Below are 60948 nucleotides of genomic sequence, written 5' to 3'. Positions count from 1 at the left end.
TAAAGTGCCTTTGAGTACCTTTCAAAGCATCATACAAATAAAATGTATTTTTATTATGATATAATGTGAAAACTATTAGCTTTCAGTTTTTATTTGCATACTGAAAAAAAACTACTTATAAACTTCATAAAACTTTGGAATAACGGGTTGAAATTAACAGCAGTTACACATGCTGACCGCTGGGTGTCGCTGCAGAATTGAACCACTTCCCCTGCACGATCCGGGCAGAAACGTCGCACTCTCTCATTGGCTGTTGGCATCCGGGGTCAAACGGCGTTGCGCATGCTCAGATTGCCCTTTTTTTCTCCTGTTTCCGAGACTGAAATCTGTCAGATCAGCGGAGCGTGCAAATCCCTTTGAATACCTCCTAATATCGCTCAGAGTTTTCTTCCCCTAGTCCACGCGAGAGACTCACATCTCAGCCGCGTGCAGCCGGAGGAACCAGCAGAGAATGACGAGCAACCTGAAGCGGAAAGAAGACAGTCAGCAGCTGAATGGAGGCGTGAAGCAGCCCACATGGAGCAAAACCTTCAACAGCACCGCGGTCTGGGAGGAGAAGGTCAGCCGGTTACCCTTTTTGGTTTTATTTATTCTAAAGAAAACCCGTTTCCCGGTAGTTAAAGTGTCGCCGCTAGGGTTAGTATTTTAAAAAATGTATTATATGTTATAGTATTTATTTAGTAGTTGGGATTAATGTGACTCAGCTGTCAAATCGGAAGCAACACCGTTAATCCTCTCTGCGGGTTTAAGGGCTTTAATCATAAAGAATATAACCTGTAAATCGACATGTTGGGTTAACTAAACAATGTTGGTTGTTTATGACTTCCTACTTATTTCAATTCAAGAAATTAAGTTCGTTAAACTCATTTTAAAAGGGTGTATTTCATACCAATATAGTTTGCTTTCATTTAATTATTTCTTAATTTTGAATCAATTAATTGGCTAACTGTTAAAGTGGCAACATCGAATATGATTTATTGAAATAAAAGTCTGTTTATTACTTTATATTTGGTGATGGTAACACAAATGTCTTGTAAACAGTGCTTACAAGATAAGTAGTAATAGTGTTTGATGTCAATTCAAACCAGATTTTCTTTGTAGTTTAGAGGATATGATTTATATTTTGTTTCATATTCTCTTTATTATCGACCCAAGGTGTTCCTCGTCCCAGTGTTTTGGTATATTTTTGTAAAAAGTAAACAATGAAACACCAAAGAGTAGTTTTACATTTAGTACTGCATTGTTATTTGCAAGTGTCATCATTTAAAGTGTTGATTGTAAAATATATGTTATTTCTGATTTAAAGTTTTGCAATATTTATATATTTTAAGTATTACGAACTGGGTGTCTGTGGTAAATAAAAAAAGCTGTATTTTAGTTTTTCTCTATTTTAAATGCTCAAAAAAATTGAATTATGCACAGAATTAAAAAACATATCATGTCAGTGATAAACTCTGAGCACGAATCCTTTTTGTTTTCACTCAAATATAAATTGTGAACCAACCAGGACTGAGATGTTAAGATGTGCCACAAGATTAAATTATGCTTCCAGTTCAGCAGTCTGGAGCCTCACTTCAGCTAAATATCCTGACAGCTTGTCCTATTTTAACTTATGTTTTAGTGATTGGAAAAACCATATGTTCTTATTGCAGACACAATTCCTAAAGTCATATCTTAATTTAAGAAATCCTCCACTGGAGGAGAGGAAAGCACACGTTTTTAAAATATATAAAATGTGTTGACAGTCTATCTATCCATTAATACACGGTCCGGGGAATTTAAAGTGCCATAAGTTTTGAGTTTCCTTTAAATCGTCACATCTCAGTGACCATGTTGTTCCTCGTCTTCATATTCTGAATTCAGTACTGTTGTGTACTAGCTAGCTAGATTGCGCTGATAGATATTGATTAACAGACAAATGAAAACCTTCAAGATGGCCACTTCTAAGTCTGGAAATGTCCAAAAAATGGCGAAAAATCCTCAAGTTGAGCGACTGGAGCTAGAGATTGCTCGACATTTCTACGAGAAAACAAATGCTGAAACGATGAATCGAATATCTAAATAGTTTTCAGTTAATCTTCAGTTGATCTTTAAACTGATTAATAGGAGAAACCGACTTCTTCTCACACACACACACACACTGTCTACTGACACTCAAACGATTTTGTCGACTCGTCACTTAAGTGGATTTACAGATCTTTAAAACTGGTTTTGTGTGCTCTTCCACAAAAAACAGTTATTACCCTCTTGTGTCTACCAGAGTTGTGCTCATACGGTTCTTATATGAATAAGTCATTCAGCATCAAAAAAGCATGAACAAAAGACAAATTATCGACAGAAATTAGACCCAAAGACAGATTAGTTGAGCAGCCTTATAAAGCCCAGAGAGAGAACCTGTAAGGGAACTCTGATGCGTCATGTATTGTGTGTTGTTCTTCTGAAGTCAGTTTTGGCATTTAAAACGATGACCGGTACTTCTATCTGTTAAATCGAGCTCATGTATTCTTCTTTCACAGGACGAGTTCTTAGATGTGATTTACTGGCTTCGGCAGATCATCGCGGTGATCCTCGGTGTGATTTGGGGCGTCGCGCCGCTGAAAGGATTCCTGGCAATCGCCATGTGAGTATCCTGTCTCATCGACCGACCCCGGTGGTCTCTTCTGAACACAGAGACGCTTTAACGTTTGTTTTCCTCGTCTAGATTCTGCGTCATCAACGCCGGCGTCCTGTATGTTTACTTCAGCAGCTTTCAGCAGATCGATGAGGAAGAGTACGGTGGAACGTGGGAACTCACCAAAGAAGGCTTCATGACATCTTTCGCTCTCTTTCTGGTGAGGATGTTATTATCTACGGAAATATAAAATATGCTGAATTCAGCTTTTTTGGCAATAGAGGTTCAAAATATGACCAATTTGTTTCTGTCTGTGGTTTATTTATATATAATATAAATGTTTTCTTCTTGACCAGGATGTTGATGGTTTGAGTTAAATGAACGTATATATTTGGTTAAATACATGTTATTGTTGTATTTTTTAAAAAATATGCAGAAATCTACAGACGTAAACAGACAAAGAAGTAAAATAAATGTTTTATTTCCTCTAGTCTGAAAGAAGACGTGTTATGGAAGCAAAATAGCCCAACATCTCAAACTGAGCAGAACAGAACACATTTGTTTTGTCTGTCGTGTCTCATCTTAAAACCAGGTTCCTGTTTGATGTTTTTCAGTATTTGGTGTTAAGAACTTGTTTTATTTCGTTGAGCCTGTTGTCAGGCAGCTTGTATTGAGTTCTCTGTGCTCTGAAGTGGAGCATTGACTCTGACTGTCGGTGTGTCTTCTCCTCACCAGGTGGTGTGGATCATCTTTTACACAGCGCTACATTTCGACTGAGACGAACCCAAGCGGGACACTAAATACGAACATTTCAGTCGATGTGAATCGTCGAAGGACGGAGGAACTCCACGGCTGGAGGCGCGTCAACGCTCCCAACATACAGTATGACTTTTCAGTGTGCAGTGCATCGTGGGAATCCGAGATCCTGCAAGACCACCGCGACGTCCGAGATCTAGTGCGGTGGCTCATTTTCTAAGGCCCCTCTTCATTACACTTACATTTATTTACATTAATATGTCCTTGCTCACTTCATCATCATCAAAACAAAACACGAACGAGTAGTTTGGGCTGCAGCTCTGTGTGCGATGGAACAAACGAGTATGAGTCGGTTGACTACGGGCCCTTTCTACATGAATGCAGGTTTTAGACTGTAAAGATAACAACCGGTGTGTGTTTTCATCCCGGCTGATGACCTCGTGTCGTTATTCGGGTTCAATCAGTCCGTGAGTGGGAAGTGTTGCCTTTTTAATTAAGCGACAAAAACGCAGCGTTTTGGATGAATACAACTACCTGTAGAGGATTGTTCCTGTGGCTTCACTGTTGAAGGAAAAAAGAAAAGTCTGAAATTTCACTCCAAAATGTCTTTTAAAGGAAATAATCTGATGCATTAGTAAAGTTAGACGTGCATGCCGTGTTCAGACTCGGAGCGACGAGCCGCTCTGTGCATCCAGGTGTCATTCTATCGATGGCATCAGTGAGCAGCGTAGAAATAATTTAATAAATGTGTTTTATTCTCACGTGTAGCTTCCAGATCAGTCTTACTTGTTTTTGAAATTAATTTAAAACTTTTGTCTTGTAAATTCTGTACAATGTCCCCTTTTTGTCCCGTCCACCTTGTATTACAGATGTATTTGTACTTCTGTTGTGTATCTCGTTTGATGACGACGCGCGTCTCAGTATTTTATAGTGAAGAACTTTTAAAAGCGCTTCTTGCAGAGTTCTTGTAATCGACTGTTCTGTTAGAAAGGATTGTATTTTCTGATCAAATCTTTTGGGAATCATTAAACATGGGCTTCATTTGGCCTCCATTTTCAAAGAGCTTGTCTTTTTCTTCATCATTTAAATATAGACGATATTTTATGTGTTGGTTTTGTTGATTGGAATGCATTGATCGTACTATTTGCTTTAATGCTACCTCCATAATATACAAACACAATTCTGCCAGAAAACAGACGCAGAAGTGATAAAATCGAAATACTCGCAGTACGTCAAAATGATACCACACAATAGTAAAGTCGATGAAGTAGTGACATCTTTTACTTTACAGTAGAGCTGACAATGAAAATAAAACAAGTTGAAGTGGTGCATTTGTCAAGTAGAGAAACATTCGCAGTAAAAAGTACTTGAAGTATTAAAAGTTAAAGTACTCATTGGTCAACATTATTACTGTGTAAACAGCATTTTAACTACTTCATTCACTGTCTGTGTATTCGTGTTTAAACCTGGTCTTCAAAGTAACTTCAGCTGTCAGATAAACATAGTAGCGTGTAATGGAAGTAAAGTACAAGTACCTCTAAATTATACTACATTTTAAACCTTCACTCACTTGGTCAATCGTCTGAATTTTGACTTAGTAACTCATAACATAGATTTACTTCTCGTCTGTATTTCTGCCGCTGTGATGAAAGAACAAAACTAACTCAAAATACATATTGTCTTTACTTGCTCAATATTTTATAAGTATGTCCTCATGCTGAGTCATTATTGTAATGATCTAACTTATTATTTAGAAATACTAAGTCATGTCATTTTTTAGACACTTAATCACTATTTTGTGATACTAAGTCATGAGATACTGTCATTACGTTATTTTGAAATATTGAATTATTGATAGTAAGTGATTATCAGATGTTAACTTATTATTGTCAAATGTATATTTTCTCATTATGACTTATAGTATGTTGTTTACACCATAGTGGCATAGGGGCTTCCATAGTAAAGCTCTTTTATTCTCTTTCATATATTTTTGAACATTTTTGTTTTTAACGTTTTGCTGCAGCAGAGTTGTTTTTGTTATGTTTCACACATGAATCAGTTCAGTATGTATTCAGTACATTTACAAATATATTATCATTAATACTTAGTATTATTACTGTATTTGGACTTTTAGCTGACTACGCATTTGGCATCATTCATAAAAATATATATAGATGACGTCAACGCGGAAGAACAAAAAAAGAAAAGAAAAGAAGTGACGCCGTAAAGCCATATTAAAAAAAAAAGGAAAGAAAAGTGACGTAAATCCAAGATGGCTTCTCCCCTCTCCACGATGAAATTTTGGAAGCCGGGTAAGTACGGTTAAAAAAAGAATAAATGAGACATTTAATGCGATTTCTTTCTGGTGTATATTCAGTTACGTTCAGCTGCGCGTGGACTTCCGTTGGTCTCGGTCCGGTGTTAGTTGCGTTCAGGGCAGCTGCGTGATCTCCGCATTCCGCGGAACGTTAACGTTCAGCGCTGCGGAACCAAAAGAAGTATAACCTGCCAAAATAAAAACGCACAAAGAAAGTACGACGGCTGCGTGAATACATGCGATGCAAAATGTTTTCATGAAGAGGGGTTTTCATCGGCTTCATTTTATTTTCATTTGCACTAAAAGCCCCTCAGGAATCCGGTCAGCCTGCTCACGTTTAAATAAAACATCTCCACCATCTGTTCTTCTGCTGCAGGGTCGGAGGCTCCGGGGATCTCAGAGGAGCGGGATCTGAACACGGAGACCACCGGATCACCGGTCATCTTCAACCCGCACACAGCGCTCTCCATAGAGAAGCAACGGCAGAAACTCCCCGTTTTCAAGGTTCCACAATCGCCCCTGAACGTCACATTTAGTGTGTTGAACGCTGTTTGTTTAGTTATGACCTTTTTATTTGTGTTTTTGTGTTGTTGTACACTAACAACACTACTAATCGGTGCAATATAAACACACTGTGCAATACAAAAAATATTGTCGATATATATAATATTTTAGTTATTGTGGATTTGGTACTTCGTTAATATTCTTTACTGTTTTGTTACTTATTTACTTATTTATGATACTTGTTTAGATTTTTTACTATGTCTCTTGTTTGCACTATGCACCATGCTGCTGTAATCCTGTAAATGTCCCCACTGCAGGACTAATAAAGGATTATCTTATAATATCTCATATTATCTTACCGTGTTGTTATTTGTGTCCCATTCAGCACAGAAACAACATCTTATACTTGGTGGAGAGCTTCCAGACTGTCATCGTCGTTGGTGAGACGGGATGTGGGAAGACAACACAGTTACCTCAGGTTGGTGTGGTTTCATACATGCAACATTCTGCTGCTATTTATTATGTGCTACACTACCAAAATATTCTTTATATTCCTTATCATTTCTGCTATTATTAGTGACACTGCTGCTACTCTCATTGTATGCATGATTTCCATCACATAAACTAAATTGTAATTGTATCATGTTGTTCATTCTATACACTCATTCTGTTTTCTTTCTTCTTATTTGTACCCTGTTAGATTTTGTAAATAATAAAGGAAGATGACTTTTACAGAAGGATATCCTTCGTATCAGAGCAGGACTAGTTACAGATGAGCATAGTAGTGCTGATAGTACATCACAGCTTTAAAGGCAACACAAATACAAGAGGGTGAAGTAGCGTCAGAGTGACGTGAATGTAAGCGTTGCTGCAGTGGACTGATGCCCTTCATGTGGCTTCACCTCCACAGAGGTTTTACATGACCTTGCATTGATGCTGAGTAGACTTTTTTTTTTTTTTTTTTTTTTTTTGCGCAGAGTTCGCTCGATACAAATTCTGCTCTTCTGCAACATCAGTGTCTCTATCGCACTCTCCTTTAAAAAAAAATCTGCCTCCTTTCAGTACCTGCTGGAGGCGGGCTGGGCGACAGAGGGGAAGGTTATTGGAGTGACACAGCCTCGACGTGTGGCCGCTATCTCCGTAAGACCTCCGCCGACGTCCTGCAGGAAATTACGTTTCACACTGAAGGACAGCTGACACAGTCTTTATTTTTCCTGCTATTAGGTAGCTAACCGTGTAGCGGAGGAGCGGGGGGCCCTGGTGGGACACGAGGTGGGCTACACCATCCGGTTTGACGACTGCTCCGATCCCCACGCCACGAGGATCAAGGTAAACCCCCCCCCCCCCCCCCCCCCCCACACACAGATGTTTAAAGTCTTCGCCTCAGGCTGTCCCGTGTTTGGTTCCTCTTGCAGTACTTGATTGTGCCTCGTGTGCTTCAGTTCCTCACAGATGGCATGCTGGTGCGGGAGATGATGGCCGATCCTCTTTTGAAGAAATACAGGTACGTGATTGTAATGTCGGGTGTTTTATATACATGTTGGTGATGTTTTGAGTTGTCCTAGCACACAGAGCACAGGTGTGATTGGTAATGGTAACCATGGTTCTGTTCTGTCGTCATAGAAATAGAAGAGGAGTAGAATGTTCATGTTTCTCTGTTGTGCTGTTCTCCTCAGTGTGTTGATGCTGGATGAAGCACATGAGAGAACCCTGTATACAGACATAGCCATTGGCCTACTAAAGAAGGTATTTCAAGAATTAAACTTTACTATTTCACTCCAATTTATACTTTTAAAATGAATCCTGGAAAGTCGGTGACTTCTCTTCAGTTTTAAACCCTGACTCTGACTTCACCGTTCTTCTTCTTTTTCTTCTTCTTCTTCTTCTACAGATTCAGAAAAAGCGGGGAGACCTGAGGCTGATTGTGGCCTCCGCCACTCTGGATGCCAAGGTGACAGCGTCATTAAGATGAACAGATACGCTTGATTAGCCGGAGCAGAGAAAACAAAGACAGACAGACAGAGGAGGAAAGAAAAGAAAAGTTGATGCCGGGTCAGATCTCGTTGTACTGACATCTGCAATACTCTGATGAAAGGAAAGACACAATCAGGCCACGACTGCACTCGGCATTAAACAAGTCAGCTGAACTGCCATATCTGACATCTACAGTGTTCTCTGTGTAAATATCTACACATGCATATTATTTAGTTATACTGCGGCACTAAGTTGCATACTTTTCTTTCAATAAGATGTGGATTGAAAGCAGCAAAAGTACTTCATTGCTGCAAAACATTGGGAAAATACCATAATCCCGAAATGCCTCATGAGTGTTCCCTTTACTAACTGCATTATCACCTTCACCTGAAGAAATTCCACGACTTCTTCAACCTGAACGAGTCCGGGGATCCCAACAAGGACACGTGTGGGATTCTGACAGTGGAGGGACGTACCTTTCCAGTGGACGTCTTCTACACTGTCAGGTAGTCGGCACACATAATCCCGTCTAATGATTCCGTGTAATTGTTTTGTGTGACCGTGACGTGAGCTTCTGTTCGCTCTCAGTCCCGTCCCAGACTACGTGAAGGCCACAGTGGAGACGGTGCTGAAGATCCACGAGACGGAGGAGGACGGAGATGTGTTGGCTTTTCTCACCGGGCAGGTTAGTGGGCAGCTATCTCAAATCAATAATTAAATAAGCCCCCAAAACCACATTTCTTCAATATATATGTGTATTTAATAGTGTTATTGATGGATTGAGGTTCTAATCTTGACATTTTAGTGCAAAGTATTTGAATTCTACATATTATAAACATGCATCATAGCGTCTGGTTGAAACATGGCTATTGCAATTACATCTCTGCTGTTACCTGATCTGGAGGCAGGTGACATATTTGGACACATAGCTAGCTAGCACTAATGCTAATCACGAGCATACACATAGCTAGCATTATTGCTAATCACGAGCATACACATAGCTAGCACTAATGCTAATCACTATCATACACATAGCTAGCACTAATGCTAATCACGAGCATACACATAGCTAGCACTAATGCTAATCACGAGCATACACATAGCTAGCATTATTGCTAATCACGAGCATACACATAGCTAGCACTATTGCTAATCGCTAGCATACATATATTCCAGCCTTGCACGTAAACTTAAAATCACACATTTTGAGAATAATTTATACTATATTTTTGGCACCACAACAAACCGTTTACAGAACTTACCTAACTGAATTAATAACAATAGTCAGCATGCTAGTGATTAGCATTAGCATAAGCTAATTGAAAGTGTAACGGCCATTATGAACGGTTGGTTAAAACAGTTAAGTGAAGCTATATGTTAAGGTAACGTAGACCAAGCTCAGCAGTTCATGTGGTTCATGTTATCTTCTGTAACTGTAGCATTAAAGCACGGTGGAATTAGCAAGCGAGCTAACGAGTCAAATTTAGCCAATTGATGCCTCGTCCGCTCAGTCTTGTCACAGTGCAGGAAAGCACATGGCTATCTCCAGACAAGCAGTCATCAACACTGATTCACCAGATGTCATAATGTGCTGATGGCTTCATTTAAACTGCACATTTTAATACTTCCTTTTACGTTCTAGAGACATTTTTTATTTATTTCAAGGGTAGAGGCATTTCACACACAACTCTTCAATGATTTAACTTATTGTAGATTGTATATAATTACACCGGTGTCCCATTTGTTATGAGCCAGTCTTTCTTCTTTGTCTTAGTTCTTATCATTGTCCCTTTATTTACTTTTCCCCTCAGGAAGAAGTGGAGAAAGTGGTTTCCCTTCTGCAGGAGCAGGCCAGGTCTCTGTCACGTTACGGCATGAAGAAACACCTGAGAATCCTGCCCATGTACTCCGGGCTACCATTCGCCGAGCAGATGAAGGTGTTTGAGAGGACGCCCTCAGCCGTTCGCAAGGCAAGTTTGTTTTCATGTCTTCCGTAGAGAGAAGAAATCTGATTTAATTTGCATTTCCATTATTTGGCATTTTCCACTATTTGGCATCCAATCAATGCCCAAAAGCATCAGGCTAATCAGACGGATTTACGATTTAATTTCACTTTCATTCCATTTAAATTGCTGAGATGTTGGTGGTGGTTCAGAAGTCTGTAACTGGCTGAAAATAACTACATTTATGACATTTATTCGAGTGGATGCATTTTAACTCATAGAACAAGATAATTAGTTGACATGAACATTGATGATAATAATAATAATAATAATAATAGTAATAATCTTTATTTATGAAGCACATTTCACAGTTCAGAGGGCTGTACATTTAAAAAACAAATACAAACATAAAAGCTTCCTTTTACAGAGCATGCATTGTGCACATACATTTTAAGTGTAATTAATAAATGAAGCTAGAAAACATTTAAATTACAAATAAATACACAAATAAATAAGTGTAACGATATAAAAGTGTTTAAATACATAAAATATATATATATATATATATATATATATATATATATATATATATATATATATATATATATATATATATATATATATCACAGACAATATACATATATATCTATCACAGACAATATTTGTTGCACATCTCAAGAAGCCCTTCTATATTTTGGGCTATATTTTAAAACAGCAGAGATTCTAATTAATAGATCACAAAACTATGTAACATCATGACTTCCATATATGGCCTCTTATTGCAGCTCAATCAACCACATGTGAAGTGAAGAATTCATTCTTATAGAGCGACGACGTGTCGTTACACAAACCGTACAAGCGTTGACATTAAGAGACTATAAAATGGTAAAATAGTGTAATTTAAAAACGGTTCACTTATTCCCGTCGTGTGTTTCCTCCAGGTTGTGGTGGCCACTAACATCGCCGAGACCTCCATCACTATAAACGGAGTTGTATTCGTCATCGACTGTGCATTTGTGAAGCTGCGAGCGTACAACCCTCGCACTGCCATCGAGTCGCTGGTGGTCACGCCCATCTCCAAGGCTTCAGCCAGCCAGAGGGCCGGGAGAGCCGGACGAAACCGGCCTGGGAAATGCTTCAGACTTTACACAGGTGTGTGTGTGTGTGTGTGTGTGTGTGTGTGTGTGTGTGTGTGTGTGTGTGTGTGTGTGTGTGTGTGTGTGTGTGTGTGTGTGTGTGTGTGTGTGTGTGTGTGTGTGTGTGTGTGTGTGTGTGTGTGAGGTTTGTCGAAGTGTTGTAGAATATCGAAGGATTTGTGCATTGTTGGCATTTGTGGCAAAGTGTCTGTCTTTATGCCTCCGCGACAGCCATGCCCACAGGCGTTATGTTTTTGGGTTGTCCGTCTGTCCGTTCTCGTGAACGTGATATCCTCCAAACACCTTCAAGGCATGTCTTCAAATTTAGCACAAACGTCCACCTGGACTAAGAGATGAATCAGGCGGCAACCTCCAGGTCTGGAAGGTGAATCCAATGCTTCTTGTCTCAAACCTGCATTCTCTCTAGTGTCCACCAGGGGGCGACTCCTCTGGTTGTCCCTGGTGGACATTAGAGAGAATGCAGGTTTAAGAAGTCTGTGAGAAAATGACTCTACTTCTCTCTTGATTTATTACCTCAGTAAACATTGTAAACATGAGTTTATGTCTCAATCTCTAGTTTCAAGTCTTCTTCAATACAGCATGATGTTCATTTAGTACATTATGGTCCATTTAGAGTCACACAGACCATAAAGCAGGGGATGCTTTTAGTCACCTAAAAATGTCTTGTTCAGCGTTCGGTTGTTTTTCACTCCACCCTCTCGTGTCACTTCTGGTTGCAAAAAAACAAGATGGAGACGGCCTAAATGCAGAACTCGAGGCTTCAAAACCGTAATCCAGAAACCAACGGGTCACAGTTACTACGTCCACTTCTTATATTCAGTCTGAAGGACGAACTGATTAGAGTTTCGTCGTCAAAGATCACTGACCTTTTTGTCCATAACTCAATAATTAATATGCTAATTGTGACGGCTTCAATCAAATGTCTAAGAGGACATGAAGTGATGACATTTTGGACAGACAATATAAACTGTTTGGTGGAGGCACACAAACGCGAGGCAGTAATCTGAAGTCGTTGTTCCCCTCCCCATGTTTCTTATTGCGTGTGTTCCTCTCAACAGAGGAGGACTTTGAGAAACTGCCTGCCTCCACTGTGCCAGAGATGCAGCGCACCAACCTGGCCCCCGTCATCCTGCAGCTCAAAGCGCTGGGCATCGACAACGTGCTGCGGTTCAGCTTCCTCTCTGTGAGTCGTGATGTGTTCACCCGCTGTGAACGGAATTCTACTTTACATTGTAATTAGCGAGAATGGGCCCAGTGGGGGGGGGGGAAATGTGTGTCTGTGCTTTAGAAGATGTAACAACAAGACTTCTCCAGTAAACCACATTCTGGTTTAATCCTGTTTTTCAGAGTTGTGGTCAGAAGTGTTGTTGGATTAAAGTGTCTTTGTATCTTTGCAGCCTCCTCCAGCTCAGACCATGGTTCAGGCTCTCGAGCTGCTCTACGCACTGGGAGGTAAGAGACCAGGCTGTCAGCAGGGTGGTGCATTAAATGTCTCTGTTTACGTAGCTGTACCTTCTGTTCTGACTTCCTCCTCAAGACCAGAGAGTTGCCTTCAAAATAAAAGCCTCTTGTCTCAGGCAATTAAAAAAAACCCGCAACAAATGCGGGCTCTATTCCTTTCTAGAGCCAGATTGGGTGATTTACAAAAGGGGGGCTGTCCCTCAACCGCAAGACTAGTGTTCAAAATTCTGTGTCAGCAAGCATCGACAAGCGAAGGTGTCCCTGCACATGATGCAGGATCTGAACCAGGAGCGCTTCTCCCTGCAGGTCTGGACCACTACGGACGCTTGACCGAGCCCATGGGCGTGCGGATGGCAGAGTTCCCTCTCAGCCCCATGTTTGCCAAGATGCTCCTCGAGTCGGGAAACTTCGGCTGCTCCAAAGAGATTGTTACCATCGCAGCAATGATGCAGATACAGAATATATTCGTTGTGCCGCCCAATCAGAAGAAAGCTGCCGTAAGTGAAAACGGGCTTTAAAAAAACAAAACGGGAGCATGTGGTGTTTTCTGGGCAGAAATGCTTTGTCAGCATAACAATACTTTTTTTTGCCATCTCACCCTGCAGGCCCGAGAGCACAGGAAGTTTGCAGTTGCAGAGGGAGACCACCTCACCATGCTGAATGTGTATGAGGCTTTCATGAAGGTACAGCGTGTGTGACTGTGTGACGGTGACGGGGTTTGCAGCACTTTGGGGGGGGGGGGGTTGCAAACTCAGCAAGAGTTTAGAAAAAGTTGGTTCCAGACTGAAGACTGTTTCCTCTTTGCTGCAGCACCAGAAGAGCTCCCAGTGGTGTCAGGAACACTTCCTGAATTATAAAGGTCTGCTGAGGGCTGTGACGGTGCGAGAGCAGCTCCGGCGTCTCATGAACAAGTTTAAGGTGCCGCGGACTTCAAGTGAAGGTTTGAAATGAGTCGTGTTTGTTTTATGTGGTGATGGACTGAGAGACATGTTCAGACGAGGTGGCGAAAGCAGCTGTTGGGTTTTTTCATTCTCGTTGATGCGAATGAGAGATTTGTTGAGCGACCAAAAATGTTACAATTAACTTTCATGACGTGAAAACACATTGAAAGAGTTTAAGTTGTAAGACGAAAACACGGACAACTCCCAGACCGGACAACATGGTAGAGACCTGTCAATCAGCGTGTAGCCCCGCCCTAAAGCATCCCCTGCTTTATGGTCTGTGTGACTCTAAATGGACCTCTAAACAACCAGAGGAGTCGCCCCCTGGTGGACACGAGAGAGAATGCAGCTTTAACACACGAAGCACTGGCTTCACTTTGCAGACCTGGAGGTTTCCGCCTGGAAGGGTTTTGATTTTGGTCGTCAAAGGTCATTGACCTGACAAAACACGTTTGTCATATGCTTATTGTGACAATGTCACCCAAATATCTAACAGGATAAATGATATTTTAGACGGACATGGATGTAGACTATGTGCTACGTTGAATGCATCCTTGACAAACTGTCCTCACTGAATTAAAGCTGTATTTTGACACATTCCTTGCTTCTTGTGTTTTGCCAGGTGACCCTGACGTGATCTTGAAGTGCATCGTTTATGGGTTTTTCTCCAACGCCGCCCGAATTCACCACTCTGGCTCCTACCGGTGAGAGGGCCCCCTGCTGTTAACGTTTTAACGTTTCTCAATAAAAGGAATTGTTTCAGCTTTCGTCAACTTTTTCAGTCACGTGACTCACTCTCGTTGTCCTTCATCCCTTCCAGGACTTTACGAGACGACCGCGAGCTTCACATCCACCCAAACTCTGTGCTGTTCGGAGAGAAAGCTCCGAAATGGTGAGCTCATCTTCCTCTGCAGTAATGCTACGTTGCTCCCTTGTTCTTGTACCTTCATGGTGAATTTGCATTCGTTTGGATTGTCATGTATGCTCCCAGACTACACAGTGTTTGCAAAGCTACATTTAAAGTAGGACTTTCCTCCACCACTCGTACGATTTTGTCGACTCATCAATTAGTTGATTTTAACGACTGATCCGTAGAAGTTTCTCCACAAAGAATCACACAAAAGCGCAACTTAAAATCGTGTGTTTCCCAGAGATGTGTTCATAAGTTTCTCGGAATTAAAAGCATAAAATCAAATGACAAACGGCAGATTAGTCGACTAAAAGTAACGTAAAGTGTCTCACGTTGTCTCTTCTCCAGGGTTGTTTTCAATGAGGTGGTGCAGACGGCGAAATACTACATGCGCGACGTGACGGCTGTTGAGTCGACCTGGTTGGTCGAGTTGGCTCCTCACTTTTACAAGCAGGCCAAGGTAAGTCACAGAAAGCAGCTCCTCGCAAGGTTCTAAGAAGGCCAGTTCGCTGTTGTGGCTCTGGCCAGTGACCGGTCTCAACAGCACTCGTCTCGGAATAACAGGACTCTTGTGATGTGACGTGAACTGTGTCCTGTGCCTTCGTCTCTTTCAGCATGGCTCAGTGGCCAGCAAGAGGTCCCGGGTCCTCTGAGTCTCACCGGCCTCATCGTGTTAAGACCCATTGAGCCAAAAGAAGGAGAGACTCCCTCTCACTGTGCTCCTCTCCACTCCATTCTGTGTAAAAGGATGTCAAATATATTTGTTGTCCACCTGCACAAACCCTCCCCTCCACACTTGAGTGGCTGTGTCAGAATGGGATCAAGTGGATATATTTTTGACATCAACACACACACACTCACACACACACGTAGTTTCTATGTGACGAGGATGTTCACGTGGTCGACCACCTGTATGTACATAGTCGGAGCAGGCTCAGGTCCACACCTGGTTCTTCTTCATTCTTTTTTTAGCTGCTGTATATTGCTGCTGCATGATAAGTGATGGAAGACAATGGTCCGTGAGGACGGTTCCCTTTGCCAGAAACGCTGTCTCCGGGTTAATTGCGTCCCCCGTAGCCTGGGTGCCTTTATGTTTGTGACGGGTTCACTTTATCTCCAGTTTATTTTTGATTTCTTAACTTTCTGCACTGTAACACAGAACGATATATATAAATATAAATATATATATATTTATATTTATATTTTCAGGAAACGGAGAAACGGATACTGATACTGTGAAAATAGCTGCTTTATTTCTTCGATCCTGGTTTTCCATACGCAGTGGCCTTGTCACCACTCTGTGCCAACCTTTCTTTTCACGTTTCTTTTAATTTGATTTTTAAAGACGGAATGTGAAAACACACCGAAGCATTGTAAATGAAAAGCTGTGAAATCCAAAAAGAAATGAAGTGCCATCTGTTCCTGTGGTGACAGGAAGTGCATTCAGACACGCGTTCCGGAGCCTCGACGGTAACGGCAGCATCCGTCCCATCGCCGCCGCCGCCTCTCCTCTCACGGTCTGCTGTGCTTTTTGGCCCTTCTTTGTTGCCGTCCACGTCATCCACCAGGTGTTCAGTAAAGCTGGCCAGTTATTTGTGATCTACGTTCCATATTGACGGCACGTCGTCTCCATTTCCTGCTTTTTGTTTATATTTTGTACTTCACGGTTTTGATTTTCCTCGAAGCACCAGTCAGCAGTTTATTAAAGGTTTGTCATTTGCTTTTCAAACTACATTTTTCACTTCTGCCTGCATGTTTTTTTATTCATAGATCTGGTTCTTGAGGTTACTGCTGTAGGTAGATGAAGAGAACTCAAACCACAGAAGACGACGCCACACCGTAGATCGGCAAACCAACTCAAATTAGATGCAGATACAAACGAGGGGCCTTTGCATGTGAAATGGTACTCTGATGTAGAATATACTCTTACGATCACCTTGTAGGACCTACTGCAAACTTGTTTATGCCGAACTGTCACCTGACATTTCTTCCTCACATCCTCAAATAAAGCCTTATTGTCATGCACCGGGTGTTCACTTTCTTTTCCACTTACAGGTTTTATTTTATTACAATTGCTGAGCACGATTTTAAAAACGGGACTCAAGACATGACACTCAATTTACACAAGAAGCAGAACACCTCAAATCTACTGCGAAATGAAAAACCTCATTCAAAAATATACAATAATCTATTTAAATAAACGAGTGACGCTGTTGTGCTCAATCTGAAACACTTCTAACGATGAAGTCCGGGTTTGATGTGTCAGCGATATTGTACATGAATATATTGACCAACACACAGGACCAGTACTGCACACGGATGAAAGTACTTATTTCTCTCCACATTGTACAAAGAACAGAATCTGGAACATAAACACAGCAAAATACAGGTTTGGCTAGCTGGATGACGTCATGCTAATAACTATTCAGCTTTTTAAAACAACGGGGACGTGAGACATGAAGCACCTGCTGAGACATGATCTATAGTTATTAATACATCATTATATATATGTGTGTTTTATATTCTAGTGAATATTATTATATGATGTATATATTATACAGAAGATTATTATATGATATATATTACATGATATATATTATATGATATATATATTATATGAGATGCATATTATATTATACAGAAGATTATTGTATGATATATATATATATATTATATGATATATATATATATATTATATGATGTACATATTATATTATACAGAAGATTATTATATGATATATATATATTATATGATATAAATATATCCATCCATCCATTTTCCTCCGCTTATCCGGGGTCGGGTCGTGGTGGCAGCAGGCCAAGCAGGCTGATGTATATTATATGATATATACATTATTATATTATACAGCATATTATTATATGATATATACATTATTATATTATACAGCATATTATTATATGATTTATATATTATTATATTATACAGCATATTATTATATGATTTATATGTTATTATATTATACAGCATATTATTATATGATTTATATGTTATTATATTATACAGCATATTATTATATGATTTATATGTTATTATATTATACAGCATATTATTATATGATTTATATATTATTATATTATACAGCATATTATTATATGATATATACATTATTATATTATACTGAATTCCCTGTGAGGGTGACAAAAATACGATGTCCTGATGTGTTTATCAAAGTGTTATTTACTGCTTTTTTTCATGTTGGAATAAAGGTTAAATATTTAACTGCAAAGTAGTAATGTGTGTTTGATAATCTTAATTAAGTTGCATTAAATCATTCTGGGATGTTTGCTGGAATTGATTGGATGTGGCACAGTCCTACAGAGAACATGTTCCACCAGCCAACACTGCTTGTGGTATTTCTCTGCTTGAATCCTGGTGGATGAGTCCACAGTCAAACAATAAGGTGTTCATAGGACACGTGTTGGCCATTTGGTTCATGAGTGTGACACTTTAAATGGCAAACAAGTGACTTCATGTGAGATTCTCTGTGTCTTATGTCGAGAAATAAAAGGCAAAACGTGCCATGTTGTTGATTTGATGCAAAGCAGAACATGTGTTTAGAGTTTTGGAGATGCGCTTTTGCTCTCTGAGTGTCTGTGTCAATTATTGTGCTTTATGAGTCATTTTTGTCTCGTAGGAACCAATTTTAGTCTACTTTTCATGCAGTGTACGATTTGGCCAGCAGGCGTCACTGTTGTACCACAAACTGAAGATCACCAGAGCGCGAGAGTGTGTCTGTATGTTTCAGTTCCCCTTGTGATGAGTGTGTAACCTCACGATGGTCGCGTTGACTTCTCTTTCATGGGCCTTTCATCCATTTAGAGATGCAGTGTGGGGAAACGAGCGTGATCTGTGGCACAGCAAGTATTTGAGAATATTGTTTGCATGTATGTGACAATATGTCCACCAGAAGGTGAGCCACCAAAAGTGAGAGAAGAGACACCTTTATGTCTTATTCGTGATGTTTGCTCTGGATATGCTGTGTGACTTATTGTATTTATGGAATATGCAACACTAAAGTAAAATCACCTTTTCTTTAGATTGCATTGACAAAAGCATCAAAGCCTTAACTCTTTGTATGCCATGCCTTCAACAAAGGAAACTGTTGCACTGTTTGAAATTCTGCAACACACTTGCAACAAAACACCATTTCTAAGGATTGTTTCAACACACGTTGAAATCTCATGCAGGGATCAGAACAATACGGCAACGTGCACATGAAAACACGGACTGACGACCAGGAATAGACCTCAGGTAAGCTCACCTGTTTTTAAAGAAGGTGACGGCAGTGAGAGGAAGAGGAGGAAGAGGAGCAAGAGAAGAACAGAGAAGGGGAGCAGGGAGGCCGTTGTTTGTGATGTGGATGATGTGGTCAGACCCTAACAGATGGATCCCTCATAATACTATTCTTTCATGTTTCCCATCACTTTACTTTCATTATGTTTACGTCACTGAGTTTACGGTCACACATTGTATTGATCACTGTTCTGTACATCGACTGTACTTTGTGTTTTTGAAAAAAGATCTGCTGTAAATATATTATTTTCAGAAGCGTTTCTATTATTTTTAGTGAGATTAGAATGTGAGCAGATCTTTCAAAGGCTGTAGGATAAAAATAATGAAGTCATAGAAAGTACTATGCCAGCAGTGTTTGGTATGAAGTACGTCAGTGTGTTGCTGCTGCTCTGTGTGCATACTCTTGTTGCTAAAAAGGCCATTTTGAGAAAGGATTGTTTTGCTTTTGATGGCAGAGTTTCATGTTGAAATAGAAGATTGTGTCTTCTTTGACTCGTGTGTCGAGTTTTTACACAATGAACCAAATCCCAAAACAAATGTGTCGGCAATCACACAAACATGATTTATGATCTGCTTTATTTACTGATCTTAGGCCGAGTGTTGAGGTCAGAACACAGAGTTAAGACTCCAGTTATGTCACTTATGTGCTCAATCAAATGACCACACAATACAAACACCAGGGACCAGGTAGTATTCCAACAAAGAATTCTGAGAACATTCGCACCACTAAAGCACAATTAAAAACGCATTTTATTCGCGCCTGATCTTAAAGTGTTGAAGAGGGGCCCTTCATCTTTTAACACCTGTAACATTTTAAATGACGTGATGCTTGTGTTCTGTTCCAGGAGTCCACAGACCACCAGCTGCTGCTGCTGAAGCCACAGAGCAGCAGCAAGGAACAAACCAGCACGTGCGCAACACCAAGCGACACACGTGCGACGTAAAAAGAAGAAGAAGAAGAAGAAAACACGCGAAGGTGTCGTGACGTTGCGTGACTGTAGCGACTAAGTGCTACCGGACGTGTGAAGCGTGTGTTTCCCCAAAATGAGTCGTGGAACGGGAAGTCTTAAAGGTTTGTTTCCTCAGCTGCTGCTGTTTACCGAGTTCATGTTGAGTTAATGTTTAATGAGACAAACGACAACCATTGACAGTATTTGTGTTTTATGTGAGAATGATACCTGCTGCCCAGTATTGTATTAGATATGAGAGAAAACTATTAACTCTCCAGAACAAACTCAAATATGAAGTCATGTTTCTGCAGCTTTGACGAGCTTGTACCGGTCTTATCACGTGGTCTGTCGTCCTGGGTCAGCTTTAATGGTGAATACAGAGTGCTGGCTTCATTTGATTTATGGCTTAAAACAATAAGAAAAGCTGTGCAGACATACAAATATCCAGCTTGTAAAGATGCCTCGAGTTGACGGTGTAATGAGTGAAGAGCTTGATTCTCCTCACAACCACCATCATGGAGGTTTGCTCTCTCGACTCACCTGTGCACTTTGATTCCACTTCGTCAACCACGTTTATTGAAACGCTGTATTTTATCAGGCAGACTATAAACCACTTCTGTATAAATGCAGCCATCTAGCATCTGAGATAAGTGTGCATGTCTGGAGATGTGTCATCTCCAGACATGAGCTGTGTCAATTAAAAACAATGCAAAATCATGACTGAATATCCCACTTACCTACATTTTATGTGGGGAATATGGATTTTTCAACAGAAATCTTTTGTCCCAGGACTTCACAGTTGCCTCACATTTGGGTTGTTGTCGGGGGATGTTGCCCCACTTCTCCTCTGTTTTTTGTTTCCTTATTTTTAAATGGCAGACATTGTTGTTGGTGATCCGTTGCCCAGGTCAACAAGAGTTGTGTCTCATCGATTTTATTCTGCCGGAACCGACGAGTATAATTGTTTGCGTGTGTGTCGGCTTAAAAAAAATAAGAAAGTAAAGCTGAGAGCCAGAATCTGGCTGCTGAACACATGTTCTGGTTCAGAGAAGCATCGTGTCGAGCCACACCACTGAATAAACAGGAGAGGACGGCGAAGAAATATCTGAACGTTCCTTCTTACAAAGATTTACTCTTTGAATTGATCGTGTTTTGCATTATTTGTGAGGCAGAGCCTCGTTTCTCTGTGACATGTGCGGAGAGACATTTGTGCTTTAAGAAATATGATGAATCATTCTTGATATCACCTTTTTCATCATTGAGATGTGGAGAGCAATTTCACAGCATCGTTGACAAATATGAACATTTAATACAAACAATTGACCACAAAGCAACCAAACATGGTATTCAGTGACGCAATTAATCCAAACTGAGTTACAAGAACGATTTTAATCTTTTTATTAAACAAAGTGTGGAATCTGTCCCATAACTGTCTCAATATGGGATTTGCCTTGTGTCTCACGTGTTCTATGTCCTGTATCTTTAGGTTTCCTCTGGAATGCAGTGAATGAAACCACGTTCATCTCTCTCCGTGTCGCCTGACGGGAAGGAGGCTTCTCCCCACCTGCCGTCTTCTCCGGAGGACGGAAACAAGTAAGAGAGGCAAATTGTCCCCATGTGTTGTTCTCCAGTTCCACTCTGTTGCCCATTAGTGTTGTGTAACCGCGTAGATGCGCGCTGACAGCCGGAGGTATCAGTGATTAATCGCGTGCATGTGACTCTGGCGTGGCAGCCGTTGGAACAGGTTGCACGTATGTGGTTGAGTGTTCCTCGCCATCTTTCAGTGCTGTCAAAAAATCATTGACATGTTCCATCCAATTCATAGAATGTTTAACTGTTTTCAAGGGTTTGATGGGAAAAGTGAGTCATGTGTGACTTGTAATTACTCCCTGTTCAAAGTTTGTGCCTGTTTTGACAGAAAACAGTGCGGTTAATATTCCTCCCCTCAATGAACAACCAGTGACAAGTGATGTTCTTTCCCCTCACTTCTTTGATGGTCCGTTTGTTGTGGGGTTCACAGTGTATCTTACACTTATATTTCCTTTATCCCACATAATGTTATATATATATATATATATATATATATATATATATATATATATATATATTTTTGCTATCCGTTTGCATCTGTGGCTGTTAGCAAACGAACACTTTATGGCCATATAGGATTTTTACATGATTTTTGCCTCCATGTGATGAAGTGTGTGTTTGTGTTATTTAATTAACTGGATTAGCCAATAACAGACGGTCCAGTCTTGCTATTTCATACATGAACTGTTCCTCATTTAATTTTCTTGAAGATATGACACCATGATGAACTGTTTTATCCGTATCACCCAGTTGGATGTTAGTGTCATGCTGATATGATTATGTACATGAGACCTGAGGTTAATGCTCAGGACTGATATGAGGAAGCGTCTGTCTACATGTCCGTCCTTTGATGTCCTCGACAAGCGTTCCTCTGATCTACTTCATACTATAGGCGTGATGCTGAGGACCTCAGGAAGTGTCTATTAGTCGTGTGATGTACACACCGTGTAGTGTGTGTATTGAGATGGGAGCGCTACTAGCTGTTACACCGCAGAACGGCATGCTGGGTACAACTCGCTCTCTGTTGTTACAATATCAACTGTTACACCGCAGAACGGCATGCTGGGTACAACTCGCTCTCTGTTGTTACAATATCAACTGTTACACCGCAGAACGGCATGCTGGGTACAACTCGCTCTCTGTTGTTACAATATCAACTGTTACACCGCAGAACGGCATGCTGGGTACAACTCGCTCTCTGTTGTTACAATATCAACTGTTACACCGCAGAACGGCATGCTGGGTACAAATCGCTCTCCGTTGTTACAATATCAACTGTTACACCGCAGAACGGCATGCTGGGTACAACTCGCTCTCTGTTGTTACAATATCAACTGTTACACCGCAGAACGGCATGCTGGGTACAAATCGCTCTAATATCATTGGGAGCCATTGCTCAGACTTAATGACTTTTAAGCATATCTTTCCTGGCTAAATGGTTGTGATTGCCATATATTTGTTTTAAATTCACGTGCAGAGACGCTGTTGTATTTAATAATATTTAAACTAGATAGAATGCTTTATTAATAACTGAAAACTATTTGTAGTTACTCAGTGTCCTTTCCTCTGTGTGTTGCTTCAGCAGGAGGAAGAAAGAAAACACGTTTGCATTCAAAATCATGAGTAATTAATAATTTAACCTCATTTAACATATTGTCTTTATTTTGCCCGACTTTATGAATCAACATAAAATAACGTCATGTGCCGCACACGTTGTGTGGAATGTGATTATCTCAGAACCGTTTCTTTCACGGCAAGAACGAAGAGGCTCTTTTTCTCGATGTATGCATGAAAAGAAAGAGAGAAGAGGCTTTCAAGCATGGGAGGAATTTTACATTTGAAGGGAGGGAGGATGCAATCAGCAGCACGGGACTCGCGGAAGGCCCTCCTTCGGGTGACAAATTGAAAGTGTCTCGGTCTAGTTTATTGCCCTGATCGGGTCAAACGAAAAATATTGGAGGTCTGGGTGAGGAGACAGGCCCGCCTGGTGCAGATAAATGGACTGATCATTTCTTATTGAGAAACAATTCCTAAAAGGTAGTTTACTGTGTGACTGGAGAAGCGGCGAGCGGAGAGCCGAGCACGCACCCTGACCCTTCCTCCACCGCCCGGGATTAAATGGATAGAGAGAGCGCGCCTTTCTGATGGCACTCCTCCGCCAGAGAGACACTCCATTTGTTATGAAGTAGGGGTTCTGATGAAGTGTAGGGAGCTCCTCTTTCTTTTTCAAACCCCCCCCACCCTTTCCCCTTCCTTTTCTCAGGCACTACAAGGCCGGCCTTCAGTCTGCTTCACGTGAAATGGATGGAAGGAGCCGATTGAATTTTACACTCCCCTGGTCATGATTAATGTGTTTGGTGGTGCGGGGCGTCTCCGCAGTGGAGCTCCAGCGCCACTAGCTGGTGCTGGAGCTTCTGATAACGCTGCAGAGGAAGGGTGGGGGGGGGTTCTTCAAGAAAAAAGCCCACAAACCCCCTCTGCGTTAATAGCAAAGCTCTGCTCTTGCCCACTCGCTCGTTATTACTTCACGCTCGGTTTCTCCGTGTGCTCTGTGCCCGGTGTTGCTTGGCAGGCTGTGCTGTAAATGTCAATTCATCACTTAACCCGTTGTTAAAGGGCGAGAGGCCGGGTGAGAAGGATGCCGGGTCACGTTATCGGATTCCTTAACTGATGCTGTTACGATGTCAGTTTACTTATTCAGACTTCACGCGTGGACCGTTTGTCTTCTGAAGATAGTTTGAGCTCTTATGGGAGGTTAAAAAGATGTTCAAGTGCGAGACAACACGGATTTACAATGAGACATAAACACAGGAGTTTTACAGCGATAAGATGATTGTATTATCACTGATGTTGACCTGAACCCGAGCAGACATCCTTGAGAGTATCTGGTGATAAGGGAGCCACGTTTAATGGCGGTGAGGCTGAGAGGAACAGACTGGATTTACTGACGTGCCTTAGATGAGCGATCAATTCAGAGGTAACTAAGTGGATGAGCCAGACTAAGCAGGAATAGGAGCAGGTTTCATTTTGCATAAATAATGTACAGAGTGATAGAGTATACTGCAGCCAGATACCAGTTCCATTCTTTTTCTTTTTTGCAATTTGTTTTCTCCAACATCTCAAATCAACAACGTATTTTTTTCCCCATTTTGCGTTTCAGTCCGAATCGTGTTTTCTTCATCACTGCTGTTTATCTCTTTTTTGTTTTGTTGCCATCTTCGACACACATCGAATGTGCTCATGCAGTTGCAGCCCAATAGAAGCCCCTTTTAACTGGATTGTACGTTGCCCTGCCGCAGCTCCCGGGCCGTCGTCGTCCTCCTCCGTAGTCCAAACCTGGCTTTGATCATCGGGACTTCAGCGGATGATGGATGGAGCCGTCTGTCTCCAGGTTGTCGTAGCATCTGTTGCACGGTGCTCGCTGTATCCTGCTCTGCCGACGCTCGCGCGCGCACAGATAGGTCTCCGTCCTTTGTGCGCGGGCCGTTTGGTGGCTAATGACGGAAAATAAGAAACACAAACCGACATTTGAGTTGATGTCGATCTCATTAAGAGCGGCGATCCAGGCCTCCTCTCTTCAGACGAGCGGTGCAACGGATCGCAGGACTCACGGTTTGGATCATATTGTGGATCAGAGTCACAGATTGGATCAGCACAAAATAAAAAAGGGCGCAAATGTAACCTTTAGAGATCCCCGATAACGCTTTTATTGCCCCCGATACCAATTGTCGATCATTGCCGATCCATATCAGCAGATACAGCTTGCTTTGTTATAGTAGCTGGTTTTCTGCCACAGGCTCTGAAGTCTGTAAACATCAAGGATTCTGATTATTATACTTTTACTTTGTTATTGTAATTCAAAGTGTTTTTTGTAAGTCGTTTTAATGATGTATAATAATGTGCTTTGAGCTCGTGTTAGGAAGGTAAACAGCTCATAATTCATCTCTAATATCTATTTTACATCACTGTGAAAACTTCTCCTTCAAACTACTGGATTTATTCACGTCTATCACCAAAACTACATTTTACAAGATTGCATTTGAACACCTCATGATAACGTTTATATTCTCCGAATACTCATTTTCACGGAACGGAGCCTGAACGCATCATAACGTAACTGAAGTGAACCTACGTGCGTTAGCCGTTAGCAGTGCTGCTAACGGCTAACTAGCTCTCCTCCTGTCAAGTTCAACTGATTTGTTGTTCACAGTGTAACATTATCAGGGATCGGCGAATAAAAAGCATGAATGCTGACGTCCTGATTGCGTATTTTAACCGAATATCGGCCGACAACGATCGTCAGTAAAACTTTATTTCACGATGGTTGAACGTGACCATCCGTTACACTTCTGACCTGAGCTGACTCTTAACAGAATGGGTGTCTGTGGTTGAAATGGTGTAAAGGTGGCTGGCAGGTCCATCCTCTACTTAAGTTGGTTGGGGTTGAAGGTGTGGCGGGAGGAGAGGGGAGATAACGGGAGATAAAAACAATGGGAGAGTGACGAAGGGAGGGATGGCCGAATGAGGGAGAAATCAATAGGAAATCAGTGTTTGGGGAGGGCCTGTCGTTTATCAGGTGACACGGTTAAACAGCGTTAAGGCACTAAAAGTGAGAAAAATATGGGCCTTCCCCATGCTGGTATTGATCACAGGGGAATGGGGCGGCAGAAGGCCGAAGCCACTAATAAAATAAGACGTATCTGAGTGGGAATCAGCCAGCAATCGATGGGCACGGTGATCAAGGCCAAAAACATCTTCACTGGGATTTAAGCTCCTTCTTCTGTCCCGTGCCGCCCTTACACACCTCAGTGTGAGCAAAGGTTGATGTGATGGAAGTGGTGGGGTCACTTAGGCCCCCCCCCCCCCCCCCCCCCCCCCCGGGCTGGACTTACCTGTACCTTAAAGAGAGAGAGAGAGTGGGGTTAAAGCATGACTCTGGTAAGAGAAGTTGAGGGATTTCTCTTTATCTCCCAAATGCTTTCATTTATATAAAATGTAAGTCCTTTTTTCCAATCTACAGTGTGACTTTTATCTCTCTGCCACAGTGACGAAATGTCTGGTTTACACTCATTGAGGCTTTGTTCACATCCATTTGTTCTGTAGAATTATCAGTAACTCTGGAAATCCAAACCACATCCAGAGATGGTTTTGAAATGTTCTACAGATACGTCTCAGTTGTCACTTGCAACATCTTCAGTGTGTTGATCGGTCTGGCTATGCAAGACTACTCGCAACCAGGCGGCAACATCCTGTTTAAGTGTGTTAAAGCTGCATTCTCTCTGGTGTCCACCAGGGGGCGACTCCTCTGGTTGTATAGAAGTCTATGAGAAAATGACTCTACTTCTCTCTTGCAAGTGCTGTTAGCGCTGCAAGCACTGTTGGATGCAATAGAAATGCTTCCAATCTTGTATAAAGCACCTTCAACTCTGCAAATGTATATAGCCAGATGTGTTTATTTGCCACAGATGTACTCCAATCCACTCAACTCAGTCAGCAGTGTCAAGTGTATGACTTCATTTGCACAATAGTTTCTTTGTTTGTCTTTGTTTCATTTGAGTACATGTAGGAAGTAACAAGTCTTAGTACATGTGTTGAAAATACTAAATTGTTTTTAACAAACATGTTTTCACCCTGTCATAATGGAGTATTGTGTTAACAGCAACATGTTTTAATTAGATATGAAAGAACATAAATGAAAAAGTGAAGGAGTCTGAAGTTTTGGAAGTTTTTAGGTTTGCCTCATCAACTGTTAATGGCGCTCTTCTGTCAATAACAATAAGAATCCTGCGACATCTCTCACTTTGCCTCTTTATCTTCATCCGCCCTCATTTAAAAGCTGCTGTGTCGGTGTCATCAAGCCAGAGGTTTTGTCTCAGAATGGGCCATAACACAGAGAAAAAAATGGGGAAGTCAGTTGTTGCGGCTGATTAACATCTGGCAGTCGGCATTTAACGAGTGCATCAAGGAATAGAAACGGAGGGTTTTAGTATTATTCCGACTGCTGACTCGCGTTTTAGCGTTGGAGCGGCGGTGTAAATAGACGGGAGATCTCTACACAGACCAGTTTTCTTTTTCCTCTCCCGGTTTTCTCCTCGTTTATTGCACACCAGATGGTGCGAGAAGATTTCTCTGGAACAGAAATCATAGCGGAGGTGCTAACGGAGAAGTTGAGGCCTGTGGTCCAGAGGGACGTTCATGCCAGTCATTTTGAAAAATCTCCTCGTTGTTGTGTTACTTCTTCACAAACAGATGTCAGCGGGCTAACTGGTCCCCCAAGTGCGAGTGAGGACATCGGATGTTCTTTGTCTTTGAGCCCCCTCTAGACCGTATTCTGCTCTCTGTACTCGGTATATCTCTCAACATCACATGCATAACAATACGAAAACATTCAGATGTGGACTGGCCAGCTGCTTCAGTTCTTGGAAACTTCTGGTCGCTGCTGGACGTTCAATCTGTCAGCGTGTTGATGTGTGAGCAGTGGCGGTATTCACAGGACTTCGGAGGTTTCCTGTGTTGAGTATAAAAGCCAACTGGCTTGTGCAGTTCACAGTCGGTGTCACTGGATGGCAGAGGACCAGGACCAGGGTGGTTACAGAGGAGAAGCCAGTGGAAATACTGAAACGCCCAATGACCACAATCGGTGTTCTTTCATTTTATCTCCACATTTTCTTTTGCTGCGCATCGCGCTGCAGCATGTTTTAACAAGCGCTACAAGTGAGAGGCGACTGTGGGGGAGAGCAGAAGTGTGACAAATAGCAGCAGATCATGCAGAAAATGTGCAAAGCTAAACATCAGCTACTGCACATGGGAGAAATGGGGTGTTTGTGCAGTGTTTGCTGTCCAAGGGGTTCTGTTAAAAATATAAAAATAAATGAAAAGGGTTGCTCTCACAGCTGGGGACTTGGAATTGAATACATGGCTTCCTTTTTTACAGTTTAGGAAAAAATTATGTTGAGGAGGGCAGAAAATCTTGCTGGGGTTTTGAGTTTCTTTTGATGTGTCGTGATGACGATTATGAAATCCAATAAAAACTAATTAGGAAATTAGGAGGCAGATCAATAGGGTTTGCTCTGGCGGAGCGTGCTGAGTGTGTGTGTGTGTGTGTGTGTGTGTGTGTGTGTGTGTGTGTGTGTGTGTGTGTGGGGCGGTCAGTTTTCTCGTCGACCCCCTTCTGCAGAGGGAGTGTGTTGCAGCGCTGACCCGGCCAAAGCAATTGTTACTGATACTCCTCTGTGGATTCAGTCTGCTCAACCCTCACATGGCTGTAATTTATATTTTGTTGACTGCCGGTTTCTTCGTCCGCGTGTAATCTGATTCGACGGGTTCCTCATCTTTGCTAATTCCATCTTCTAATGTTACACCTAATGTACCCTGAAACCTCTTTATCGCTCTTTATTGCTCCAGCTTTGCTTTGCTTACTTCATTTATTTATTTAGCGTCGGGTTTGACCGCCACAAAAACAAGTGACGTAGCGGTGCCGGGTTGACAGCAGCGTGATGGAGGGTTGTGTGCGGTTTCTGTCTCTGTCTCGGTTGTCTTGAAAGACGAATAGCCGTGGTTCGGTTTCTGTATTGAAAACTATGTCTTGAATTTTACACTTTCAGCACTTTGAAAAAGAAAAAGTTTGATGTTCATGAAATTAATATCTATGTTTACGATATCTTTCCAATCTCGGCTGGACTGTGTATCATCGGGCCTTCTCATTTGAGAAAGCAGAGTAACCAAGACCGGTCTGGACATGAGTTCAAGCCAGTTCCTGCTGGGATGGGATTGGTGTTGGAGTAGTAGGGGTTTAGTTTGGGGGTGTATTGGTGTTTGAGTAGTAGGGGTCTAGTTTGGGGGTGTATTGGTGTTGGAGTAGTAGGGGTTTAGTTTGGGGGTGTATTGGTGTTGGAGTAGTAGGGGTCTAGTTTGGGGGTGTATTGGTGTTGGAGTAGTAGGGGTTTAGTTTGGAGGTGTATTGTTGTTGGAGTAGTAGGGGTTTAGTTTGTGGGTGTATTGGTGTTTGAGTAGTAGGGGTTTAGTTTGGGGGTGTATTGGTGTTGGAGTAGTAGGGGTTTAGTTTGGGGGTGTATTGGTGTTGGAGTAGTAGGGGTTTAGTTTGGGGGTGTATTGGTGTTGGAGTAGTAGGGGTTTAGTTTGGGGGTGTATTGGTGTTGGAGTAGTAGGGGTTTAGTTTGGGGGTGTATTGGTGTTGGAGTAGTAGGGGTCTAGTTTGGGGGTGTATTGGTGTTGGAGTAGTAGGGGTCTTGTTTGGGGGTGTATTGGTGTTGGAGTAGTAGGGGTCTTGTTTGGGGGTGTATTGGTGTTGGAGTAGTAGGGGTTTAGTTTGGGGGTGTATTGGTGTTGGAGTAGTAGGGGTCTAGTTTGGGGGTGTATTGGTGTTGGAGTAGTAGGGGTCTTGTTTGGGGGTGTATTGGTGTTGGAGTAGTCGGGGTTTAGTTTGGGGGTGTATTGGTGTTGGAGTAGTCGGGGTTTAGTTTGGGGGTGTATTGGTGTTGGAGTAGTAGGGGTTTAGTTTGGGGGTGTATTGGTGTTGGAGTAGTAGGGGTTTAGTTTGGGGGTGTATTGGTGTTGGAGTAGTAGGGGTCTAGTTTGGGGGTGTATTGGTGTTGGAGTAGTAGGGGTTTAGTTTGGGGGTGTATTGGTGTTGGAGTAGTCGGGGTTTAGTTTGGGGGTGTATTGGTGTTGGAGTAGTCGGGGTTTAGTTTGGGGGTGTATTGGTGTTGGAGTAGTAGGGGTCTAGTTTGGGGGTGTATTGGTGTTGGAGTAGTAGGGGTTTAGTTTGGGGGTGTGTTGGTGGCATAGCGGACCCTTTTTGATCTGTGACCCGTGCGGATCCCCACCTTGGGGTTCGGCAAGTATTTGAACCTCAGATTATTGATAACCATCAGAGTGTGAAATAAAGTTTTACCGGCGACCATTATCGGACGATAGTTCGGCATTTATGCTTTTCATTCTCCATCATTAAAACCAATAGTGCCAATTTTTTTTAAATAAATAAAAATACGTACGAATGATTTTTGGGCCGGTGGCAGACAGAAAATAGTCTGCAGCCTGGTAGACCAGCAGCTCTACCAACACAAAACATCTGTATCTGACATTATAGATCATCAACGATCTGAAATGAGTCAAAATGTGATCGTGGGATCTCTAAAAGTTATATTTGCTGATCCAATCCGTGATCCGATCCGAACCCGTTGCGTCCCCAGAGAGGGTGGTTCAAGCCATGGATACTAAAGTATCCGTGGAGTAGGATAATAAATGAGTTGCCAGGCCCAGAGGATGGCAGGCTGTGTTGGACAGTACCGACCCCTCCCCTCGTCTCTCCCGGTCCTTTCCTCGGCCCTACTTGCCGCCCACTGGTCGGTATGGAAACGGAACCTTATTTAGCGGCCGGACTCGTCCGTGTCGGCGGCCGGGCGATTTGTCCTTGTCTAATTACGGCTGCTGGCTGCTGCCCGCGTGCACATGACTAATGGAGGGGCCAGGGACGGGGGAGGGGCGAAGTCGTGGGTGCAACGGGGGGGAGGAGGAGGAGGAAGCTGTGGACGAGCATGGCCGTCCGCTGGTGATTTGTGGACCAGGCACTCTGTCATTGCCCCGGACCCATTTGTCTTCAAGAGGAGTCGGGTAGAAGAGGGGTTGGGGGGGGGGGGGGGGGGGCTCCGGGACCAGAAAATGGTTTACAATGAGTCCCATTTTCCAGCACTTTCATCCTTGGCCACAACAGCGCGCATGGTTTGCCAGCGATGGGATGGAATGGGCGGCTGACGTGATGTAGGATGTGACAGAAACCTTGACAGCTCGCTGCTGCTATTTCTTTTTAGGGGGTTGGCTCGATGGGCCTCCCTGCCTCCCTCTCTCCCCCCCGAGAGAGCAAGCCTTATCTGTTTTCTCCCTGTCATGTGGGGAGAGCAGAGGCTCTGTGGATTCAATGCTCTGCTGTCTGGACTCTAACTCGGAGACCAATTATGTCCCACATGTCTCCGACTATGCACATACATCACCACCGCTTTGTTGTTTACGTCACTATTCAACGTTCAACATGTGTCGTTCATCCGGCAGGTTGCTCTCATCCAGCATTCGTAGCAAAAAAGCGCCGTAATTTGTAGATATTCCACAAAATGATTTAGAATGTTATCCACAAAATCCCAAATGAGGAAGTATAACGACCAAACGCACAGTGTGGGACGGAGATGAGGTGGATGAGTCCAACAACCAGCGATCTTTCATCCAAGAGACCGCCGTTCGTTCCTCGTGTGACACAAGAAGTCAACGTCGATTTGTTTATCACGTAACTTGTGTACTTCAATAACAGCATTTCAACAGTTCTCTTTTCTAACCCTGACTCAGTAGTTTTATTGCCTAAACCTCACTGAGTTTCCTGTGAAGAAGGAAGTTTATTTTGAAAAGACTGTCGGCATGTAACACGTGTTCCAGGCTTTCGTAGGAAAACGCACTAAAATGAGGAGTAACTTCGTACGAGGACACGTTGCGTCCCGAGATGACGGTCAATGAATACGTCTTGTTTGGTCGTCATATGATTAGATGTGTAGCAAAGTACATTTGCGGTGCATTTTGTTCCAGCTCCTCTCTCGCTGGTGTTTCTGTTTTAAACATTCGTCTCTTGTTATGCTTTCTGAAACCACCTGCGTCCGTTTTTTTCCACCTGGAGTCCTCATTAGACCAGATCTTTGGTTTCATCAGCCACGCAGACAGCAAAGAGCAGCAGTAGGGCAGGAACTACTAACTGTATTGATTTTACACCGTTTTTATCTGCCCCCCTCCTTTGCTCTCTCTCTCCAGGTCTTTTTAAGTAAATAAACACCAGATTTGTCATGTTTGTCCAGGGATTGGAGGGGGTCGATGGAGGGGGATAGGGGGTGGCAGAGAGAGAGAGGGCCAGGTCCAGGCTGTGGCGGCTGGGTCAGCCATGATTCATTCTGCCATCTCATCATGGATGGAGGGGTTCGGGTAGGATTGTTGAAGGCTTGCCTGTGGAGCCTCTCTCTGACCCCCCTAACGCTCCCGGGCAGCCCCGGTCCTAAATCACCGTCTGTCAGCGCGCCGGGCAGAACAATGGTGCCGGGGTCTCAGGCTCCAGCCGACTGGACACGGTTTCCTCCGTCGTTAGTGTGAGCTCGTACCCTGTCTTGGTCCTTCCTGGCCCCTGAGCCCCACGGGGGCCCCCAAAGGAGGCTTGGGGGTTATGCTTAGCCTAACGCTCTGATGAGTTGCTGGGGCCTGAGGAGTGTTGGTATTGGGGCCAGGGAGTAAGGAATGGTGGATATTATTTCTCGTCTATTTGCTTGTTATGCAGATTATTTATTCTGGTCATGAGATGTGACTGAGGTCGACATATAGAAGGCTGTTAATGTGAATAACATGAGAATCTCAGCATGATTAGTTGTGGAGGTAAATGGCAGATTAACCCTCTGAAAAGCGTGTTTTCTTATCGCAAAAACGTCACGTTTATCACAGCCTAAAGCTGTAAAAAAGCGCTTTTATCGTAAGATTTTTATCTTTCCGGCAGTCTTTGAACACATCACGGCGACAAACGCTTCGGTCAGAAAAAGCAACCAATATGAAGCAAAATGTGATATTTCATCAAAAACATTCTGTTCTTCATGTCCTGTCTAAAATATACCGTTTACTTTAACCAGATTATGTAAAAAATATTAAATTGTGAGCTCCTCAGTGCAACTATGAAGTCATGATTGATTCATCTGAGACCAACAGTCATGTGACAACAAATCAGAGAAACTTTGACTGAACTTCAGGAAGTGAACACAGAGGAGGGGAGAGGACAGGATGTAAATATTTCAATATACGTAGCACGTGGAGCCTCCATTTTGTTTTTCAAACATTATTAACACTTGTGGGCAGTTTGAAAAATATTGTATGTCTAGATTCCACCGATTGCCAACTTTTGTAAATTAAGTTATCAAAGAAATTCAACCTGTGTTTTACTGCACAGAAGAGTTTGAGATCTCTCTACTTAGAGGTGCAGAACTTTTATATTGCGGTAAAAACCAAGACGACAGAGAACGAAATGTAACGGGAGCAAAAATATACCCAGAGGGTGAATAAATGATGATAATCTTTAAAATCGACATGAAACCAAATTGACTGGGTGACTTTTACACTTGTTGTCTCGATTGTTTTTCGCCGTCGTCCTGTCTTTCTTTTTGTTACCGTTTAAAGTCAGGAGTCCGAGGTCAATCTATCAAATCTCCTAACAGAGGGGCCCGATCAATATGTCAGCATCCCAACACTCCCTCAGCAGTTATGATGATGTCCCCCCCCCCCCCCCCCCCCCCCCCGCCCCCCCCCCCCCCGCCCGCCTCGGCTGCTGAGCAGGGGATCGAACCCGGCCTGTCAGGGCGGCTGACGGAAAGCATGAATCACGATTACTGGAGCTGCTTGTGTCGCTGCTCGGCAGACTCGCGAAAAACTCTGATGGAAGTCGTGTCCCAGCGCCGGACCCCCCCCCCCCCCCCCCACACACACACACACACACACACACACACACACACACAACAAAAAAACTTCTGCATATACTGGAATGTAAAGGTGAATTGACCACACACACACACACGGAGAGACACCTAAATGTGCACACTTCATCACTCAATTAAATGTCAGTTGGTATTTGACCCATTAGCTCCTGGAACCTGATCCAGCCATGCCCACCACCTCTGGACTTGTTAGCCGGCGTGAGCTCAGTTCAGTGGGCCTGGAGGGGCTCCGGTTACCCGTCTAATCTCATTGGAGCGCTTTAGCCGCGGCTAGCGGATGCCTGCATGTCCGACAAACAGCCCACACACTAATAGCGCCGTGCTTTGTGTTTATAGTTTGTGTGTGTGTGTGTGTGTGTGTGTGTCTTCATGCACGCAACAATACGTTGTATGGATCTGTTACTGAATAGTGAGCGTAGGGCTGGGGAATATGATGTCGAAAAATGGTGTGTGTGTTGTGTGTGTGTAGAAATAATATTCTAGTTTACAGGATGCAATTTCCCTTAATATGCCCATCCTAATGTAATTTGGCGTCTATGGAGTGTCTGTGCGCCGGGCCGGGCCGGTGTGCGTTTCTGCTGACTGCTCCTGTTTTGTGTTGATATGGATGAGTGGCTCTCTGGAAGAGCATTATGCATCCTTTTCAGCATTTAAAGATTATGTGCACGGTGGCGGCAGAAGCATTAGACAAACAAGGAAATATGTCTTTGATTAAAATATCTTTTATCTCTTTATTGATTAAAAGGCTTAGTTTGGTAATAGAATGTCTCTGCCCCTCCTATCCGGGCGCTTCTTCGCTTGCTTAGTTTGTTTTTGTTTTGTTTTCAGTTCCCTCTCTGCAGCCGAGCATAAAAGAAAGCGCATGTTTCACTGCAAGTATTTCAGCTGTACAGCTAAACTAAGAGGAGACAACCAGTGTGACACTAACAACAATAACAAGCAATGACGCAAGTCAGTGATTGCATTTTAATTATTATTCATGAAGTTCAATGACAGCAACTTGCATCACACTCACACTGTATCGCTGTCATGACGAATACGGAAAAGGACACAATGGAGGACGGTAAATTAAAAGCATTTATTATCATGAAGTAAAGAAATAGCTCAAATCGTGCCGTCAGTCAGTGACATGAGTAATGCGCATGATGAAGAGTGGGGTGGAAACAGAAGAAGAGCAAACCGAAGCCTGAACGGGCAGACGCTGGCAGGGATGAGCAGAGAGACCAGAGCAACACTGGTTCAGGGCTTTTATTTGGACCTCCAGGACCTCCAGGACCTCCAGGACCAGGTGCTCTGCATCCAGTACTCGGCCACTAACGCGTTCCTGTGACACCTTCAGGGACACTGGGACAAATGACGGTGAACAACACACTTGTAAGACGGGCAGGGGCGTTCACAACCACACACTCGGAGCTGCCCCGTTTGTTTTATCACCGTTTGCTGTTTAGCGGTCGCTGTTGGATAAATCAATCTCCAAATGTTCTCACATGGTCCAGTTATTCAAACCGGTGGCCGTCGAGTAGTCAACTTGTCAAATCGTAAGTCAATTTCCCCCGGATTGTAAAACATTTATTACTTATTAGATTAACTGCTTTGTGTTTACTTCACTTTGTTTTTCTTTCCTTTTAATTCTAAGATTTATTGTAATTATCCCCGAGACGAATAATAAAGTGATAACTTGACTGACCGGTCATTCCAGCGACAGAAAAGAAGAATAAGTACTTTTGTGCCTGAGTTTGTAGCTCATCATTTATCTTGTGGATGTAGCTTTAAAACAGTTTCATGTCTGTATGATATGATCGTCATTTTGGCATTATTTTGCGCTCTGGGAGCATTTGATTGTGAATACTTTTTATTTGCTCTCCCTGTGTCCCAGAGCCAGCCGCCTCCCACCCTTCAGTCGGTCAGTCGGTCAGTAGGAGAACCAGGTCTCAGATGTAAAGCTGCAAGAAAAGGTTTTTCCTGTCGTATCCGGTTGTGTCGGTGGAAAGAAACATGGCGGTTTACGCGTGGAGCATCTCGTAGGCCCGTGCATTCAAACCTGCGGTCGTTATTCATGAACAAACATCTGACTTCATGGATTTTACTTTTTATTGAAAGTAAAACTGCTGCCAAATGTGCAACAATCGATGTCAAATAAGTTACAGCGATAGCCAAGAAATACAAATCCGCTCATATGTCGGCCTTCAAACAGATGAATGAATAAATAGACTCTGCGAACATATAAAATAAAATGAGTAGCTTTCTTTGTTCCACTAGCATGTGCACCAAACGTTGGTCCAGGGAACTTTCTGAACCCTTGACTTTCCCCCGAACGAGACTGCGACAGCGGGCTGACGGGACACGCCGCTTACACAAACACGGCCACAATGGCTCGATATTCTCTGGTGGCTTCCAGACATCGGGGGTCACGACCCCGCCTGTACCTCATTAGCCCGGTCACGAGACGAGAGGCGGAGGAGAGAGGCCTTAAGTCACAGCATGGTTATCTGAGTCCCCGTCAACACCTCAACTGTCAACTTCTTTTGCCTCTACTCAGCTGATGACGAAGAGCAAGTGTGTGTGTGTGTGTGTGTGTGTGTGTGTGTGTGTGTTCGCTCTTGTGCTGAGGCTGAATGAGAACAGATGGAGATGTGCTTTTTAATTAACCCTGCAGAATCACAGGGCTGAGAACAGGCCCCGGTCCGTGAATAACACCCAGAACATCCAGGGGGTGTGTGTGTGTGAGGTGCAATGTTAGTGTATATGACTTTGTGTGTGTGTGTGTGTGTGTGTGTGTGTGTGTGTGGAGACTACTGTGGACTAGCCGGAGCATCGACCCGTCCCCCCCCCCCCATCCCCCTTCCCTAGAGCGGGGCGTTTTATTTCTCATTAGCGGGCAGCAAACTGCTGGGGGATGAAATTTGCTAACAGGAATTAAAAGTGCATTAACACATCTGAGAGATTCATTTCTGCTAATAGTTTTATTAGTGCTCTGACCTTTCAGTTCATTAGAGGACTGAGGGAGGGGGGAGTAAAGGGTGGATAAGAGGGTCTTAGGGCTCACTGTACTTGGGTAGACCTTTGGAAGTAGATGCATTCACTAAACGGACACAATGGAAGCAAATAACTCAATATAAAGCTGTTGATTTGTTGAACCGGTTTTACCGTAATGATGGTGATATAACGACACGGTTTCATAACCGTGAATATTAAAGAAACTACGATATCTATAGTGGCCTGAGTCCGGCGTCGGGACGCGAGGCCGGCGTGCAGGTTTGTGTGAGAGCGTCGCTGAGAAGAAGAGCTGGAGAAATGTCAAAGGGAACCAACACCCCAGCCTTAGAAAAGTTCCAGTGTTTGGGAGCATTTTGGATATAAAGTGACCAGAGGAGTCTTGTGAACTGTGATTAATTACACCATTGAACCATCATAGTGTGAAAATAACTGTAGATTATCGGTCTGGGTTCCATTCAGTTTGATTGTGGTGCGTTCAAGCTCCAAACAGTAAACCATGAGTGTTAGACGTGAGAAACGATAACGTTGTCATGATTATAATGAGTTGTTTGAGGGAGCTTCTTTCACGGCAATATAACGTAGATATTAGAGAGGGAACCTGTTCTTAACACTGGCTCTAACAAGCTTTCAACACATCATTAAAACACACAATTCTTTATTTCCTAATCATTTGAATTGTGCCTTTTTGCAAATAACTCTTAAAGATGACTTGAATAAAGCAGAAGGAAATAGTTGTCGATGATGTTGAGTTCAGTAGCTATCAGCCCAATATAAATATTCTGGATAATCATGAAAATATCTGATATTTACTCTGACAATAATCGTGATATAAAGTGTTGACATCGTGACTGTGATTGTCTTTTGAAAGTCACACACGGTGTCTGATTGTCTCTCGCTTCACGAGATGATGATGACTCAAGAAAGTGCCGACCGGCCGATCTCCCAGCGACCGCTTTGAGCCGGCGCCCTACTCGACGCTCACCTCCCTCCACTCCATTACCACAATTTATAACACAATGTTTTTCAGGTCTGTTAGCGCTCGAGTGTGTCACTTATCCAGCCGGTTAATTGTTTATGAACTGTGCTCTCTCTCTCTCTCTCTCTCTCTCTCTTTCTCTTTCTCTTTCTCTTTCTCTTTCTCTTTCTCTTTCTCTTTCTCTCGCTCTCTCGTGAAGTGTGAAGGGGAATGGGTCACAATAGTCAACAGCGCTTTGAATATAAAGTCGACCAATCGGGTCCGGCGGTCGCTAACGGTGTCCCTCCTAGACGCCGGAGACAGACCGTGTTTGAATTGAAGGCAGCTGAAAGGGAATTGATGTTGTTTTCTTTCTGTTTTATTGGAAAGCAAGTGAGACAAGTTACGGTGTAATTTGCTTTCCCCTGTTCCCTATAATTAGCACCTTACAGAAATGGAATAACTTTGACGAGAAGGTCAATAATCCTGATCTATCGTGAAATTAATCCCGCTATCGACACAACAAGCAAACAATACAATTAAGAGCAGAGGGAGGAGAGAGCAGCCGGTGTGAGGAATAGGATGTCTTTATCTCCTGGGTTCACTGTGCAGAAATCCTATGAAGGTTTCTAATTAATTCATCTATTGTTAATGAAGGCAAAGCGAGGAACCGGGGATTATACATGAGAGGAAGCAACGCAATTAGAGATACCAGCCCAATGATTGCTTTTTTAACTTGCTGTTGTTTCTCCCTCGTACTTAGTTGACTTGCTGGGGAACGTTTATCGGCCGGTTTTTAAAATGAGCTTAACCTCTTCAGCACGCAGCCACAATGGAAGACGTCTCGAAGGGCGGTTGAGTTAAAGTTTAGTTTTAAGTTGGAACTATGTTGATTATTAAACAAAATCAACTCACAAAATGTCATGAAATCAAATATTCTTTCACACATCTTCCATATTAACAACCGTAAACCCTTTTAAGTCAAGTTCCTCTTTTTTACAGACTAGATTAATTGATTTGTTGAATCACCGTCAAACACACTTCATTCAAACATTCACCAGTGTGTGTTTCCACCGTACCAACAACTCTGGTTTGGTGGAAATAAACCCTTAATTTACACACCGACGGGCGTTTGTTTTTATTCTTCTTCATGCGATTAATTTAAGGTTCAAACTCTTGTATTTGTCAAAAATACTTTCCCACAAAGCATGAATGTTAGTCAGCAAACACGGCACAAAGTCAATTTCTTTGAGCTTTCGCACTGTGAATAAAGAAATCAACTAATCACGTGCAGCATTAACATATTCAAAATGAACACTTTAGTCAGTGTACAACACGGAGGCCACATCGTCGGCAAACTTTATTACTTCTTTTTAACCAGGCGGCAACCTCCAGTTCTGAAAAGTGAAGCCAAAGCTTCATGTGTTAAAGCTGCATTCTCTCTAGTGTCCACCAGGGGGCGACTCCTCTGGTTGTATAGAAGTCTATAGAAAATGACTCTACTTCTCTCTTGATTTATTACCTCAGTAAACATTGTAAACATGAGTTTATGTCTCAATCTCTAGTTTCAAGTCTTCTTCAATACAGCATGATGTTCATTTAGTACATTATGGTCCATTTAGAGTCACACAGACATAAAGCAGGGGATGCTTTAGGGCGGGGCTACACGCTGATTGACAGGTCTCTACCAGAGCTGTATAACATCAGTCCACAAACCAACGAGTGACGTCACTACGATCACGTCCACTTCCTACATTAAGTCGATGGTCTCAACCTTGACAAAGGCAGCGCAGACCAGACCCACTCCGTCTGTTCTAACCTTTCACAATAAAAGCCTGAGACTTATACACTGGGTAACTGTTTACCAGAGGGAACTCAAGTTCACTCAATCAATAAAACACCTTACAGTAGCTTTAGGCTGTACAACAATTTACCTCAGACAGGAACCTTGGTTGGCCTTTTGCTTGTGATTCAATCCAAACCTTTTTTTTTTTTACCACAAATTCGCATCGCTGCCAGTCGGGAACAGTTTGTAAAAGGGCACAAACTTTCAAGAAATACTTTGCAGGTGATTGGATGAACCATCTGTCAATCAAACAACTTGCCGAAGCCAGTCGGAAGACTCGAATGTAGACTTTTTAAGACCTGTTTCCAAAAGCATCGAAAGAACAAATAGTTTGTCTTTATAAAATCCTCAGACACATTAACAGTCCTTCGATCGGTGAACTATTTGTGGCAGTCAAAGCCCCAAAACGCGAAACGCCGCAAAAAACATATTTTTTTTACTGGCACCTCGCGACGACGTCACCACAGCAAACATAAAGCGAGCTTAAGAGCTCTCGGTAGCATTACTCACACAGGATGCTCCGTCCTGTCAGCTTATAGCAGATAATCCAATGCCAGTGACAGAAGGGGGCACGGTGCCGTTTCCAGCTGAGTAGTTTTAACTGGCGCTCGGACCGGCCCGGGTGATCCGGAGGGGGGAGTAGAGGCCGGGCGCGGCGGGGCCCGCCGGAAAGGATGGTTGCATCCGAGCGTCGGTGAAGAAGGATTGCCTTTCAAGAATTACGAGCCATTAAATCAGAGCCCGGAAATCTCAAGGTTCCCCAAGACTGCTGCACAAGGAATCTGGGCTGGAGAAATATTGTTTATGGTTTAAAAAGCCTGGCGATGGATTTATCAAAGAAACATTCATCATTGCAGGAAAACGGAACAAAACATTCCGGAAATAAATACTCACTCTATAGGTATACTTGTCACCCAGACAGCACAATAACAAGTGAATTGGGGGGGAGATCCTTCATTTGCTGGCAGCTGGCCCCCAAACATGCTGTGTGTGTGTATGTGTGTGTGAGTGTGTGTGTGAGTGTGTGTGTGAGTGTGTGTGTGTGTGTGTGTGTGTGTGAGCACACAGTGCTTTGTGAGTGTGTTAAAATGCCTTCATAGTGTAATGAAGCAGGTTAGTACTTCTGACCCGCGGCGTTTAATTTGCATAAAGTATATAATGTAAGAATATTCCGACCGATAGATGATTTTACATCATGTTCTTATCCTGAATGGTCAGAAAATCTGAAGCGGTATTTTTTTTTTCTCCATCACTTCCCATTTGACGTGCCGTTGTGAGCGAGTCCTCCGGTAAACACAATTAACGGTATTGATTGTCTCCGGCTGACCCGTCCCTGGAAGAGGAGAGATGTGGCTTCAGTGAAGTAGCGTTTTACAGGAAGTGATGGGTTTTTGGTCAGCGATGGCGGCCTTGAGACGGTGTGTAAAATCCATGCCGTGGTCTCGGTGCTGTCTGGTACGATGAACCGCGTCGATACACTTCTGTTATCCTCAGGAGTGCAGCAGCTATTTGATCTTTGCTGTCGGTTTATCTCGCAGCCTGTACGGTCTCGTAGCATGATACATCATACGCTTTAAAAACAAATCTGCTCCACCCGATCCTCAATCCTGTAGGTAGGTCTCGGGTGGTTTGTCGGCGTGATCGATTACATTTTGCATACCGTGCGTCTCAAGAAGAACAATCCTCTGAAGCGTGGAAGTATTTTAGAGACCCGACAAATTGGAGATGACTCATCACGGCAGCTGTGATGAGTCAAGACGTACTCTGTCCCTGCTGAAGCCTGATATATTGTTACATTATCAACACGAACACACGAACATGATCAAAGGAACATGCGTTTGATTCTCTCCACTTGTGAAATCAATCCGTGTCGTAATCAGCGTTTTAAGTTTTAAGTCGAGTACTGAACTGATTCTGCAGCTCCAGGAAAAGAGCTGCGCTTACATTTAACAGAGTTCATTCATCACTTTGAATTTGACAGATTGTTTCTATTGTCTTGTTACTTTAGTTTGTTTTTAAGAGAAAATTGTTGAATAACATATTGAAATATTTAGATATTCATGAGTAATTAAATAGTTGTATGAATCATCCATTTAAAACATCTGTAGAATAATCAATGAGTCGGTAATTGTCGGTAGGTGCAGCCTCGGTTGGGGAACGTTCCACATTAGAGCTACAGCGGATCATTTCTAGTATTCATTCTCATGTTCTTGATGATCTTTTGCTGCCAGCAGCTTATTCAGTCTATTTATAGCACGACCGTAGTTTGAGCTAAATGCTAATGTTAGCAGACTAAAATAACAACAATGAAAACTTGACCGATTGAAAGTAATTCCTGAAGACGTCTCTCCATTTTCCTTCTCGGAGATGTTTCGATGTTTCAAGCGGCCTTCTCTTGTTTTCATTTCACAACTTACTTCTTCTTCTCCTTGTTTATTTATTGCCGGATTCCTCTGATTAAACGACACTGTAGCAGAGTTATTATTCGCTTCGTTTTCTTTTTTCGCTTGGAAACACGACTCCAGTTGACGTCTTTGCTCGTCATAATATTTAAAATGGAGGCGTTTCCTCTTCTATCTGCTTGTTTGATCACTGCCCCCCCTTATAGCATGACATGGGGTGTTGCCGGGCATTCACGAAGGTATTGATTGATGAATCTACACGATAAAGGCATATTGACCCATATTGATGAGAGGATTTGATCAATGCCACGCTCTTGTGCACACTCGTCCTCGTGGGGATTTGTGACTGAAGGAAAGTAGTCTGCAGAATGAAAATGAGAGTACGGGAACAAAACGGAGCTGAAGAACAGATGACAATGATGGAGTGGTGTGACGGGGGAGGGGTGGGGGGAGAATCCACCATTTGAACTACACGTGTACGTGTGTGTCAGGGCAGCGTATGTGGGCGTAGAGATGAGCGTGCGAGGGCTCATGCAAACGCGAAGCAAGTATGCATGCAATGACCGGGAAGGCAAGGCGGTGTGTGTGTGTGTGTGTGTGCGTGCGTGCGTGCGTGTGTTGATGGATGGGCTGGCGAGGGCAAGGCCGCGGATAAGAGTGCAAACAAACTGGGTAATAAATGAGAGCGACAGAGGAGCGGCGATGGGGGCCCACTGCCGAGCTCCTGATGCATGCCGACCAGCACCGGCAGCCATTTGTATCGGAGGAACGAGGAAGCTGTCACCGGGGATGAAGAGACAGTGTTCACCCCAAAGAGGACAAAGGTCTCTCGTTCCTTTTTCCACTCCCGCCATCTCTCGCTTCTCAGCCACACACAGGGAAACACACACTTGCACTGTGGATTTGAGCCCAGCGGGGGGCTAATCAGGCCGAGGTAGGGTGCTAATGTAGGACCGTAATGAGTGGAGCTCTCAGAGGGTCGTGTGTTTAGAATCTGAATTATGAATGTAACAGTTCTCAGACAATATGGCCGACATCTTCACATCAGGAAATCCAAGTAAATAAACTTCTCGTCAGAAGTTATGGAGCTCAATGTACCACAATGGTCCTCTTTTGATATTTTGACTTCATCAGATATTAAATGCAGGCCCTTCATTGTAATGCCAGTATTCTTCCTTTGTGGCGTCGCTGCTAAAGTAAAGGATCCATTGGTGGGGTGAAACAGCAGCAGCAGCAGCAGCGCTGCATGAGAGGACACTCCAGGACGAACTCTGCTTTGTGTTTGCTGTTGGTTCGTTATTTGCGTTTGTGCTAAATCTGGCTGCGCAATCCTTCACCGCTGTGACGTCCAGTGTGTTCTCTGTGCCACCCAGACACAAGTACAGCAATGGGGGCACGCTGCATGTGCTGGCTTTATTTATTTATTTATTTATTTATTTATATATATATGTGTGTGTGTGTGTGTGTGTCACAGCATAGGTACAGCTCGGGGAAGAGAAATTTGGGCTTGCACCTGCGCGGGGATAATTAATGTGGACGGAGTGGGACCTAAATAAATCAGTGCCTCTCGCAGCCTCAACAGGACTTTTCTGTTTAGGGTCAAAATCTTCCCACTCCACGCGGGATTAATCACGCCTGCGAGCGGAGACGACGTACAGGCGGCCGCGACGCAAGCTGGATTTGTGTGTTTGTGTGTGTGTACGCGTGCCCTCTCACCGAGTAAGCTGCAAGGCTTTCTTCTTCTCCTCCCGACCCCGTCCTACACCTCCATCCTCAGCATTGTAATCTCTTAGAGGACAAACAAAACAACGGAAAGTCATAATTTTCACGGTTGTGTAATGAGCCCCGCCCTCTTCGCTACAGTGATGAATCGGTGAACCTTTTGTTTGCATTTGTCATGCTGCGGTGGCATTGTCACAGATGTGAGAATGGGGGGGGGGGGCAATGCATGCACGGATGGGTGTGAATGCAGGTTTATGATGAGATGTTTCTGTGTGTGTTCGGGGCCTCGAGCAGTTTCCGATACTTTTCTGTTTTCTCTCTAAGGCCTGCAGGATATGAGGAAAGTCTGCGATGGTGATGTGACTTAAAGGAAGTAAACGGCGTGCATATTTAGTGCACATTTCCTGGTTGTCTTTAAATTCAGCAGCGGATTGTAATTCAGTATTTTAGATGTCGCTGGTCTAAATGTTTACAACAGTAAAGTCACATATAAACGCACTAATGTCTCATTGGAAACAAATCTAAAATGTCAATAAAATATCATCAGTCAGTATCAGTCCTTCCTCCCTCTGCTTACAAGAATTTGCCAAATTTTAATATCCGTGGCGCTAATCGGTTGAACTCATACAGACGTCTGTTTCAGCTCGTGGAGCCGAGGATCACGTCGCTGCTGAACTTCATGAAGCTGTTTTTAATAACTGCACCGAGACGCCAACAACTTTATTACCCCAACGGTGTCATCAACGGCGCTTTCCGGTTCACCCTTCACAATAAAAGCCGAGACAAGTTTAACCTTTTGGTAACAATTGCGTCATCGGTCCACTAGGTGGTGCTGAGTTTGGTCTGGTGGGGTTTATGGGTGCAATTGGCAGGAAGTTGGTCAAAACAAGATGGAACCCATTTCACCGTGAGATGAACGGCGTGAACGCTTTATGGCGTTCGATAAAACAGATGTTGAAAAGCTGCATCGTTTGCATTTGAAAAAAAAAGGTAATAAATCCCCATATATGGTATCGGAATGCTCGGCATATCGCAAAATTAAAGAAATTGCATGAAGTTTGCATCGACTTAAATGTCGTGGGACCCGTATAATAAATACTATATTTAATATCGGGTTTCGGTAACCGTGCCTTTATTAAACGTGTTTTTTGCGATGTGTTTATGGAGCATGTTCATATAGAGATGATAATGGAAATACCGGTCAGCACTATTTGCACCGAGGCCTCTCCGGTCTCTCTTATCTCCACGTCCCGCTGCGGTCTCCTGACAGCTGGTCTGCTGTTCTAGTCCGGTGCAGATCTACGTCCTCCTCTGGCCGCTCCTATCTGCCAGACTGATAGCCTCTGATTGATCTCATCACCTCCCTCATCTATTATTCATGCTACCTGTTAGTGTCCTGATGGAGGACGGGCAACGCAAAGAAAGAAAGCGGAAAGCAGCCGCCACCTGTTTGCTGGGACCTCTGAGGAACGAGCCTCCTCGCAATTAGTTTTTTTTCTTTGGTGGTCTTCTGACTCATCCAGCCTCCAACGTGTGCTCGTAGATCCCTGATTGATCAGTATAATGGAGTGGAATCGCTTTGGAATTGCCGCCCCATGGGGGGAACACAGAGATGGGCACGAGGACAGACAGACGTGTACTTACGGCTGTTTGGGGAGGAAATTAATGGTGCATCTTTTGTTTTTATAATGTGATTTAATGATGCGATCCGTCGAATAAAAAGAACATTTTTTAACATTTACACGTTCATTTACACGCTGCCTCCTCCGCGGAGGGGAAAGCCAGTGGGCCGGTACAAACGTCTCCCTCGTAGCGCTGCAGGCCCTTTTCATTGCACTGTGATGGATGATTTCAGTTTGCCGTTTTTCCGCCATCGCGCAACACCCAAATACACCCCCCCCCCCCCCCCCCCCACTACTACCACCACCTCATTTGAGTGCATAAGGAGGCCATCCTATATTCACAAAGCCCACATCTAATGCATATTGAGTGTGTTTTGTAAAGGATCATTTGATTGTCTTGTAAATGAAGCTTCTGCCTCTCAGCTGCTAATTTACCCACATTCCATCTCATTAGAGAGGAGACGAGGAAGAGGAAGCGGCGTCCTCCGACCTAACGAACCCAGACTTTGATTTCAAACGGCCGCCGCTCAAATGTTAGCGCTTTGAATAATCTGAGATTACAGGCAGGTATCGAGCAGCGATGTCACGATGCGAAATCTCGATTATTGTTCGAGGAAATGTCACAGTTTTCACTATTAACCAGTTATTCCTATTAGGCCTGTGAACTAAAATATTTATTATCAATATCATGTATGTCCGTTTACTTTATTAGTCATCTGTTGTGGTGATTTGCTGAGAAAATGTTATGGCAAAAATAATGCTGGAATGTCTGTTCGCTAAGACGTTTTACAGTAGCGGTACACACACACACACACACACACACACACACACGCTACGTCCTGACACAGACAGCCTGACTCGCTGAGCTGCAGGATGCAGGACACCGATAGATGTCGTAGCTTCTTTCAGGCTTTTGGTTGTGAAACCACGACTTCTATATCCGGTGTTACTGTTGAACCGGTGAATCCCGACGTCTCTGTAGAGAAACGCAGACTCCCCTCGGATCCTGCGAGTCCTGCTCTCCCTTTCTCTTCCTCTCGTGCCTCACGGCTCCCCCTCACCCGCTCCCTCCATCTCTGCAGAGGATGTGCGAGTGTATCTGGTTTCCTGAAGCGTTTAGCACCTTTAGCCACAAAACCCTGGACAGGAAGCCCCACTCTATTTGCAATGTATCAATTGCTCTGAACAACACCCCCCTCACCTCCCTCCAAATGTGCAGCTGGCTCAGCACACACACTCCTCACACACCTTCACATGCCAGCACTCAATCAAACCCGCAGAATGAGCAGAAGGGTTTCTTCTTTTCCTGTAACGTTTAGCGCAGTGAATATACTGTAACCGAGCACGCGGTCTTCATCAGCACCTACACTTTGAACGAAATGGACCATTGTACACACACACACACACACACACACACACACACACACACACACACATTGGGAGAGTCTGACCTTGGCTCCGGTTGGTCCCGGGGTTCATCCTCCGGCCAAGCTGGCAAGTCAAATGGGTTCGGCAGCAAGGCTGCTGTCATCTGTTACACACACACACGCACGCACGCACGCACGCACGCGCACACACACACACACACACACACACACACACACAGCGGGTTAAAGGAGACAGGAGAGTGTGTGGGTTTGTTTGTTGCATGTGTGTGTGTAAATTCAGAGTGTGTGTGTGTGTAAGCGTCCGCATACGATAGCATAAAATGTGTGCATCTTGTGTGTGTGTGTGTGTGAGACTTTACGCATGTGTTTACACACAAACGTGTGCGTGTGTGTGCGTGTGTGTGTAGGAGTAAGCGCCTGAGGTGATGCCTCTTGAAAGGCACTTTAGAAATTAAAGCAGTGCCACTGTTCTGTAATGGGGCTCAAATGATCCAGAAAACACAAGATGTATTGAGCATTTAATGAAACACACAGTGAGCACACACTCCTTAATTCTGCTCTCAGCGTCACCAAAGTGGACGTCAAAACCTGCTCACACACACACACACACACACACACACACACACACACACACACACACACACACTTGTTTTCATTTATTTACTTTTGTCTCGTTTCATTTAATGCCAACATTTGCATCTTTGCGTGTGTATGATCATAACAACGATTATTATAACAGCGTATCATTTTAAAGCATTTTAATATTTTTGTATTTTTGATACTATATTTTCAGAAATATCAACATTATTCTTCTGGGCTTCTCAAATGTTCAATGTTCTCCAAACATTTCAGTTCCAACAAAATAACTTCATAAAAATCGTGTAAAACTGAGATTGACGTCTGGAATAGATTACAAATCTGACCAAATGATGCAACTTATTATTCCGCTTTTACGGACACATTTTGGTCCCAAAAACGGTCTTGATTAGACTCCGAGTGCTGAGCGGCGGTGGTCTTGTGTGTTTGGTGCGCACCACCTCTCCGAGAGGCCGGCGCTCTCTCTCCTCATTGTCTGTGGACGTCCTCTGTGGTTTGGCCGAACATTAATAATGTAAAGGTAATGATCTCTCGACTAAAGGTCCTGTCTTGTCTCCCCCCCCCCCCTTCCTCCCCCATCTGTCTGAAGACCGGGTCGTGCAGAAGAGAGGATGATAGTCGGTCAAAGAAACGGAGGAACTCCGGGCTGCGTCGTAGAACCCGACGCAACGTTTTTAGCCTCGTTGATTACTCGAGGAAAAAGGAGGAAGGAAGCGAGGGAACATCCTGAGAAAACATTTCTCCTCGCCCCCTTCTTCCTTTTGCTTCTGAAGTCTGGTCTTGCTGGAATGATGGATGAGGAACTTGCACTGTGGCCTCCGATGTCCTCTCCTCTTCCTCCCTCCTTATCATCCTCCTCTTCTCACACACACACACACACACTCTCACACACACACACAGTGTTAGCGAGTGATGGATGGGGAGCTGGCAGTGTGGCAGTAATAGCAGACACCCAGAACTACACTGCCACTTATTCATTTGTCTCCGTGCTCACATCTTTATTTATACGTCTGTCCGCGTCCCAACATCTAAATATAGAAGCTATTCACCACGAACAACTGAGACAATCTGACAAAAACTCTTCTCTGTCAGAAGTGAAAGGGTGTTTTGGTCTCGACATGCACAATATTCACAAATATAAAAGCAGATGTGTCGTGAATAATGCTGGAAAGTTCACATTTGACTGGATGATTGTGATTTAATTCAGATTTAGATTCGTGTTTTGGAGTTTTACAGAACTCGCATCTCTGAAAAATGTCCGACATACGCGAGTGATGGACAGCGTGCCGCTTACACAACATTACACATTATTAATCATGTTCACATTGTCTGAGGGGGGGGGGGGGGGTAACAGCACAAAGATGAGACGGAGCAAAGGATGAAGAAAGAGGGGGAAGAGGAGGCAAAAGACGAGGGTTAGAAAGCCACAAATAACTACCATCAATCATCAAGCAGTCAACATTTTCACATGTTGGGACGGCCTGATATTGGCAGCAGCCTGGGATGTGTGTGTGTGTGTGTGTGTGTGTGTGTGCTCTGTGTTGCCCGGCCTGGACTTCTCTCTCTCCCTTCCCTCTCTCACCGTCCTCGCCTCTCCTTAAACTGACGGCACAAACAACAGTTGAGAAAATCACCCTCGTCAGCAGGAAGCTGGCAGGTGTGTTCACTCCCCCAGTACCAAATTAGGATGTGCAAGATTGCAGAAAATGCCTCGGCTCTCATATCTCCCGTTTTATTTATTTATTTAAAAAAAAATCACAAACATTTACACGGAGCCATGATGGAAAACGCACATTGGGCTTCAGCCGAGGGTTCGCTGTGTTTGGACGTTGGATCGCAATCAACTCTCCAAGAAAGCCAGCCGGGGTCTTCGCCTGCAGAGAGGGAGAGCAACCTCCAGGTCAGCCGTGGTCTGTAACCTCCTGATTCATAGAAATGTCATCGCCCAAAAAAACACAAAAGCAAATGTGGTGTTGTGCATATTAAATCATCCAAATCGGATCCCTCAGGATTAAAACAAAGACAACACCACGGCTGAAGGGAAGTTGCTTTAAAAAGCACAAACTTCTCTCAGTTTATGAAATGTAAAAGTTGCTCCAGAGAGACGACATGAAATGATGCAGTTTTGTCTTTTGCAGAAAGTTGTGGTCTTTATTCATATCAGAATAAAACTCTGTGTGTGTGAGTCAGTCAGTCAGTGCCAAACACGCTGTGTTCGATGTGGATGATTGAGGCCTTGTGGATTATGGAAAACCAACACTAGGGGGTGCTCTAGGTTTGTCCAGCCAACTGTTGAGGTCTCATGCTGCTGGCAGCTCCAGGTGTGTGTGTGTGTGTGTGTGTGTGTGTGTGTGTGTTTTCCTCTCCCATTAATACAATCGCACCCATCGAGAGCGCTTTATCATTAACTCGGTGTGTCCGGTTGTGACACACCGAGCGGTCAGGAGGTCGAGTTTCTTAGTTACAAAGTAGTGCGAGTTAATAGGTTGGTGGTTCAGGTCCATCACTTTCATATTTAGTTACTCAATGCCATCGAATATGAACAAACATGCTGAGTGGACATAAGCCAACGCACTAATTGGATGTTTTGAGACGGATACTTTTCTGAAGTCTCGCTTCATGCAGTTTTCTGAATTAGAAAGACGCACAAATCCAGCTCGTGTCTCTGCACACGCTCAGTTCGAGGGTTCTTCTGTGTTTTACGTGTTTCAACACAGTCAAAGCAGCAAGTAGAGAAAAATGAAATCCTGGTTCCAGACCTATTAACTCTGTGTCGGCCGTGTTGGGTTCATTACTGAGATGAGGTCACAGACAGTCATTCAATCACGCAGCCGTGAGCAGAAACGCACTGTGATTTAGCTCCAGAGTGGATGTGCACGTGCACGTTCACATGCACGTTCCACGTTTCTCGTTGTGGAATTTTCCATCCTTGTGGCATTCGATGTTTTTTGTTTTTTTATATTCATGTGACACAGTACAAACCCTGCCAGTGACCTCCGGCTCTGTTGTTGTGGGATTCTCTGAGAGAGAAAACATGAAGATGACGGTAAATCAGATGCATATTGTTCCAAAGAAAGAGCTGCAAAACAGCAACATATTGAGCTCTGCTGTGGTGGGAGGTCTTGGTGTGTGTGTGTGTGTGTGTGTGTGTGTGGCCAGACTGTGTGGCTATAGAAGAAACAGCGCTCAGGGCACCATGGGGGGTGGTGGTTTGTTGAGGCATTTCCACTGCTTCAGTATTTGTGTCACACTCTCAAAGGTCCACAGCTTGTTTGTTGTTTTTTTGGCCGTGGAACATTTGTTGCCCTCTATTATTAAACAACATAAAACTCTGAGGATCATGGTAATAATCCCAGAACTCGAATTCTTAACTATCGGAAACTATCTTTTTTTTTTTTAATTTAGTTTCATGTAAATTCATTTATTATTATTTAACAATAGAAGATTAGAGAAATATTCATACAGTAAAATGTCATGTGATCTTTCCCATTTCCCCTGGACTTGAACCTGCCGCTCATCGTCCAAAGAGAAACGGTTTAATCATTCGACCTCAGCCTCAAGTCGTCCTCAGCCCTCCACATGTGTCGGAGAGGGAGAGAGGGAGAGAGGGAGGGAGAGAGGGAGGGAGAGAGGGAGAGAGGGAGGGAGAGAGGGGGAGAGAGAGGGAGGGAGGGAGAGAGAGGGAGAGAGAGGGAGGGAGGGAGAGAGAGAGAGAGAGAGTGAGAGTTCAGGCTCCAGATGAGAGAGACGAGTAATCCTAAACATGGATGTGTAGTACCAACGCATGCATCTGTTCATTGTCAACCTGTAGGGATGTTGACTGATGATGCACCTCACTCCTCTTCCTCTTCCTCTCACTTTCAGTCTCGACAGACCCCCCCCCCCCCCCCCCTCAGAACATGGGGGGAAATCACGGAAACACAGAGCCAGATTATTCAGCGCACACGGTTATTGAATATGTGACTAACGCAGTGAGAATCGTTCGGGGAAATCAGATTAAAAAATGAATTATTTATAAGGACGTGGAGCGGCGGTCCGATAGGGCGCAGCGAGCGGAGCAATACACCTACATATTCTCCCAAACAACATTACAAGTTTGATCATGACACTCCCCACTGTAGTTATTCATTTCTGTAATAGCCCCTTTTTACGTTGTGATATTGAAATATGACTCATGGTAAAAGTGTTTTATTATTTTTGTTTAAATGATATTACCTGCATGTATTCTCCGCTGCTCTTCTCACACAAAGACACTTTGATATATTCTCCCGGAGGCTCCGCAGCCGGATATCGAATCACTTATAAAGCACTTCGGTTGCTGTATTTCTGTGCAAACTCTCCGGTGCACGAGTCACACTTCAATGAAATTGAAATGCCGTAGATTAAAAATGATCCGTGGGCTAAAAAAAACAAACAAATATTAAAATCCCTTTTTATAGAAATTGGTCAACACACGCGGTACGAATTGGAAGCAAGTTCTTCATTCAATGAATGTAATTAATTACTGAAGGAAGTAAGTGTTGTTAGCGGGACTTCAGTGGAACATGAAGACGATGGTGGTGTGTGTGTTTGGATGACAGCCGCTCTCTCTGCGCTCCATTACAGTAATGGAAAAGCATTACGAGCCGTATTTATTACGTCTCTGCTGTGGCATTTACTGTGTGCGAGTTCTGAGATACGGAGGCCAGGAAGTGCACCGTCAGTCTGTTGTGTGTGTGTGTGTGTGTGGTTTTACCTGCACACACTGCAGCCTTCAAACTGTTCCCTCTCTTTCGCTTAAATATTTGACTGACTTTCTTCTCATTTTTAATTGATGTAAAGCCTTTTTTGGGTGGAATTTCCCTCCAAAATCAGCTTGTTCTTCTGAAAGTGTCCGTCTGGGTTGTGTCTGGTTCTTTCGTGAAGCATCACTCGCCTGCATCACCGTCTTATGTCGGAGACGTTGCACCGTCGTCTTCCTCGCCAGCTTCCTTTGCGTCTGTGTTTCCTGATAATCTCTTGGTATTTTCTGCGTGGGTGTAGATTCCCTCCGTCTGGTCGGTCTCTCCGTCACAGGTGAATGTGGGTTTCCTCTCGCTCTCTTCCTCGTGGGGGAGAAACCACACATCTGGAAGCCTCCAGGAGAGTTTCCACTCTGAACACACACAGAGGTGAAGCAAAGACATCATTCACATCTGGAAGGAACCCTCTCCTCTCTTTCTATCACCAGTTCTTCTCTTTCTCAAAGGGTTACTTTGAGGTGCAGACATGACCTGGAAGTTGTGGGATAAATGATTTCCTTCATTCAAACTTCACTGGTTCTTGTTCAGCGAGCCGTACTTTCGCACATCACTGATGTGATATTTGCTTTGAACCGTGTGACAAGCCGGATGCAGTTGTTTGCCTTGTGGACTTTCCCCTCGCCCCCCCACAGGGGGGCATCAGGAGCAACGCTGAGTTACAACGCGTGTGCATCACAGCTCAGGGCTCACATTCAGCCCGTCTGCATGTAGGTGTGTGTGATGGGAGTAAGAGGGGAGAGATGGGAGGGCGAAGGGAGTCGTCGCATCAGCAGAAAGTTGTTTTTCTGTGGCCTGGAGATTCTATTTAAAGTGAGGGGTGGGGGGGGGGGGGGTACGGAGAGGAAATGGGGAGGCAAACTTGGAGTGGTCCACAGCCTGGAGAGACGGACGCAGGATGGAGGAGGGAGGTGTGGGGGGGGGGGGGGAGGATGCAGCGATTCCTTCTGTTTTGGGTTTTGATTGAGGTTGAAATGTGTGTGTGTGAGAAGAGGATCCATGAGGTTACCTTGCTTTGTGTGTGTGTGTGTGTGAAGAGGATCTATGAGGTTACCTTGCTGTGTGTGTGTGTGTGTGTGTGTGTGTGTGTGTGTGTGTGTGTGTGTGTGTGTGTGTGTGTGTGTGTGTGTGTGTGTGTGTGTGTGTGTGTGTGTGTGTGTGTGTGTGTGTGTGTGTGTGTGTGTGTGTGTGTGTGTGTGTGTGTGTGTGTGTGTGGCTGAGGTATTAATCTTCTTTGTCAGTGGAGCCCAGATGCAGGGCCCCTTCCAGCAGCACAAGCCCGGACTCAGCAGTCTGCATTGGGCTCTGGGAAGGAGGCATGCAGGGTGTTGGTGTTTTTTTATTTGGTGGTGGGGGGGGGGGTGGATGCCGCCGGTTGTGCTACTAAAGCGGGGCGCTCTGACGGAGAGGGCAAGGGGGACAACACACAGCAGATTAGCTGATGATATTAGCCAGAGAAGACCCTCAGGTAAAACCCAGTGGTCGCAATTAGTGGAGTTTCTCCGAGGTTGCCCTGTGGCCCCCCCCCACCCCCCCCCCCCCCCCCCCACCACACACACACACACACACACACACACGCGTATGAATGCATACCCACTACTGCTTATATTTGGCACACATAAACACCATCAAACACCTGCATTAAGCACTGAAGCACATCCACATCTACATTATAACCCCTTTCCGCTCCCTCACCTCCTGTGCCGCCTCCCAATCTCCCCTCCACCCTCCCCCTCCTCCCCCTCCTCCCCTCTCCTCCCCCCTCCCCATTAACACCACTCATGAGCCTCTCTTCGCCGTTCGCCCACTGCGAGAACAGACGAACTAACATGTTGCTCTGCGGGAAACGCTCGCACACAATCGCTCAATGGGAGACTGCAAAGAGAGAGCGGACAGGCAGCAGCGTGCTGATGCTCAAACAAACGCACACACAAGCTGAAGAAGTTGACAGCAGGGGGTCGCTGGGATTGACACAACGAGCTGATGAACCCCTTTCTGCGTTGTTAAGTTGCCGGGACAGCAAAGGTGTCGGGTGTCTGCTGGTGATGAAAGATATTAATGTTTTAGGAAGACAGAGTTGATTTCAAGCATATTTAGCAATGAGGATGCTGGGCTGAGGACAGGCCGATGTGAAGGCGTGTTATCGCTCACAGAAGCATCTGAAAAGCAACTGACGCGATTAGAAGTTGTACATGGAAGCATAGACTGTGTATGGGAAGTTTTGGTCGTCACCGTGGTGTCACCTATTGGGTTGTACAGTCGCTTTGAAGCCTCCAGTTCGGCGTTTTCCTTTTTGAACGTTGACGTCTTTGTTTTTTTGCAACCAGAAGTGACACAATCAACAACACAACACTCAATACGACATTTTTTAGGCGACTAAAATAATATAATTATCAATTGAAAGGTTAAAGTTGTGCGAAGAAAACACGGACAACTCCCAGACTGAACAATGTCGTGGAGACCTGTCAATCACAGTAGCCCCGCCCTAAAGCATCCCCTGCTTTATGGTCTGTGTGACTCTAAATGGACCATAATGTACTAAATGAACATCACGCTGTATTGAAGAAGACTTGAAACTAGAGATTGAGACATAAACTCATGTTTACAATGTTTACTGAGGTAATAAATCAAGAGAGAAGTAGAGTCATTTTCTATAGACTTCTATACAACCAGAGAGTCGCCCCCTGGTGGACACTAGAGAGAATGCAGCTTTAAGGCTACGTCCACACTTCTACGTTTCCATTGAAGACTCATAACTTTTGCTGCATTTACGCCCAGCGTCCACACTACCACTGCGTTTTTTAGAACCTCTGAATCAGATGTTTGAATATCAACCTCGCCTACCAGTGGTTCAACAGGGACAATGAACTCAAGGCGTTTGCTGACTTTGTTGTCATAATGCTACTACTGCCTACATGCACAGGAGGCGAGCTTCCAGTGCTTTGCGCCCGCCCAGTGTTTGCTCACGGTCATGTGACGTGCGTTTTCTGGCGTGGTGGTGTGTGTCGCCGCCTGTTTGTATAAAATATTCTGTCATAGCATAAAGACAACATTTAGCTTGGAATACATGTAGCCTGGTGTTAATGTATGTTAACACACAAAGTATTTGATGGTAAACAACAGCCTTTTATGCACTGTATGCACAGGAGATGTTCACACTTGTGTTAGTTTTGTGTTGACACCACACAGTGTAAATACCTGCTCACACACCAGCAGCTCGTTGGATTCCTCTGAACATGTTCAGCTGCGTGTCGTCGTCTTCTTCTCATCCGGGGCAGACCTCCTCTGGCACTTCATGCTTTCTGAAGATAAATCTTCCACAGAGTTGACAAACATGCTTTTTTATTTATTTTTTTATTGAGCAGTGCAACGTGTTACTTTATCTCTCCGCTCCTCCTCTGGGGAAGTTGTGATCACCACTTAGAATTACGTCCACAACCTGGCTCTCCCGTGACAAGGTGATGAATCACGGGAGCTTTTCAGAGAGAGCATCTCTTTGGCTCCGGCTCTTCTCTCCGAGGAAGTCTCTCTTCGTTGTCCTCTGCCTGTAATTCTTCCTCCGTCTATCCGGCTCTTTTTATAATTCGTCCCGTCTGTATTTTCATGGTTTAAAATGGTTTCGCTGGAATAATGAAGAAGGTTAAATGACCAATCATTACAGTGAGAGAGAGGGAGACGCTTTGAATAGCCTCCCGTAGCTCGTCAGCTCCGTCTGCTCTTTCATATGGCCTGCCTTATTATAATGCTACTTCTCTTATCCAACAGGCCATCAGGCCGGACGATTAATTTAGGTACCGTATCCCTGGAATACCCCCCCCCCCCCCCCCCCGCTCCCTTCCATCTGCAGGAGATTAAACCCAGACCGGCTCTACTTCCTGTCCATCATATTGAAAAATTACCTTTTTAGTCCTCGTCCTTAATCGCGCCGGCCCGCAGAGCAATCAGGGAATAATAATGTGTGCGTCCGGCTCCACTACGATACCCCCGCACCGGTTGAAGCCTCCCATTAACGGTTCCTTGTAAGTGTCGTCTTTCTAGAAACACAGCCAGCGTGAAGAACCATCGGGGCGTCACATCTTTGTGGAGCGCATTTATAAATGTTGGGCTGCTTCACAGGGACGCCCTCTCGAGTCAATTTTCTCTCGCTTTTGCGCTCCAGGTTCCCCGTCCCGTCTTCGCTCGTCCCTCATTTATTCTCCTCGGCGAGCTTCTGTTGACGGTTTTTGTTCCGGTTAGAAAAACAAAAACAAGACTGGATTCTAAAAGTGGTTCTGAAAGCTGAACTAACAGCAGCATTTACTTTTCACTGCTGCGTTTCCGTCCCAGCGACTTCAGCACCCAAGAAGAACCATCGGTGAAAGGTTCCACCCAGAACCCACCTTGAGAGATTCTACAGAGCCCTGTTGTCTTGTCTTGTTCTAAACAGAACACCCTTCTGTTCAGAACCTTTTCACCTTCTGAAGGTGCTAACTAGAACCCCCAGTGGGTTCTCCCGAGAACCCTTTCAAATTCCAAGGCTTTCCTCTTGAACCCACCCAGCACTGAGAAACTTCTACTTTTTGCATGCTAAGGGCTTTATGTAGAACCCACCCAGGGGGTTCTACAGAGAACCCTCTTACCTTCCTAGGGTTTCATCTGTGACCCACCCAGTTCTCCCAAGAACCTCTTGTCTCACGGAGCTCCATCTCCTCACTCTGCTCCCTTGCAGTTTGATTCGGTGTGAATTAATTGCTCCTCATATGGGAGGAGGCACACGATTAGTCTCCATCCTGATAATGGCGTGCGGCTCGGCCACGGGGAATACACTGCCAATTTGCTCGCGGCGCATCTGCCAAATGATTGGTGTTTACACGCCACATCCCCCGAGGAGTGTTTGTCACAACGCCACTTCTTACATCTCAATTACACCCAGGATCCCACGGCAGACGTCACCGAAGACGCACACCGACACGCGTGTACGGCGTTGATCTAAAGTCCGTGTTGATTGATCTTTTTGGAGTGACGACCGAGACAACCGGCTTCATACGGTTTGTTTAATTTTTTTAACTTGATCACATGTTCGCCCCGTTTACCCCCTGCACCCCACCTCCCTTCATCTCTCCTCCCTAACACAGTGCTCCTTCTCTGCTGTCCCATTAATCACCCCTCTCTAATTAACAGGCCCACTGTTCCCAGTCTTCCCACTGCTCCCACTCCACACCTGGCCCAGCCCTGCTGCCCAGCAGGCATGCAGCGCACGCCAACACACACACACACACGCACACACACGCACACCCACACAGCACAAACTGCAGCCCAGCTGGCAACACTGACCACCACAGAATCACGCGTGGACGAGCAACATTTCAAGAATAGTACGTTTTTGTTTTTAGCGTTGTGTGAAAATGTGGTGGAGGATGAAGAGTTGCATTCATTCATCACCTCATCAACCTCGTCTTCTTCCTTGTAATAACTTGTGCGTTTAAACCCATGTCCTCACCCACTGCCCCCCCCCCCCGCACAACCATCCTCACCCGTTCGCCTTCACATCCCCCCCCCCGTTAGCCAGTGTGGCCCGGCATTGCGGTGTCGCCATCTGCCATCGCAGCGTACCCACAGCCTCGTGTCCACACACACACACACACACACACACACACACACACACACACACACACACGCTCGCCCACGGACGTGCACAAACTCGCACATCTTGGCGAGAACGCCTTCCAGCGCAGGATATACCGATATCCACGCTTCCGCCACCAGATCACCACAGCCTTGTGTCTCACACACACACACACACACACACACACACACACACACACACACACACACACACACACACACACACACACACACACACACAGCCCTGTTGAGTCACACGCTTCATCTATCTCCCAGCAGGGGGAGCCGGGGAGCATCTGCCGGAGTGGGAGATGAGAGGCGGCTCTTATAGGAAGACAACTCATCACAGCAGTCACGTTCTGCCTCATCATAGACAAACAGAGGGAGGATGACCGTGTGTGTGTGTGTGTGTGTGTGTGTGTGTGTGTGTGTGTGTGTGTGTGTGTTCCACACGGACTACAGATGAAGTAGAAAGAGGGGAAAGAAAACCAGCAATTACATGCAAATGCACATTTTTGCGGGAAAGAGCTGTGCTTTTTTTTTGCGGCCTGTTGAATCATTGAAATTCAGAAGTTTGCAATAACTTCAGAAGCTACACTCCCAGATGTAAGGATGCTAACTAGAACCACATAGGGTTCTTTGGTTAGGCTTTTTGGTTCCTGGTGAAGGTTCTACTTGGAAAAGTGTCAGAATGCCAAAATACAGGATGATACATAGAACCATCTGTGAAAGGTTCCACCCAGAACCCCCCGTGAGATTCTACAGAGAGCCCTTCTATGGGGTTATGGTTCCACACAGAACCGTCTCAGGAGGTTCTATTCAGAACGTAACCACCTTCTAAAGGTGCTACCCATAACCCACTCAGGAGGTTCTACTAAGAACCCTTTAGTATTCCAAGGGTTTCCTCTAGAATCCACCCATCGGTTTCTACTGAGAACCTTTTTATATGCTAAGGGTTTCATCTAGAACCTGCCCAGTGGGTTCTACCGAGAACCCTTTTAAATTCCAATGGTTTCATCTAGAACCCACCCAGGGGGTTCTACCGAGAACTCTTTTATGTTCCAATGGTTTCATCTAGAACCCACCCAGGGGGTTCGACCGAGAACTCTTTTATGTTCCAATGGTTTCATCTAGAACCCACCCAGGGGGTTCGACCGAGAACTTTTATATTCCAATGGTTTCATCTAGAACCCACCCAGGGGGTTCTACTGAAAACTCTTTTAAATTCCAAGGATTTCATCACAACAATCCTTGAAGAATTCTTTCTTCAAAAAGGGTTCCTTGAATGGAAAGCGTTCCTCATGGAACCCTAAGTCTCACAAAAAACTCTTGAGAAAGCCTTTCTTCAAGAAAAGAGTTCTTCAGAAGCGGAGTGTTCACGGTAGAACCTCAGCCCTCTGGAGGACTGAAATACATCGATACAGGAACATGAGAGCAGAAACAATGTAGTTCTAAGTGTGATACAGAGAACGGAGAGACGTGGAGAAGTTGCATCAGGTCTTCTGTGTGTGTTTGTGTATCTTCTCTGCTCTTTGTTGTTGTATTCACGTGTTCGCTCACAATTAAAAACGGAGAAGATGCATCATGTCAGAGCACGACAGTAAAAAAAAAACCTAAAAGGTACCGGGGCAAAAAGACACGGGGAAGGAAGTAATGTAACAAGCTTCCCGATTGGTTATTTATATAACTCATTAATTTATTTAAATCCTCTCGCTCCTCCTGACATTGAACAAGACAGAAACAGAATTGATGGGAATTGCAGCAATTAGCAAATGAGCTCGAGGATGTGTTGCTGTTCGAGCCGTGTTTGGTGCTGCATCGGGGTGCTGGGGGTGGCATTGTGTGTGTGTGTGTGTGTGTGTGTGTGTGTGTGTGTGTGTGTGTGTGTGTGTGTGTGTGTGTGTGTGTGTGTGTGTGTGTGTGTGTGTGTGTGTGTGTGTGTGTGTGTGTGTGTGTGTGTGTGTGTGTGTGTGTGTGTGTGTGTGTAATGTGGTGCGCTGCCAGGTGCGAGTGGGGGTCTGTGGCAGTATATTTATTAGCGGCTGTCATGGAGGTGACACTTTGATGAATGGTGCAGAGTAATCAGGGCTGGGCTCTGACAGGCTGCACTCACAGCCTTCTACCTGCCAAACAGCCCAATCACACACACACACACACACACACACACACACACATAAACAAGTATGTTTATACACACACAAACGCTACTGTATATATGCACATGTGCAAACACAGCCGCCTGTAAATATTCCCCCGCCACCAGATGCCACGTCATCAAACTCCCCCTTCATCCTCTCCTCCTTTAACCTCCCTTTCCTCGTCTCCTCAAGTCCTTTTTTATTGATTTTCATAACCTTTTAATGACATAAAATGTGATGCTTTTTCCCGGAGATGAATAAAAAAGGATGAATTGGGTCGAGATGGTTTGAGAAGACAAAGAGACGGAGCGATCTGAGGTGGAAATGTGCAGAGCGTTGTTGTTTTTTTAATTGCTGGTGAGAGACAAGGTGTCCTTAATTAGTCCTAGTCTCTCTCCCGTTGTTCTGCGGGGTCGTAATTCTGTGACTTTTGACTAATTAGTCAACTGCCGCCGACTCACTCGTACTCTCCCCACAGCATCAGGACTCCTCTCTGTTTGGTGAGAGGGAGAATTTAGTCAGTTTGGTAAAAATACACAAGTTTTCCATTAATTCTTTCTGTGTTTCCATGTAGACAATGTCAATTTACAAATGTCCAAACAATGAAGAACAGAAATCAAGCGGCTGTTACACGCTGTCCTTGGAGAGGAACCGCAGCAGAATATTGTATTACAACGCAAACACAAAATGGAAATCATTACTTCTCAGCGAGCTTCTATTGCCTCCAAAACCAGCAAGTAATGTGGGGGGGGGGTAATCAAATAATTTCACTGAGGTTTGGGTTTCCAAACAGTTTTCCGCTGATTCTATCGGCAGACCACAGTCTGGCCCTCTGGAAAGGAGGGGGGGGGGGGAGAGAGAAAAGGACTTTAGGAGAAGGAAACAACAGAGAAGAAGAGAGGATGTGATGATGATGGTGATGATGAAGAGCTGAGAGGAGTGACGGGTG

General features: G+C 44.2%; 2 protein-coding genes across 2 annotated transcripts; both read left to right on the top strand.

The window, feature by feature from the left end:
• The first annotated feature begins 310 nt into the window (after window positions 1-310).
• On the top strand, window positions 311-4420 carry rab5if (RAB5 interacting factor). The gene is made up of 4 exons (XM_079273971.1): window positions 311-559; window positions 2517-2620; window positions 2702-2831; window positions 3347-4420. Exons 1-4 carry the CDS (start codon window positions 452-454, stop codon window positions 3386-3388), a joined length of 384 nt encoding a protein of 127 aa, XP_079130097.1. The 5' UTR covers window positions 311-451; the 3' UTR covers window positions 3389-4420.
• Window positions 4421-5616: 1196 nt separating this feature from the next.
• Window positions 5617-16599, top strand: dhx35 (DEAH-box helicase 35). Its single transcript, XM_079273652.1, has 21 exons — window positions 5617-5679; window positions 6061-6188; window positions 6574-6666; window positions 7251-7328; window positions 7413-7517; window positions 7631-7692; window positions 7865-7934; window positions 8080-8139; window positions 8556-8668; window positions 8751-8847; window positions 9974-10132; window positions 11047-11257; window positions 12321-12445; window positions 12660-12714; window positions 13030-13220; window positions 13329-13406; window positions 13534-13663; window positions 14287-14368; window positions 14485-14556; window positions 14923-15034; window positions 15189-16599. The coding sequence occupies exons 1-21, from the start codon at window positions 5640-5642 to the stop codon at window positions 15225-15227; spliced, it is 2100 nt and encodes a 699-aa protein (XP_079129778.1). The 5' UTR covers window positions 5617-5639; the 3' UTR covers window positions 15228-16599.
• Window positions 16600-60948: the final 44349 nt, after the last annotated feature.

Source organism: Melanostigma gelatinosum (genome assembly GCF_949748355.1).
Source record: "Melanostigma gelatinosum genome assembly, chromosome: 8".
Taxonomy (NCBI): Eukaryota; Metazoa; Chordata; class Actinopteri; order Perciformes; family Zoarcidae; genus Melanostigma; species Melanostigma gelatinosum.
Note: the sequence above shows the minus strand (reverse complement) of the source record. Positions and strands in the feature narration are given on the sequence as shown.

Bases quoted from the DNA above. Each gene is read 5' to 3' on its own strand.
- dhx35 (XM_079273652.1), top strand. From the start codon at position 5,640: ATGGCTTCTCCCCTCTCCACGATGAAATTTTGGAAGCCGG. The intron at 6,189-6,573 runs GTTCCACAATCG...TGTCCCATTCAG, and splicing joins AGAAACTCCCCGTTTTCAAG to CACAGAAACAACATCTTATA. The intron at 8,140-8,555 runs GTGACAGCGTCA...CTTCACCTGAAG, and splicing joins CCGCCACTCTGGATGCCAAG to AAATTCCACGACTTCTTCAA.
- rab5if (XM_079273971.1), top strand. From the start codon at position 452: ATGACGAGCAACCTGAAGCGGAAAGAAGACAGTCAGCAGCTGAATGGA. The intron at 560-2,516 runs GTCAGCCGGTTA...CTTCTTTCACAG, and splicing joins CCGCGGTCTGGGAGGAGAAG to GACGAGTTCTTAGATGTGAT. The intron at 2,832-3,346 runs GTGAGGATGTTA...TCTCCTCACCAG, and splicing joins CATCTTTCGCTCTCTTTCTG to GTGGTGTGGATCATCTTTTA.